We start from the raw sequence: 71,826 nt of genomic DNA, 5'->3' as shown, positions 1-71,826 counted from the left end.
CTGCACTATTTTTACAACTTATCTGTAAGTCCAAAAATATTTCAAAATAAATGTTTTCAAGGGATTAGAGAATAAAATACTATCAAAGAGAAAGCAGATATAGCACTATTAATGTCAGACAAAATAAAATGCAAAGCAAGAAGCATTAAGCATAACAAAAAGAGCCATAGCATAATAATTTGAAAATACTATCTACCAAGAAATGATGTCATCAATCTTTTTGTACTTAATGATATAAGTGCCTTTAAAAAATTAAAATTAAATTAATTCAAAATTAAAAATTTAATTCAAAATTTAATTCAAAATTCAAAATTAATTCAAAATTCAAAATTAAAAAATAATTTTGAAATAAACAACAATGAAAAAACTAAATGAAATATTCAGAACATTATTGAACACTATATCTCATACAGAATATGGCCAAAACAATACTCAACACGTAGTTATAAGAAAATTAAAAAGCCTAAAAATAAGTGAATTTGGCATATAATTTTAAAAGCTAGGAAACAGGGGCACTTCGGTGGCTCAGTTGGTTAAGTGTCTGATTTTGGCTCAGATCATGATCTCACAGTTCATAAGTGGAGTCCTACACTGGGCTCTCTGATGTCAACACAGAACCCACTTTGGATCCTCTGTCCCCTCTCTTTCCCCTCCCCCACTCATGCTCTTTCTCTCTCTCTCTCTCTCTCTTTCTCAAAAATAAATAAACATTTAAAGAAAAAAAAGTACAAAACAAATAAGATGAGGGGCGCACCTGGGTGGCTCAGTCAGTTGAGGATCAAATTCTTGATTTTGGCTCAGGTAATGATCTCACAGTCCTGAGGTGGAGCCTGGTGTTGGCTCCAGAGTGGAGCCTGCTTGAGACTCTCTCTCTCTCCCTCTCTCTCTGCCCCTCCTCTGCTCACACATGCGTACTCTCTCTCTCTCAAAATAAATAAGCATTAAAAAAAAAAATAGAACAAATCTAAACTACAAAAGATAACTAAATAAATATAAATGTAGAACTTCTAGAAGTGGAAAATAAAAAAACATAGAGCAGATCAATAAAATAAAAGCAAAACTCTGTCTTTTAAAGAAAAATAATTAAATAGACAACTTTTAAGAGGTTTAAGAAAAGGATAAAACACAAAAACAAGAGAAAAACAGGGAGAAGTAGGATTAATATTAATGCTGTGATTACGATTATAAGATTAAATACAAGAAATTTGAAAATCTAGATGAAACGGATCTTCTTCTCTTTGGAAAATATAAATTATCAAAATTAATTTAAAAAGAGGTTGAAAATCCAGGGGCACCTGCGTGGCTCAGTCAGTTGAGCAATGGACTTGGGCTCAGGTCATGATTGCTTGTGAGTTCAAGCCCCACGTCAGGTTCTGTGTTGACAACTCAGAGCCTGGAGCCTACTTCACATTCTGTGTCTCCCTCTCTCTCTGCCCCTCCCCCACTTGTGCGCGCGCGCGCGCGCGCGCGCGCTCTCTCTCTCTCTCTCTCTCTCTGTCTCTCAAAAATAAATAAACGTTAAAAAAAATTTTTTTTCCACGTTTATTTATTTTTGGGACAAAGAGAGACAGAGCATGAACGGGGGAGGGGCAGAGAGAGAGGGAGACACAGAATCAGAAACAGGCTCCAGGCTCTGAGCCATCAGCCCAGAGCCCGACGCGGGGCTCGAACTCACGGACCGCGAGATCGTGACCTGGCTGAAGTCGCGGGGCTCGAACTCACGGACCGCGAGATCGTGACCTGGCTGAAGTCGGACGCTTAACCGACTGCGCCACCCAGGCGCCCCCAAAATTTTTAAAAATAAATAAAAATAAAAAGAGGTTGAAAATCCAAATAACCCAAAATCTTAGAGAACTTGACGAGGTAATTAAAGTGTTACCAGTTTTAAAAGTCCTAAACAGGTTCATCATTTAGGCTGTTTCCAGTTTTTACTTATCACAAATAAAGGTGCTATGAACAGTCATCTACAATTCTTAGTATTCACATATGCTTTCATTTCTCTTGATTGAAATTTGGGACATCTTTTTCAAGTTGCTACTTGTTTGTCTTAACAGGTAATACTTATATATAAACTCCTAAATCTTAGCTTGTCAGGTATAGAAACCACCAGTGAAAACAATTTCAGAAACACTGCAGAACCTATACAGACTTTCAAAAACCTTAGTTTTTAAAGGAGAAAACGGATAATCCAAAAAGAAGAATTGACTAAGAACAGATTAAAATTCATTTTAAACTTAATACAATGAGATTTAATACATACTGATTTTAAGTTACATAATAGACAATAAAATCTGTTAGTCTACGAGATTAAAAATCAGTGATTTTGATTTTTGATTCTGATTTTTATAATCAGTAGTGTCATTGTGTTCTTTCTGAAGCATTCCTTTACCTATCTGCACTAACTCTAGTAAAAAAAATCAAAACAAAATATGTCAAAAACAAAACCCAGAGCTGAAAATTATATATTCAGTAAGTAATTTTTTTCTTTCTTTTTTCTTTTTTTAATTTTTTAACATTTATTCATTTTTGAGGGAGGGAGAGAGAGAGACAGATCAAGAGCAGGGGAGGGGCAGAGAAAGAGGGAGACACAGAATCCGAAGCGGGCTCCAGGCTGTGAGCTGTACACACAGAGTCACACGTGGGGCTGGAAATCAGGCGAGACCATGACTTGAGCCAAAATCAGACGCTCAACTGACTGAGCCACCCAGGTGCCCCATGTTTTTCTCAAGTGAGTATGTCTTGCTCACAGACACACAGGGAGCACACCATGTGAAGATGGAGGTGGATATGGGAGTGACACTTCCATAAACCAAGGAATGTCTGGGTTTCTTCCAGAAGCTGGAAGAGGCAAGAGGCAAGGAAGCATCCTCCTCCAGAGGTTTTGAAAAGATCACAGCCCAGCAAACACCTTGATTTCAGAACTCTAGTTTCCAGAACTGTGAGAGAACAAATTTGTATTGTTTTAAACCAAAATAATGATAATAATAATAATAATAATAATAATAATAATAATGTCCTGCTCAATGCAAGAACAATACTAGCTCACTGTGGAAAATTAGATAAAACTGCACAAAGACAATAAATGTTAAAATAGCTGTAATCAGTGAAATCAACAAAAATGGCAGAGTAAGGACCTTGAAAATTCTCTCCTCCGTAAAAGCAGTGAAAACACCAGCAAAAAAGAGCCAGAATCAACTTTTTCATAACTCTGGAAAGCAATCAAATGCTTGTAGCCATCCACAGAGCATTTATTCCAGAAAAATGGCTTGATCTTGGTAAGAACAGCAAGTTTTGGGGCATTTTCACTTGCCCTGTTCCCATCCCCCTTTCCCTACCTCCACAGTAAACCTCGAAAATCAATGTCCCACATTCACAGTGAAAACCAACAGTCTGGCAGCCACTTGAAGTAAAAGAGGGGTTAAAACTCCAAAGCCCTACTCACAGATATCTGTCTCGCCAGACAGTTCCCTGGAAATCGCCACTCAGAAGGCTGTCTTTGTTTGACCTAACTCAGAAGTCATCCGGTGCTAACAACCTTTCCCTATGGGCATTTATCAAAAAAATCAGAGACAATTTTTAAATTAAAAAAAAATTTTTTTGGCTGCCTGAGGCGGTAGATAACAGTTACATTAAGAGAAACCAGACACAAAAGGCCACATATTATATGACTGCATTTATATGAAATACCATAATAGGTGAATCCATAAAGATAGCAAGGAGACAAACTGATTGCCAGGGCCTGGGGAGAAGAGAAAATGAGGAGTAACTGATTCTTGATTACAGGACTTCTTTTTGGGGTGATGAAAATTTTCTAGAATTAGTGATGATGGTCATGCAACTCTGTGAACATATAAAAACCACTGAATTGTACACCCTATGCAAGTAAATTTTATGGTACATGATTTCCATCTCAATTTAAAATAGCAAGTTAAAAATTTATATGTACCCATGATTCCAATCTTTTTAACTTATATAAAAGGGAATTCACAAAAATAGTACTCATAATCACACAACCCAGATATAACCACTATTATTTATTATTATTTAGGTTAAATTTTTTTTTTTTAGAGAGAGAGAGAGAGAGAAAGAGCACAAGTGCACAAGTGGGGGAGGGACATAGGGAGAGAGAGAATCTTAAGCAGACTCCACACTCAGCGCGAAGCCAAACGTGGGGCTTGATCCCCATGACTGTGAGATCATGACCTGAGCTGAAATCAAGTCAGATGCTTAACCAACTAAGCCACCCAGGCACTCCTAGGTCTAACTATTTCTAATCTTTCTCTACTATATCACTGCTATTACTCATTGGTTAAGAACACTCACTCTGGATGCTCCGCCTGAGTCAGAATCTTACCACTTACTAACCATCCAATCATAAGCAAGCTGCTTAATCTCTCTGGATCTATTTCCTCCTCTACAAAATGGGAATAATAATATCTACTTCAAATGGTTATTGTGACAATTGAGTTTAAAAATACAGAGCACGTAAAAAATGCCTGGCACATAAAAACTGTTCAATATATGCTAGCTATCATTATAACTAAAAATAAAGCTGTGTGAATATCCTTAAGTATATATATCTTATTATTTGTCCAATTATATGTTTTTATTAATTCCACAAAGTGAAAACACTATTTTAAAATGTATGCAAATGAAACAAAATGTTATTTTAAGTTTGCCTGAATAGTTTTCTATTGCTGGAAATCAATATACTACAGAGTATTCACAAGTTTGGAAACATGGGGAAAAAATCAAAATAAAGAAGAAAAATGACCCTGGAAAATACAATCGAGGAAGAAAAAAAAGCTCTTAAAGTTATAATCATATCCTCAGGAAGATTTAAGAAAACACTGGGTCCATAAAACAAAAGGATACTGTGAGAAGAAAACAATTTGTGAATAAGAAATCGCTTTTGATCAGATTGACAAAGACTTTTTTTAATGTTTATTTATTTTTGAGAGAGAAACAGAGGAAGAGAGAGCACAAGCTGGGGAGGGGCAGAGAGAGAGAGGGAAACACAGAATCCAAAGCAGGTTCCAGGCAAAAGACTTTTTTTAAATTTATTTATTTATTTAAACAATCTTTTTAATGTTTATTTATTTTTGAGAGACAGAGAGAGAGCATGAGTGGTTAGAGGGGCAGAGAGAGAGGGAGAGAGAGAATCTGAAGCAGGCTCCAGGCTCCGAGCTGTCAGCACAGACCTGGACACCGGGCTTGAACCCACGAACCTCGAGATCATGACCTGAGCTGAAGTCAGACACAACTGAGCCACCCAGGCGCCCCTAGTTATTTATATTTGAGAGAGAAAGAGAAGGAGAGCACAAGCTAGGGAGAGACAGGGACACAGAGGGAGTCACACCAGGCTCCGAGCTGTCAGCAAGGAGCCCAATGCAGGGATCAAACCCACGAACTGTGAGATCAAGACCTGACCCAAAGTCAGATGCTTAACTGACTGAGCCACCCAGGCACCCTGGCAAAGGACTTTTTTTAATATAAGTATTTGAGAGGCTGAGAAGCCACAAACTCTTAAACACTCCAGGCAGGAATACTAACTGGAAAAACTTTTTTTTTTTTTTAAGTTAATAATAGCTACCACTGAGTCATTACCATGTGTTGTTAGGCACTGTACTAAATGCTTTAAGATAATATATTTGGGGGGCACCTGAGTGGCTCAGTCAGTTCAGCGTCCAACTTCGGCTCTGATCATGATCTCAGGGTTTGTGGGTTTGAGCCCCATATCGGGCTCTGCGCTGACAGCTCAGAGCCTGGAGCCTGCTTCAGATTCTGTGTCTCCCTCTCCCTCTGACCTTCCCCCACTTGCACTCTGTCTCTCAAAAGTGAATAAACATTAAAAAAAAATTTTTAATAATATATTTTCACATTATCTCCATTTAATGAATGAGGAAACTGAGACTCAAAAAGTAACATGCCCAAGGACACAAAGCTAGTAAAACAAACAAACAAAAAACAAAGCTAGAATGCAATTTGGCAACAAATATCAGAAGTCTTTAAAATTTATTTTTTTGAACCAGCAATTATCCCTAGAGTTTATCACAAATAAATAAATATATAATTATATCTGTACAATGATGTCCACTGTAATATTAATTAATCATAAAAAGGACAAGTGGAAACAAACTAAAGGTTCAAAAACAGCTAAATGGCTAGTTTCGGTGCACTGTGCACCTAGGCAACAGAACACTATTCAGCTATTTTAAATGACGGTATAACTCTATACTTATTAAAATAAAAAGCTAGTCCCATGTTAAGCGGGAAAAGCAAGATATACAGTAGTGTATATAGTATAACTTTTATTAAAAACCATAGAGGTATTTAAAAAGACAAGAAGAATATACTCCAAAATGGCTCTGTCTCTCTCACTCTCTCTCAAAATAAATAAATAAACATTTTCTTTTTTTTTTAAAGGGAGTACCTGGGTGGCTCAGTTGGTTAAGCATCTGACTCTTGATTTCAGCTCAGGTCATGATCTCACAGTTCATGAGATTTTTGAGATGGAGCCCCACGTCAGGTTCTACACTGACAGCGTGGAGCCTGCTTGGGAGTCCGTCTCCCTCTCTCTCTGCCCCACCTCCACTTGTGCTCATTTTAAGTAAACATTTTAAAAAATGCCTTAATAAGGAGTCTGGAGTGGCCCAGTAGGTTAAGCGTCCAACTCTTGATTTTGGCTCAGGTCATGATCTCAGGGTAATGAGATCAAGTTCCTCAGCAGGCTCTGTGCTGAGTGTGGAACCTGCTTAAGATTCTCTCTCCCTCTCCCTGCCCCTCCCCTCAGCTGGTGTGCACTCTCTCTCTCAAATAAATAAATAAATAAATAAATAAATAAATAATAAAAATACAATAAGTGTTATTAGCAAAGAAGTAGAGAACTGTAAACCCTCATACATTGCTCGTGGAAATGCAAAATACTACAACTACTTTGGAAAATAGTTTGACAATGCCTCAAAATGTTAAACAAACCTACCATTATGACCCTACAATTTTTAGGTATCTACCCAAGAAAAATATAAACACGTCTTCAGGGGCGCCTGGGTGGCGCAGTCGGCTAAGCGTCTGACTTCAGCCAGGTCACGATCTCGCGGTCCGTGAGTTCGAGCCCCGCGTCGGGCTCTGGGCTGATGGCTCGGAGCCTGGAGCCTGTTTCCGATTCTGTGTCTCCCTCTCTCTCTGCCCCTCCCCCGTTCATGCTCTGTCTCTCTCTGTCCCAAAAATAAATAAAAAACGTTGAAAAAAAAAAAAAAAACACGTCTTCATAAATTTTCATGGCAGCATTATTCATAATAACTAAAAATGGAATCAGCCTAAATGCCCCTCAACTAATGAATGGGTTAAAAAATAAAAAATATATGGAATACTATTTGGCAACAAAAAGGAATAAAGTATTGAATAAAGTGTTGGCACTTTCTATAACATGTCTGAACCTCAAAAACATTGTACTAAATGAAAAAAGCCAGTCACAAAAGACTACATATTGTGAGATTCCATTTGTATAAAACATCCAGAATAAACAAATACATAAGGATAGAAAGTAGACTGGTGGTTGTCAAGGGCTGAGAGGGAAGGAGGGAGGAAGAGAACGGGGAGTGGCTGCTAATAGATATAAGGTTTCTTTTGGGGGGAGGATGGAGATTTTCTAAAGCTGGATTATGGTTAACAGTTACAAAATCTGTAAATAGACAAGAAACATTGAATTATACACATTAACAGGTGAATTTCATGGTATGATAATTATATCTCAAAAAAGCTGGGTTGTCATAAGCAATATATTTAAAATTTGTGTCTTTAAACCATATGTAAGTTACATAGCAATAAAGTATTGATTAAAAGGCATATTAAGAACTACTAAAAAAAAATATAAGAAGGGCTGGATGATAAACCAAAATTTCATGGAAGGATAAGCTGTTTGAGATCATCTGGTCCAGCCTCTTCACCATATAAAATGAGGAAACTGAGGTTCTGAGAAACATGACTTGCTCGTTTTCAGTGGCAAAACTGAAGAGAAAATCAAGGAGTTTACTCAGTGGTCATTTGCCGGGATATATACTGAATATTCAAAATCAGGTTTCTGGTATTCAATATATAGATTACTATATTCAAACATACAGATCTCTGCTAGAGTTTACAAAGAAGTATTTGCCAGAAAGTGTTAATCAGCTCTCAGCATTGCCATCTGATGCATTCTGTTTTATAGAAGTCCCTTAAGAATAATCCTGCCAGGGGAAAGGATATAAGAACAAACTTATATTTTATGATGGCACTTAGAATCACCTCACTTTCCTGTTATTGTTTTTTTCTCCAAATGATATTCTGTTCTTTTCCATTACACTTCCATGATTAAAAACATTTTTTTTTAATTTTTTTTTCAACGTTTATTTATTTTTGGGACAGAGAGAGACAGAGCATGAACAGGCGAGGGGCAGAGAGAGAGGGAGACACAGAATCGGAAACAGGCTCCAGGCTCTGAGCCATCAGCCCAGAGCCTGACGCGGGGCTCGAACTCACGCACCGCGAGATCGTGACCTGGCTGAAGTCGGACGCTTAACCGACTGCGCCACCCAGGCGCCCCTAAAAACATTTTTAAAACAGATAAAAAACAGTTCCTAAATAAATCAAGTAATATGTAGCAATTAATGATGGATACAAAGTGGAATAATCCAGAGCAAAGATAACCTGATTCATTTTAGAATTATCTGCCAAACTTAATTAATTAGGAGTCATATACTTAACCAGATATCTTCTGGGTCTTTGAAAATGAAACAGTCCAAAATACAATATTTCTGTTATTTCCTAGGATATTACCAAATGCCTTAGGATTTCACTGTAGTAAATTTCAAGAGAAAACAAGAACAGGAAGTTTTGGAGTGGATCTCCTGGGATTTAATCCCCAATCCATCACTAAACAGCTTATTTGGTTGAGAGAAATGTATTTAACCTCCCGTACCAATGTTTCCAAATCTGTAAAATAGAAGGGTATAGGATTGTTCTAAGAATTAGATAATTTGTTCCTTTCCAAGATGATGAACTATATGCTTACTAGTCCCTCCTAAGACCATATTTAAATAATAGAAAAGGTTAGGTTTGGGATATAAATCCACAACATTGAAGAGAGAGGAAGGAAAGCCATCAGCAAACTGATTTTAACAAATTTCTGGGAAACGGAAAGAGGATGGAGAAGTAATGACTGATGAGGAGGGCAGGAGGAGCCACTACTTAGAGTACATTCTGAGTAGAGAAGATGGCCATGGGGGAGGGCAGCAATCTTATCCAGAGAATCCCAAACTCCTTAGAACTAGGAAACTCCAGTTAGGAGGGACAACACAAGTGAGAGCTGGGTCTGAAAGCAGCAGTATTATTTAAAGCCTGCATATAGAAAGCACTCACTCTCCTCTCAAAATCCAGAGAGCAAAATATTTATCAGGCAGGTGACTATCTTCTAGGGGAAAAAAAGATAATAAATTAACAAGCAGTTTCTATAAAGAAATGTATCAGACCATCTAAGAAGAATTAGGGCAACTAAACTGGGCATTGTTGCCCTAGAAGTCCACCCAGGTATACAAAGTTCAAAGTCTTTCCACTGCCTCATTCTTTTTTTTTTTTTTAAGCTTTTTTTTTTTAAGTTTATTTATTTATTTACAGAGAGAGAGAAGCAGGGAGGCACAGAGAGAGAGGGAGAAAGAAAGAATCACAAGCAGGCTCAGCACTGTCAGCACATAGTTGGATTCAGGGTTTAAACCCACGAACCATGAGTCATAACCTGAGCCAAAACCAAGAGTTGGATGCTTAGCCGACTGAGCCACCCAGGTGCCCCTCTACTGCCTCTCATTCTTAAAAGTAATGGGCTCAAGGATTGCTAGACTTTTGAAGAAAATCTGTAACGTGAATGATAAATATAAAGGTAAACAGGGAAATGAATTAAAAGAAACAAAGACATAAGACAATTCAGAAAATATAAGAAAACTATTTTTAAAATACTAGTAGATATTACCAGTGATACATGGGAGACACCACATTTATAAAACAACAATAGACTGCTAGGAAATAAAGTAAAAATTCACTTAAACAACAAGAAAGAGTTTTGTAGATAAACAATTAGACCACCAAAAAAAAAACAAACCACATACATAAAGTTAGAAGTTCAAGAATATTTTTCAGAAGGAACCAAAAGACAAAAAGAAAAAAAAAAAAAAAGAAAAAAGAAAAACAGACAATCTCAAGAGAAAGTTAATAGGCACTAACTATGGCCAATCTAGGACGCTAATATTCAACTAGTAGGCTGTTTTAAGAAAAAGGAAAGGAAAAAATCTTTAAATACATTATACCAGAGAAATTTCCAGAACTGAATGAGTCTTCAGAATGAAAACAACTACTAATGAATGAAAAGACTAGCTTAATGAATGAAGAAATAACTACACCTAGATTCAACAAAGTGAAATACCAGAACGCCAAGGATAAAGATAAAACTCTAAAACCTTCCAGAGAGAAAAATGCAGGTCATTTACAAAGACAGCGTGTTTCTCATCAATCACACTAAATGCTAGAAGTCAGAGCAGCACCAAAGGTCTGAGGGAAAATTATTTCAACCTAGGCAGCCATAGTTTGCATCAATTGTAAGTGTAGAATAAAGAAGTTTTAAAACATGCCAGACTTAGAAAATTTACCTCCAATGCCCCATTTTTAGAAAGTTACTTGAGGATTCACTCCCACAAAAATTAGAGCATATAAAACCAAATCTCAGAAACTACAGATCCAAGTCAGAAGAAAAAAGGCCAATAATCTAGGATGAAAGCTGAAAGGCAGGCTTAGAAAATACTGAGTAAATTGAAGTAATGACTCTCAAAAGAGGTATCTAACACCTAGTATCTAGATCTTTGTTTCTAATACCATTCTCTAATAAAAGGAAACTGGGCTTTTTGAGAAATGGCTGACCCTATGCTCTAGCAGGAACTATAGAGCATCTCACAGCACCAGAAAGTAAAGAAGTGTTTAAAAAAAACAAAAAGGATGTGTCAAAATGTCACAGGAGTCAAGACAAAGAGTTCCTAATAGCCAAAGCTGGAACAATTTGAACAACAAAATAATGTTGAATTATAACCCACAGTATAAAATGAATATCCATGAGTTCATATTGATATGATTGAATAAATTAATGAACGAGAGAGAAGAGATAAATCTTCATGCAGAAGAATTCTGAATAATTTATGCAGAGTAGGGTCATAAATTCCCACTCCTTAAGTGTAGGTTACACATAGTGGACTTCTCTCCAAAGCATACAGTATGGAAAGTTGTGGGGAGAGTGGAAGAGTACCTTTACAGTGGAGAAGCAGACAAATTTTATCTCAGCCAGATGATCAAGGTGAATGTGAGCAGTGATGAATCATGCTGATAGTGTGTATCCTTAATATGATGTGTTGAAAATTTCATTTACCTCTATGGTCTTTCTCCCCAACACCCAGAGGCTCAGTATAATCAGGCAAAAAAAAAAAAAAAAAAATTACAAAAACTCCAACAGAAGATCATCCTACAAAACACTTGAGCAACACTCAGCAAAACTGTCAAAGTCATCAAAAACAAGGAAAGTATGAGAAACTTACAATCAAGGAAAGCCTAGGGGCACCTGGGTGGTTCAGGTCATGATCTCATGGGTTATGGGTTTGAGCCACCTGTCAGGCTCTGTGATGACAGCTCAGAGCCTGGAACCTGCTTCGGATTCTGTGTCTCCCTCTCTCTCTGACCCTCCCCCACTCGTGCTCTTGTCTCTCCCTCTCTCTCAAAAATAAAAAAAACATTTTTAAAAAGTTTTAATAAGAAAGAAAGAAAGAAAGAAAGAAAGAAAGAAAGAAAGAAAGAAAGGAAGGAAGAAATCAAGGAACGCCTAAGGAGACATGACAACTAAATGTAATGTGGCATTCTGGAGAAGGAAAGACATAAGGTAAAGCTAAAAAGTCTGAATAAAATATGGATTTTAGTTAATAAAATGTAATAATATTGTTTCATTAATTGTAACAAATTTATCATACCAATAATGTAAGAGGTTAATAATAGGGGACACTGAGTGTAAGATGTTTAAGAACTCTGTACTATCTTCTCAATTCTTCTGTAAATCTAAAATGTTTATTATTAAAAAAAAGAGGTATCTAGGAAAGGGGGAGATTCAAAAGATTAGACAGTGTCCCTAATAAGTTGGAAGAAGTTAATAATGAAATAAAGGTGGAAAACTTCCCTAAAAGTGGAAAGACAATTAAAACTCTCCTAAACACACACACACACACACACACACACACACACACACACACTCTATAAAAAGATTGGCAATCCCAATATACTACATATACTCATGCAATGACAATACTTAAATAGTTGTAACAATGTGATCACTGCTCATTTTCAAGTTTTACAGTAAGCTTATAGAAAAAAACAGATGTCATAAATCTGATTAACAGAATGCAAATGGTAATGGTATGATAATGTTAAGTAAAAGTATAACTGCCCAAAGCTGAGAGGTGCAATGAGGAGATATGAATGGAAGGGAAAGTTATGACTACTAATGATCCTCCTGCGTAATGGGCAGTTAGAAGAAATGGTCTATAGTTGAAAGAAGAGCGGCGCCTGGGTGGCTCAGTCGGTTGAACGTCCAACTGATCTGAGGCTTGTGGTTGGAGCGCCGCATTGGGCTCTGTGTTGACAGCTCAGAGCCTGGGGCCTGCTTTGGATTCTGTGTCTCCCTCTCTCTCTGCCCCTCCCCAACTCATTCTCTCTCTCTCTCTCTCTCTCTCTCTCTCTCAAAAATGAATAAACATTAAAAAAAATCTATAGTTGATAGAAGAAATCAAGGACTAAGTTCATCATTTCTTTTTTTTTTTTAATTAATTTATTTATTTGAGAGAGACAGAGACAGTACAAGTTGGGAAAGGGCAGGGAGAGAGGGAGAGAGAATTCCAAGCAGGCTCTGCACTGCCAGCACAGAGCCTGACATGGGGGCTCAAATTCACGAAACTGTGAGATCACGACCTGAGCCAAAAGCAAGAGTCCAACGCTTAACCAACTGAGCTACCCAAGCACCACATTGTTTCACGTTTTAAGGATAACAAAGGGATTCAGAACATGTCACCCCAAAATATGCCACTTTGGCATATTATTTTGACCTGAAAGCATTTGAGAAACAGGAGATGCAGGAAAGATTCCCTAACTCCCCTTTTCTACCTAAAAGCAAGTCTTGAAATTTCCCACAAGAAAGGTGCCCTCCCTGTACCAGGAAGAGTACTTTGTTAACACCATGACAGTCAACTCCAAAATGGACCTGCACAAACAAACCTAGTAAAATAACCCTTACTTTCCATTACTTTCTCCCATATATTTCCTAGTCACTGTTCCACAATTTACTAGCCCCTAGCCCAAGTCCCTGTCTTGTCACCTCCTCACAATTCATTAATCTTTGTTTTAAAAGTTTTCCTTTTGAAGACTCCTGTGTGCAACCTAAAAATTTTATACAAAATTTGTATGCTTTTCTCCTGTTTATCTGTCTTACATCAGTTTAATTCTGCGGCCCAACCACATAACCTAGGAGGGGAGAAGTTTTTCCTCTCCTCCTATGACAAATAGAGAAACTAAAAAGAGTGATATAATTACCCAGAGCGTAGGGAGAGCAAGAGAGATGGGGAAATCAAATAAGCTAAAAAACTTTATCAGGGCTGGAACTTCATAGACAGGTATCTAAATAATGGAAATTCTCAAATTAATTAGACAATAGGGAAAAATCAACAGATACACTAAAAACAAAGTGTAGGAGTTAGGAGTTAGGGAGTAGAAGGGAGCAGGGTTGGAAAAGAATGGAAAAAGGACTGCTACTTTTCATTATGGGTCGTTCCATACCATGCAATTTTGTTAAATATATTTATGTGCTACCTTGATAAAAGATTTGGTAATGTTCTGAAAAGCTTTTAACGTAATAATCTTTGTAAAGCATTTTAGCACAGTGCCTGGCATTCAGCAAGGAGCTTACACTTAGGCAAAGATTCTTGTATGTACATATTATTCATCTATGTATGGCACAAAATCTTCAAAGCCTACCTACTTCCAGGTCGGGACAATAGAGTGTACTAGTTGACCAGATGTCCAACTAGTCTGCTCAAAGAAACAACTTCTCAGGACCTTTCACTGGGGCTTAGTAAGAAATGAAAATGCAGGAGAAAAGGTGCTGTTCACTCTTAAATACTGTTAAAGTTACTAAGCACTACTTAAATGCTTTTAAATACTGTTAAAGGTACTAAAATACAAAGCTGTTTCCTATCTCTAAACTTGTCATGGTATTTTTTACTTGTCCTTCTTTTTAAGTTTATTTACTTATTTATTTTGAGAAAGAGAAAGTGTGCACAAGCAGGGAAGAGGCCGAGAGAGAGAGAGAGAAAGAGACTCTCAAGCAGGCTCTGTGCTGTCAGCACAGAGCCCAAGTCAGGGCTCGATCTCACAAACCTCAAGATCGTGACCTGAGCTGAAATCAAGAGTCGAACACTCAACCACCTGAGCCACTTAATGTCATTGCAAGTAAAGAAAAAATTTAAACTATTAGCATGGATTTTACCATTCACCTTTATATTGTGCAATGACGGTTTTTTTTTTTTTTTCAACGTTTATTTATTTATTTTTTTGGGGACAGAGAGAGACAGAGCATGAACGGGGGAGGGGCAGAGGGAGAGGGAGACACAGAATCGGAAACAGGCTCCAGGCTCTGAGCCATCAGCCCAGAGCCTGACGCGGGGCTCAAACTCACAGACCGCGAGATCGTGACCTGGCTGAAGTCGGACGCTTAACCGACTACGCCACCCAGGCGCCCCGCAATGACGGTTTTAAATGCAAATATAAGAACATGTAGCTTTATGTGGAATCAACAAAATTACCTAATTCTTATTTTGTAGCTCATACATGTTTATGTATCTTATTCTTACCAGAACAGTGAAAACACTGTGCAAAAGCCAACTGTTTTTATTTCACTTAATATGCACACATTCTATTAATACTCTACCTTTAGCTTACTGATGAATAAGGAAGAAAGGATGGAAAAAAGATCTATGGGTTGCACTATCATTGCCTCTCCATCTGTGTCACCATTTTCAGGGTAAGTGGTTGGCTAACACAGGGAAGTAACACAAGTAAGAAAGAATATGATAGCATTCCTTGGTTGTTTAATAGGTCATTGCCTTCTTTCTGCAAAGGAAGTTCTGGTTCAAAAAGAAAGCATGGCTCCACCTTACCTCTTACTCTAACTTTGTACTCCTTTGAGACTTGCTGACTCATGCATTGTGTGTCCACTGGAATTCTGAAATCACAGGGAACCTCAAATGCTACGTGCCAGCAGGGTAGGAAGAAACAGCATCAGATACACATATGGTGCCTTTTCCCTGTGTTCAAGTGCATACTCTGCAGTCCTATTGGACTTCAATTACAAACACAAGTCCAAACAAAGATAAAATTATCAAGAATTTCAAGACAGCAACATAGAGCATTGAACCAAGTGAAGGGAGCCCTGCTGGGTATGCAGCCAAGACGACACAGGTCACACACCCATATAGGTGACTTTGCTAGGTTCATAGTCAAATTTAATTTGATTTTAAGAACACACAAAAAAAGTAACATTTCTCACACCTTCAAGTGTGTGAACTAAGATTCATACCTGCAACAAGTAGGAGTTTTGTCCGAAATTATATTAATACAAAACTAGAATTTGGGTTGTCATTTAAATGACAAATTGGTCTTCGGAATCAGGTTTGAACTTATTTATAACCTACCAAGAGAGCAGAGATTCTGTGATACAAAATGACTTTGTAATGTTGTGATTACACTTTTTAACTCTTAAAGAGCTAAATTTCCTTACGATGATCTTGCTCTGTTTATTTTAAAATATTGTGCTGTCATTTTGATTACTCCTTTGACTATCTCCCTGACTATAAGATCCTGGAGATGAAGAATTTGTTATAATTCCAGCTCCTAATACCAGAAATCCTGAATAAATGTTAAATGTTTGAGAGAATGAGTGAGGAAATACAGTAGCAAGAACATTTAATGAAACATTAATTTGTTTACAGTGTAAAAGAACAAAAAATAAATGACATAAGCATTTTTTGTTCTCTGGATTTTTCCCCTTTTAAATCCCCTAAGTACCCAGGAAAGCTTTCCCTTGCTTCAGCTTCCCTTCCTAGTTTTTGTTAAGAGTGTGCCTGAAATCATTCAAGGAATTAGGCTAGAGGGAGGTAAAGGAGAAAAATAAGAAACCGGAAAGGGGAGGAGGAGAATTCTCCCAAGCAAACGGTGGGGTATGGGACCCCACAGAATGAGACCCATGTCCCCCTTCCTGCCAGTGCCCCAAGAGGTGACAGGACTCAAAAGGAATGGCTGCCGGATGCACCCAGGAAACTTAGGCTTGACACTGCGGTCAGGGATCAAACACCTAAAGAAACCAGAGTAAAGGGAGTCAAACAGCCTTACGGCCAATTTATGGGAAAGCTGAAAAGAAGCAAGTCTTTGAAAATTCCAGTGAGAACAAAAAAACACTACATTATTCTTCATCTTCCTGCACCATTTATACTCCCTAGGCTATTTCTAGAGCTTCTATCCTTGGCAAACCTGGATGTACCTCGCATAGCACAAAAAGAATCATTTGGGGCTAATGCCATAAATATATCAGCAGGTAAACAGTGTGAGGGATCAGTGGGGCCTCACCAAGGGTTCAACTCTTTCCAAAGCCCTCTGGGAATGTCACATGAATTTAAGGAATGGAAAGCAAACTCTTATCTGTGGTTGAGTTTTCTATCAGTCCAGTCAAATTAAAAATATAGGAGAAAATGTGTGCTGCAACAGAAAATTGTCTTGTCTAGAGAACACCCCTCCTGGTTATAATGATCATATGGGAGCTGTTTTACAAGTCTGTAAATTGTAGATAACTGATAGTGCAAAATAATTCTTGTCTACAGACATGCGAATTCTGCCCTATCTGACAGATGCATTCACCCGTCCCGCCACTGTGCAAAGACCAGTTTTGCCTCCATTTATACATTAATTTCAACATTCCTTTACTACATAAACATTTGTGGGTTTTTTTAAGTATTTCCTCTCAACCAGTTATAACATCTGCCTGTTCCTTCGTTGCTTAAGTTAAATAACATCTATAAAGTTTGTTCAATTTTATACCTGAGAGCCTGAATTTACTTTTTTATTTTTTATTTTAAAATTCTTCTTTAATGTGTATTTATTTTTGAGAGAGCGAGAGAGAGACAGAGCACAAGCAGGGGAGAGGCAGAGAGAGAGGGAGACACAGAATCCAAAGCAGGCTCTAGGCTCCAAGCTGTCAGTACAGAGCCCGACACGGGGCTCGAACCCACGAACTGCGAGATCACGACCTGAGCCAAAGTCAGAGGCTAAACCAACTGAGCCATTCAGGTACCCATGAATTTACTTTTTTTAAAAGTATCTTTTCACAGAAGGTAATAAATGTAAGATTTCTCATATCTCTGAGTTTATAAAGATTCATATCCACAACAAACATATAACTAAATAAGCCCTAGAAAGAGCTAACTGAAAATGACTTAAGATAATCAACACTGGAGAATAGAATCACAGGTTGTCCTTACTCATTCTTTTACCTCTTTAGGATACAGTTCAGTCTGTATCCTACTTTAATTTCTTCTCTGAGCTACAATTGATCTTGGAAATCAATTGATATTATAGTTCATACTCACTAGATAATTGAAATGCACTGTTCAGCAACAAAGTCAAAAAGTATTTTAACCTATTATAGAAAGATAGGTCTATACCAGTAACTCTGCATTAAATGAAGCATATCCAACACAGAATATTTAAAATTCTGTATCTATCTCTCCAACTACTTCCATGCTACTATCAAGAGGCACAAAGGGCAAGGGAAAGAGAAAATCTCTTAGAAAACCTATTACCTGAGCATCCTTAATCAAGAGATAAAGGTGGCTTATGGTTAGAATGATCCCAACATGGAGGCACCTGGGTGGCTCAGTTGGTTAAGCACCCAACTCTGGATTTTGGCTCAGATCATGATCTCAGTTTGTGGTTTTGAGCCTCACTTCAGGCTCCATGCTGACAGCAGGGAGTCTGCTTGGGATCCTCTCTTTCCCTTTCTCTTTGCCCCTCCCCTGCTCATGCTCACTCTCTCTCTCTCTCAAAATAATAAACTTAAAAATAAAAATTCCAATGTGATGGGGAAGAGTAAATATATTGGAGCTATGTTCTGGAGGTAATACTTAAAGAATATTGCCTATTATCAAACCACTGCTATAGATATATAGATAATAGCTATTCTTCCCTCCCCTCCCGCTTTAAAAAAATTTTAATGTGGTAAGAGAATAGCAATTCTTTTTTTTAAATTTTTAACGTTTTTTTTTTCAATTTATTTTTGAGACAGAGAGAGACAGAGCATGAACAGGGGAGGGTCAAAGAGAGAGGGAGACACAGAATCTGAAACAGGGTCCAGACTCTGAGCGGTTAGCACAGAGCCCGACGCGGTGCTCGAACTCACGGACCGCGAGATCATGACCTGAGCCGAAGTCGGACGCTTAACTGACTGAGCCAACCAGGCGCCCCGAGAATAGCAATTCTTAACCACATGTATTAATATAATTAATATGGAGAACTAGTTACAAAGGAGTTGAAAATACTGACAAGCCTGAGGGAATCATGAGACAATGCAGAGATGAGCAAAGAAAGCAGGAAGCTGCTAACCCCTAGGGCTAGAGGGATCAAGACAGGAGGTAACAACCCAACTAAAATCAGAGTGCCCAGCTGGCTCCGTTGGAAGGGCACGCAACTCTTGATCTCAGGGTTATGAGTTTGAACCAGACGTTGGGTGTAGGAGATACATACATACATACACTTGAAATAACCCAACTAAAAGCAATTGGAAAGGGATGAGTATTAATTTTCTATTGTGTAACAAATTAACCCAAACTTAGTAGCTTAAAACAACACACATTTATTATGCCACAATTTCTGCGGGTGAAGAGTCAGGCGCAGATTAGGGGGTTCCATACTTGGGGTGGCAAGACTGCAATCAAGGTGCTAGCCAGGGCTTGTCTCTGGGCTTAAATAGGGATGGATCCATTTGCTATTAAAAAAAAATTATTGAAACATCTGGAAAAACTGGAATGAAGTCTAAGAGTTAGATGGTAGTAACATAATATTTCCTGAATTTGATGGTGCTACTCTGATTATATTCATTTATTATAACTGTTTATGGGAAGTGTTGCTCAACTATTTGGAGGTAATATGACTTGAATTTGCATTCCCATATAAATTTTAGAATCAGCTTGATGCACACTAAAATAATCCTGCTGAGGATGATATTGCATTGAATCCATAGATCAATTTGAAGAGAGTGGATATCTTTAAAATATTAAGTACTCCAATTGAGTATTCAGTTAATAACTGAATTTGCTTTGATCTTCTTTAGCGTTTTTCAGTATTTTGTAGTTTTTAGTGGACAAGTCTTGCATAGCTCTCCCTATATCTATTCCAAAGATTCAGATTTTTTTATGCTGCTATAAATAACAATTTCTCGTTTCTTTTTTATGTTGACGTATGAAAATAGAACTTTTTTAAAACATTTTTTTAATATTGTTCTATATGTAATAGGAACCTTGCCAAGTACACTTACTACTTCTAATAGTTTATAGATTTTGGATTTTCTACATACACACTCTGTCATTTACAAATAATGAGGCTTATTTCTTCCTCTCCGACACGTTTTTTGTTTTTTCTTGCCTTATTACTATGACTAGGACCTTCAGAACAATGTTGAATAACAGACATCCTCATCTTATTCCCAATCTCAAGTATGATGTCTGCTGTAGATTTTACAGAGATCTTTTATGTTTATTTATTTTAAGAGAGCAAGCATGTGCACGTGAGCAGGAGAGGGGCAGAGAGAGAGGGAGAGAATCCCAAGCAGGCTCCACTTGTCAGCACGGAGCCTGAGGCAGGGCTTCGTGTCACAAACCATAAGATCATGACTTGAGCCAAAATCAAGAGTCAGAAGTTTAAGCAACTGAGCCACCCAGGTGCCTCAATATTTTTTATCAAAATAAGAAAGTTCCCTCTTGGGACACCTGGGTGGCTCAGTTGGTTAAGTGTCTTACTCAATTTCAGCTCAGGTCATGATCTCACTGTTCTTAAGATCAAGCCCCAGGTTGGGCTCTGGGCAGACAGGTGGAGCCTGCTTGGGATTCTCTCTCCCTGTCTTGCCCTCTGCCCCTCCCCCACTCATGCTAACTCTCAAAATAAACAAACATTTAAAAAAGAAGGTTCCCTCTTCCTAGTTTGGTGAGTTTTTAATATGAATATCAAATGCTTTTTCTGCACCTATTGAAATGACCTTATAGTTTTTTTTCAATGTGAAGTACATTGGTTAAATTATCTCTGCATTCCTGAAAAAAAAGAAACCCACTTTGTCATGTATTCTCTTTTTCATATTTTAATATTTAATTTGCTAATATTGTACTTAGGTTGAACTTGTATTTTGGAATTATATTCATGAAAGAGTTGTCTGTAATTCTTTCTTTTAATCTCCTATGTATGATCAAAGTTATGTCAGCTTGGTAAAAAGAATTCGGAAATGTTCTCTCATTGTCTAATCCCTAGAATTTATGTAGACTTGATATAATATTTGAAAGAATTCAGTGGGGATGTCATCAAGGCCTGGAATTGGTGGGAAGATTTTAAGTAACAGATTTGATTACTTTTTTATTTAGATATATATTTACATACCATAAAACTCACCCTTTTAAAGAATAAAATTGAGTGGCACTTAGTGTATTCATTAAATTGTGCAATCATCACCACTAAGTCCAGAGCAGTTAAATCATCCCAAAAAGAAACTCCACATCCATTAGCAGTCACTCACCGAATCATCCTCCCTCCTGCTGGAGTGAACTATTATGAATTATTTCATATAAGTGGGACCATACTCTACGAAGTCTTTTACATTGCTTCTACTTAGAATAATGTTTTTCAAGATTCATCCATGTTGTTGGATGGATGAATACCATTCCATCATACATACGTACATTTTGTTTATCCATTCATCAGTTGATATACATATGGCTTGTTTCAATTTGGGGGTTATTACTAATGCTGTTATGAACACTGACATGCAAATTTTTGTGTGAGGATATGCTTTCAATTTTCTTGGGTAAGAACGGAAGAATGCTAAGTCATATGGCAACTATGTTTAACTTTCTGAAGAACTGCCAGACTGTTTTACAAAGTGACTGTACCATTTTATAGCCCATCAGCAACATAGGAGGGTTCCAGTTTCCCCACATCCTTGCCAACAACTGCCATTGCCTGTCTTTTCAACTGTTGCCTGTCTTTTCAATTATAGCTATCCTAGTAGGTATGAAATAGTGTCTCATTGTGGTTTCATTTAGATCTCCCTAATGACTAATGATGTTGAGCATCATCTCACGTATTTATTGGCAATTTATTATCTTCTTTGGAAAGATATCTATTCATATACTTTGCCCATTTTTACCGAGTTGTCTTTTTACTGTTGAGTTGCAGAATTGTTCATATATTCTAGATATTAGTCTCTTGCAAATATGTGATTTGCTCCCATTGCTCCATTCTTTCATTCTCACATTCTAGGAGTTGTCTTTTGCCTTTCTTGAGTGTCTTTTAAAGCACAGTGTTCTTAATTTTGATGAAGTCCAATTTATCTATTTTTCATTTGGTTGCTTGTGCTTCACATATGTAAGAAATGACTGCCTCATGCAAGGTCACAGAGACAACTATGTTTTCTACCAAAGAGTTTTATAGTTATAGCATTTAAATTTAGGTATCTGATGCATTTTGAGTTAATTTTGGGATAGTGTGAGGGAGAGATTCAACTTCATTCCCTGGCATAAGGCTATGCAGTTGTCTCAACATCATTTGTTGAAAAGACTATTAGTTCTGTTCATCAAATAGATTCAACTATTTTAACAAATACAGAGCTATTCAGATTTTTATTTTTTTAGAAATGTCTACACACAGGGGCACCTGGGTGGCTCAGTTAACTGTCCGACTCCTGGTTTTGGCGCAGGTCATGATCTCACGGTTCGTGAGTTTGAGCCCCACATTGGACTCTGTGCTGATGGTGCAGAGCCTGCTTGGGATTCTCTCTCTCCCTCTCCTGCTCACGTGTTCTCTCTCAAAATAAATACATAAAACTTTTTTTTTTTAATTTTTTTAAAAAAAGGAAGAAAGAAAGAAATCTCCATACACAGAGTGGGATTTGAACTCACAACCCTGAGATCAAGTCACATGCTCTTCTGACTGAACCAGCCAGGCACCCCCTAGATTTTCTTATCTGTATTTTTTCAGGTACTTGACCACTTCATCTAAAATTTTAAATGCAGCAACATGCATTTATTCATACCTTCTTGAAAGATTTTTAATGAATGCAGAAGCAGTGAGTGATGTCTCCATTTCATTCTTTTTTAAGTTTTATTTAAGTAATCTCTATACTCAACACAACCCCAAGATCAAGAGTCGCATGTTCTTCTGAGTCAGCCAGCACCCCTCCATTTCATTTCTGATATTTGTTCCTTCACACTTTTTTCATTTGTCTTGCTGTGGATGTCTTCTCAACATGACTCAACTTTGTTAATTCTAATATGTTCGCTTTCTATTCCAATAAATTAAGCTCCTTCTTCCCTCTTTGTGCTTTAGTTTTTAATAACTTGAAGCCATTTATTGACTTTTAGCTTTTATTCCCTTGTAATAAATACTCCCCTCTAAGCACAGCTTCATCTATACATCATGAATTTTGAGGTTTTATTTTTATAGTAAAAACTTCTCTAACTTCTGTGATTTTTTCCTTAACTCAAGATGATTTTGGAGTATGTTTTGTAGTTTCTAAATATGGTATTTTCTAGCCTTTTTTTCCCCTAGCTCATTTTCCTTTTTTAAGTAATCCTTATGACCACATGAGGCTCACGACCCTGAGATCAGGAGTTGCATGTTTCACTGACTGAGTCAGCCAGGTGTCTCCTCCTTATTTTATTTATGGTCAGAGAATGTACTAAGATTGATAATGTTTTGATTCTTTAGACTTCCCTTCTGCTAAGCAGGTGGTCAACTTTTGTAAATGTCCCACATGTACATGAAAACATGTATTATACATTTGTCAAATACAGTAGCCTACACGTGGTGGTTAGGGCTCCTGTATTTTCTATAACCATGCCAACCTTTTTTCTAGGACTGTGTAATCTATGACTGTGGATTTCTCTTATTTCTTGTGATAAATTTAGAAGCTATTGAATTCTATAAATTTAAAATTGCTAAACCATTCTGGCGAATTAGTCCTCGCATGATCAACTGTTTCTCTACTATGAGTTTTTTGCCTGAAATTATGATATTAATATAGCCACAGCAGCTTCCATTTAGTGTTTATATGTCTACATCCTTTCACTTTTCACCTTTCTGTAGACATTTTGGGTCTCTTTTGTATATAACTGGGTTGTATCATTATCTGAAAATGTCTGTAACTGGAGGATTTTACTCCATTTACACTTACTGCAATTTCTGATATATTGGGATTTAAACATACCACCTTAACAATTGTTTTCCTTGTCACTTTTCCCGGGTTTTCAGTCTTGCTTTCTTTTTAGGTTGAGTACTTTTTTTTTTCCCGTTGTTCTATTTTATCCCACTAGTATATAGTAATATACCTTTACAAATCTTTTAATGTAATTACCCTAAATATTACAACATGCAATTCTGAATATTCAAGTCTAATATAAAATGATGGCTTAAACCTTTCCTCAGACATAATGACTTTAAAACTTTTCCATTTATCCTCCTCTCAATTTACATAACATTGTTTTCATGTACTTTAGTCCTATTTTCTTTTTAATGCTAAAGATACTACTTTAGGTTTAATATCACTATATATATATATATATATATATATTTTTTTTTTCTTTTTAAGAGAAAAAGAGAATGCATGAAAGTTGGGGAGGGGCAGAGGGAAAACGAATTTTAAGCTCCATGCTCTGCATGGATCAACACCTGAGCCACCCAGGTGCCCGTTTTAAAATCACTATTAACTTAAACCCCCATATTTACCCTGTTATTCCTCATTCCTTTTTTCATCTCCAATCTTCTATCTGGCATCATTTTCCTTCTACTTAATGACATCATTTTTGTGGTTAGGAAAAATTTCTCACTTTTTGTGTGATATGTTATTTTTTTAATTTTAGAGAAAAAGAGCATGCATGCAAGCAGGAGACGGGGGGGAGGGAGACAGAGAGAGAGAGAGAGAGAGAGAGAGAGAGAGAGAGAGAGAGAATCTCAAGTGGGCTCCATGCTCCGCGCGGAGAGTAGGAATATTAATTTTACCTTTCACACTCTTATTAACATTTTTGCTTGGTATAGAAATCTACATTTGCAGTTATTTTAATTCCATCACTTTGAAGATGCCATTCCATTGTCTTCTGATTGCCACTGGTTTTACAGTCTGTTATCATATATTTGCTCCTTTGGAACATGCCTCATTTCTTCCACTGCTCTAGACTTTTTTCCCTAGTTCTTAAAAATGGTAATATTTACATAATTATGACTTTCTCTGAATGTATCTTGCTTGAGGTTTGTGGCACTTCCAGAACCTACAGTGTGGGAGGCCAGACCCCAGTGCCAGGCTGAGACCGGGTGGAGCAACAGCTCCCTGTTGACTCAGCCAACCCGGTGGTTCTCCCTCCCATTCCCCCATTTGCAAAGGCATACGAAAGCCTTGTCAAGGCTGAGAAAGTTAATTCCTGAAGCCTGTGGTCTGTGGGTGTTGGCAGTAATGTTACCCCCCTTTTCTACCCTGGGTCAAATAGAAACAAACATGGGAACTGTGTTTTGCTAGCAATCTATCAACAAGGTCTTGTTGTGACCCGTTTAGAAAGTTCACAAGGTACACAGAACTAAATGGTTTGGCTGGCAACGATCATGTGAAACCTGTTCTTAGAATGACCTGATCCATAAGAGTCTTATAAAAGATTGTGTACAGCAACAATAAAGCCGTCACTTGGGCCATCAGCCCAGGGGCCCCTCCTATTCCCAAACTGGCTTCTCTTTTCTTTTTTTTTTCTTACATTCCCCTACCCTCAGGACCCTGATCTCGGTGTTTGTTGCGCCGGTCGCAACACTACAGCTTGATGATTTTCATAAAATTTAAAGGTTTCTTAAGAATTAACTTCAGGGGCGCCTGGGTGGCGCAGTCGGTTAAGCGTCCGACTTCAGCCAGGTCACGATCTCGCAGTCCGTGAGTTCGAGCCCCGCGTCAGGCTCTGGGCTGATGGCTCAGAGCCTGGAGCCTGTTTCCGATTCTGTGTCTCCCTCTCTCTCTGCCCCTCCCCCGTTCATGCTCTCTCTCTGTCCCAAAAATAAATAAACGTTGAAAAAAAAAAATTTTTTTAAAAAAAGAATTAACTTCAAATATTCTTTCTTGTCTTTCTGGAACTGCAATTACATTAATGTTGTCCCATCTCTGTGTTATATTCTTTTCTGGTTCCTCCCATCCTTTGGACTCTCTATACATTATTCTGAATTTTTTCTCTTCTGACCAAACTTAATTCACAATTCCTTCAGCTATATTTCATCTGGTGTTAAACTCACTCACTAAATTCTTAATTTTAGCTTTGTTTTTATTTTTTAAATTCCTAATTCTATACTGAATTTTATCCAGAATTTAACAGAATAAGAGAGAAGCAATAAGTACAGTAAAACATACATAATATTAGTCTGTACAATGTACAGGATGGCATGAAAGTAGGCAGGGGAATTTAACACTTCAATGGACACCTAAAGCTTAAGTTAAGTTGGAAATCGTATGAAACAGTTTGAGAAGGGAGATCACTATGAGCTTGAGTATGAAAACATGAAGTATATTCCCCCACATGTTTGGGGAATTACAAATTGGTATGACTAAAATTTAGGGGCAGACTAGGTAGGTAATAATGGAGGAAGACTAAAAAGAAGGCAAGGGCCAGATCACAGAAGACCTTACATACTAGATGAAGAGTTTATACCTCACCCTATAAGAAGGTTAACAAAGAAAAAAATGGTAAATTTATTCTAGAAAGGTCATTCAGGCAGAATTATGGGAAAAGGTATGAGGACAAAATAAGGCACAAATCAATTAGTAAATCTACTGGAATATCAAAGCCAGAGAAGACCAGAGCCAGAATCACAGCACCAATACAGAAGGATGGACTAATATGGTAAAGTACTGTACCCAGTCTTCAGGGACTGAATATGAAAAGGAAATAAGGTCTAATCCCAGCTTTCAAGCACTAGTCAGAGATAAGAGTACCACAGAACATTTAGAAGAAAGATAGTGTAGGATAATGCCATCTCATTTAGATCTCTTCTAGTAAAAAGGCTATGCAAGTATACAGAAGAGGTTACTATTAGAGCACATATCAGTAAAATCTGTGTTGTACCTTGAACTCTGATTATCATCCTTCAAATATAATGGCAAAGATTTTTAAAATATTTTTTATTACATCTATACCATATTTACATATAAGTATTTAACTTCTAGATATTTTCCTATTATGTTATTTTAATTAAAACAAAACCATGTTTTCTCTTACTTAAGTATTTGATTAAGGTTTTAAAACTCAAGACACTTTAGGGGCACTTATTTGGCTCAGTTGGTAAAGCATGCAATTCTTGATCTCAAGGTAGGGAGCCCAAGCCCTACACTGGGTATAGATCTTATTTAAAACAAAACAAAACAGGGGCGCCTGGGTGGCGCAGTCGGTTAAGCGTCCGACTTCAGCCAGGTCACGATCTCGCGGTCCGTGAGTTCAAGCCCCGCGTCGGGCTCTGGGCTGATAGCTCAGAGCCTGGAGCCTGTTTCCGATTCTGTGTCTCCCTCTCTCTCTGCCCCTCCCCCGTTCATGCTATGTCTCTCTCTGTCCCAAAAATAAATAAACGTTGAAAAAAAAAATTTTTTTTTAAATAAAAAAAATAAATAAAACAAAACAAAACAAAACAAAAACTGGGGCACCTGGGTGGCTCAGTTGATTAAGAATCTGACTTTGGCTCAGGTCATGATCTTGTGTTTCATGAGTTCTAACCCCATATCAGGCTCTAGTGTCAACATGGAGCCTGCTTCCGATCCTCTGTCTGTGCCCCTGACCAGCTCATGCTCTCTCTCTCTCTCAGAAAAAACATTTAAAAGAAAAAAACTGAGAATGTTTTAAGTTTGCAAAGACAAAAGATTAATAAAAGTAACTTTACCTTTCAAATGTGACTTTAAAAATTTTTTTTTAATGTTTATTCATTTTTGAGAGACAGAGAGAGAGACAGAGCATGATGAGCAGGAAGGGGCAGAGAGAAGGAGACACAGAATCCGAGGCAGGCTCCCAGGCTCCGAGCCGTCAGCACAGAGCCCGACGAGGGGCTTGAACTCACGAACTGCGAGATCATGACCTGAGCCGAAGTCGGACGCTCAACGCACTGAGCCACCCAGGCACCCCTCAAATGTGACTTTTTAACAGCAAAATAGAAAAGTGGTAAACCGTCTCCATTAAAAAAAACAAAACAAAACAAACAAAAAAACAATACTCCCAACAAAACTAAAGGTAAGCTTACATGTTGAGCTAATTCAGATAGTACATAAAGACATGGACAACCACCTTATTTTAACCCCCCCCAAAAAAGTATTTACTGAATCTTATATTCAAGTTTTCCATATACAATTCGAAATAAATTATCCTTGAAAATAAGATGTTTAAACCATGCAACATAATCTCTGCAATTGTACCTAGTTAATATAATATTTGCCTTAAGTACACCAGACAAATATTTACAAAATAAAAACCAGCATAAGTATTTTTGTATCTGAGAGCCTGACATTCTAATCCACTGGATTAACATTGTTTCCTAAGTATAGTAATATAAAAAAATCTCTTTGGGTACTCAACACATTAGAAGTACAACTATCTACTTATAATTGCCAACTTCCAACAATATGACACATCAGTAAACACCAACACAATACTTTAGCAATCATTATGTGAAATGACAAGTGAGAAACAAAACTCTCAATAACGATGGGTCACCAAATTCTTTCGTCTAACAGTTATTATAAAAAAAATTTATTTAAGAAACCTAAATACACATTCATGATTAAACATTTTAAAATTAAACTAAAATGTTATAAAATTTCCTTTTTCTCTTTTACAAAACAAAGTCTCAAACATAAAAGGTTAAATTTAATGTTAAATATTTCTTTTTTTTTTTTTTTGGAATTGTTTTCTGATACTATCTTAGTAAATTATTTATTCAGCCGCTTTTTTAAGTTCTCAAGGTGTTCCATTTCAACATCCTGTAATGCCAGTACTATTGCTTTAGACAAGGAGGGATTAAATGAAATCGTCATTAGACAACACAAATCTATTAAATCTCTCTGACACTTCTGCAAACCTTCCAGGAACTTTTGGTATTGAAGAGGATCCTTTTTTAACTGTTTCATTTCTGGTACTGAAAACCCTATCAGACTAGTAAGTATCTCATCCACAAAGTCTACATCTAGATATCCAGTACCATCAGAAATCTTTGCTGTTATACTCCAAATGCCACCAGAACTTGAAAGATTTCCAGTTAAGGTTACAATAAATGCTTTGACCTTCACTGTTGTAACTTCCTTTGGTTTGCTGGCCATTAGGACAGACAAATAGATAAAGGGCGGAGAATACAAATCCATGGCAATAGAAAGATTAGTGTTGTTCTCTGATGGCCTTAAAGAACAAGACTGTAAATGATGATCATTTTCACTAGAAATGTGTGAACTCCTTTTTGGTACATTATTTACCAGCTCTCCCTTTGATATTTTATTTAAGGAATGTCCATCTGCACTGCTGAAGGTTTGTTTTACTTTATTACCTGTCTCTGAGTCCTTATCTTTATTTGTAAAATCATGGGGTAGGGGTACATTACTATGAACTGAAAAAACGCTACTGTTTTTGTCTTCAACAGATGGACAACTAAATAATTTGTCTTCATTAGTCACTTGTTCGGATACATTTTTTTCATTCCAATTACGGTTTCCACTTTTGCAAATCAAAGAAAAATTATTTGGAGTATTAGGTTTATGTAAAAATCTCTCTATGCTTTCATCTGGGGTTCTGTTCAAAGTCAATAGCTGTAATTCTTTAGTCTTCATTTGTTCTTTCTGGACAGTTTCTTCTAAAAGCAAGGCCTCCTCCAATGAAAAGTCATCTAATTCCCCATCAGTGAAATGCATAGGTTGATTTGGTTGTTTCTCCTTGGGTTTTGGAGAAATAATATGTCGTGATTCAAAACTTGACTGTCTTGTGGGAACAGTATTTGAGGAACTACCTGTGCTGAAGCATCTTCTTTCTAAGGAGGTGTCATTATTTGCTGCAAGCTCATTTTCATCAAGACTTGCCAAGAGTTCTTCATCAGAAGGTCCTAATGCAGGATCCAGAACATCTGTAATTCCAGGGATGGTCTGGTTACAATTATTTGGTATGACTGAAACTACACGATCAGGTTCCCCAATTAATCTTGCAAGTACTTTTTCTTGGGCATATTCCTCTGAAAGGGCATCTACTTCTCCTCCCAAAATCTTCACATTTTCTGGTTTCAATAAAAGAACACCAAGACGGAAAGAAATGTTTCCATAAATCAAAATTTTTGTACCTGGGGCAAGATCACTATGAAGAGCTGGAATAGACTGATATTCCATTCCCTGCATTTGTACAACTCCATCAGTTAGTTGTAACATCAACATTCGTGAAGGCTTTGCTTCCCAAGGTTTTAGGGTTACTTGTGTTTCAGCTGTAACTAAGTCATTCGTTGTATTCTTTCCTCTCAACTTTTGTATCTGGGAATATGCAGGTTGACTTACATCAACCAATGAATTAATCTGCAAAGCAAAAAATCCATTCAGTTCTCCTTTTGGAACTTCTAAAATGCCGTCAGGTAAAACAGGATGTTCCAAATCTCTCAGGTCAGTAAGGAGCCACTGCTCAAACACTTGTTTATTCATTTGTGCCTGACTCAAATTAACATTATCATTTTCTTCTTGGATCCAGTTAATACAAGCTTCCAACCACATTAGAGGTACTTTAACATGCCACGTAGCTAAAAGCCAGGTTTCAACTCTTAATGCAATATTAGTTACACTCATTTCTTTTAAAATAAAAGAAATATTATGCAAGTATTACCTGAAAACAAAAAACAAAAAAAAATTATGATAATTCAGTATATTTAAATACAGTTTCTACAATTCTCTACAATGCACAGGTATAACCACACCCTTTAGATTTTTCTCTCTTCAACATCTTAAAATTCTTTGACTTTCTACATGGCCAAATTCAAATACCACAAGTAATCCGATTATATAATGAGAAAAGCAAAAGGTTTGAGACAGATATATTCCGATTTGAAAGCTAGTTCTGTCAAGTTACAAGTTCTGTGGCCTAATACAAATTTCTTAACTTCTCTAACCCAGTTTTTTCATCTGTAAAATGTCAATACCACCATTTATCTTCCAGGGTTGTTGTGAAGATTATACAATTAACATTTGTAAAGCATAATGTCAGACCTATGAAAGACACTCAGTAAATGGTAGTTATTATATTAATAACCAGATTCTAATCATTTAAAATTTAGTCAAGAAACAATAGTCGCTAAGGTTGTTTTCCTATGTATAATTCATGTTCTATTAAAATGTTTACCATTAGGGTGCCTGGGTGGCTCAGTCAGTTAAGCACCCAACTTCGGTTCAGAACACGATCTCAGAGTTTGTGAGTTCAATCAAGACTGCGTCAGGCTCTGTAATAACAGCTCAGAGCCTGGGGCCTGCTTCAGATTCTGTGTCTCCCTCTCTCTCTGCCCCTCCCCTGCTCACAATCTCTCTCTCTCTCTCTCAAAAATAAATAAACATTTTTTAAAAATTAAAAAAAAAAACACTTTACCATTCTGTTTGCCCATTTAGCACTTAAATATGTGGTCTATGCATAAAAATATAGTAACAATAGACTCTGTGCTGATGTAAAGTATCTCATTTGTTTCACTAAATAAAACTCAACGGTCCTTCCTACGAGATACGAGATAAATGTACTTCTGATTTCTCAATATAAAAGCAGTAGCAAAACACTATGAAACACCAATTAACACTGTGTTCACAAAAGTATATTTTTTCTCCCACAGATCAAAATATCTAAGAGTTAAAATTTATAAAAGTTTTAACATGTCCACAAGAAAACTTACCATTTGGAACAGGAACATATAGGATTTGATGATAGGATTTGGAACTGGTTGTTCAGTGGAGTAATTGTAACCTCTACTGTTCAGAAATGGCCCTGGGACAAGAAGTGGTAAGGGTTATAAGGCAAAGCCACAGAAAGAATCACTGGTCTATCTGTATGAGTGTTAAGAGTTTGGTGGTATGGTTTTGGGAGTTCCTATTATCAATCAGGGCAGAGTAGAGGTAAAATAATAAAAACATGAGGTTTTGAATGAGCTAAATAGAAGCAAGTGACCATGAGAAATTTACACACTCCCTCTTAGTGTATTTCTTTATCTATATGCTTAACCTCACAGGGCTACTGTAAAAATTAAAGATAGGAGAGGATGGCCCACAGGGCACTGGCACAGGCACGTATCTTAGGCAGCTGGGTCAACTGACCCAAAGGGAAGATCCAGCTGAACTCCGCATCCCTACCACCATGACCTGTCAGTCATAGGGTTTACAGCAGCTTCTGTAGGCTGAGAAGTGGGTGCCCAGAAAGTGTCCAAGGTCCACATGCAAAAGAAATGAAAGCTGAAGCAGGCAAAACCAACTCAAGCTGAAACAGAACAGTACAGCCTACAGAGAGAGAAAAGTGTCCAAGGCCGAGGACACTGTGGCTCTGGGATCCCATGGTAGTTGCAGCAGTGGAGACAGCCCAGGAGATGATGACCATCCTCTAGACCTAATTCCAGCAAAACAGGGATGAAGTCCTAGATAACCTCTTAGACTTTAAGACATCAAGCAGAAATCCATGAAAACTACCACATAAATGGACAGGAGAATAAGAAAGAAGTGCCTATTCAAAGGATTGGAATTTTACATGCCTTCATGGGATATGAAATTTTAGCAAAGCTTGAATTATATTCTCATGAAAAGGCATTAAATTATTTCTGTATATTATACAGTAGGTCCTTTCAGTTTTTGGAGAATAACAAATCTAGCTTCTTTATGTGAACTTAAAGCTTACCCTAATGTACAACATGGTGACTATAGCTAATAATACTATCTGTATTCGAAAGCTGCTAAGAGAGTAAATCTTTTTTTTTTTAATTTTTTTAATGTTTATTTATTTTTGAGACAGAGAGTTAGAGCATGAACAGGGAAGGGTCAGAGAGAGGGAGACACAGAATCTGAAGCAGGCTCCAGCTCCGAGCTGTCAGCACAGAACCCGACGCGGGGCTCGAACTCACAAACTGTGAGATCATGACCTGAGCCGAAGTTGGAAGCTCAACCGACTGAGCCACCTAGGCACCCCAAGAAAGTAAATCTTAAAAGTTCTCATGACAAGAAAAAAAAAAAAAATCTGTAACTATATAAGGTGATGAATGCTAACTATTAACTAGACTTACTATGGTGATCATTTTGCAATGTACACAAATATCAAATCATTGTTGAACCATTGAAACTAATATAATGTTTGTATCAATTACACTTCAATTTTTAAAAGACACCAAAAAAGCTTACTGAAAGACTTCACTTTTTTACCTCATGTCTCTTAGAAATTTAATGAGTATACATTGTCTGGTCCCCTATGTCTTTTAGCTTAAGCAACATATATCAATACTGACTTTTTCTTTATTAGATGTAGTTTAAAAAAAAATGTTTTTAAAAAAGAAAAGGGTTTAATGTTTTTTCCCCCAAAAGTTTTTCTTGAGGGTCAGGAGCTTTCTCTATGAGAAAGTAGTAAATAGTTATTTGTAACCTGTGTTAAGCAGCAGACAGCCTTAAAATAGTCTTTTCCACCTAAGAGTTAGAACAATAAATACTAGCATAATTGTCTGGCCTGCTTTTAGTTTCTCTTAATCAAAATTACTAGACGACAGAATTCAAGAACTGGCTACCCGTTATTACTTGGTATGCTGATAATCATTTAAAAGTAAAGACTATCGTGCAAAATAAATAAACAAAACAAAACAGATGGAAGAGCCACTATATAATCTAGTGGTTCAGAATACAACTCTGGAGCCAAATTACACTTATAAACTCTGTGACCCTAAACAAGTGGTCATGTTATTAACAAATGGTTAAAATTTAAAGGAGTTATAGTTGTGAGGATTACATAAATAACATTTTAGAGGAGGAGCTAAAAAAGGTCATTATCATTACAGAACTAGTGAATCTTTACAGTGAAAAAAATGAGAATATATACATATTTTTTTAATTATTGTGATAAAAATAGACCATGTAAAGACTGATTAGAAGACTCTTTAATAAAGACATTTAAGACTATGGCATCCCCGGGGTTTCTGGGTGGCTCAGTCGGTTAAGCATTTCTTTTTTTTTTTTTAATATTTGTGTTTTTTTTGAGAGAGAGAGAGACAGAGTGTGAGTGGGGGACGGGCAGAGAGAGAGAGAGAGAGAGAGAGAGAGAGAGAGAGAGAGAGAGACAGGGGCACAAAATTTGAAGAGGCTCCAGGCTCTGAGCCTCAGCACAGAGCCTGACACAGGGCTCGAACTCAGGAGCTGTGAGATCATGACCTGAGCCAAAGTGGGACACTTAACAGACTGAGCCATTGAGGCGCCCCTCTAAGACAATCTTGTAACAATAGGCACATTAAATAAAAAATGCAATGAAATGACTATGAAGAGAGCCAAAAACTCCAAAAAAGCTATTTTTAATATCATCAGAAAGATAATAATATCCAGGTAATAAGAATCGGATTCTGTAACAAGAAATATTCATAGGACAAAAACAACTCTTAGAAATTTAAAATGATAGCAGAAATGAAACACAGTACACTGAATGGAAGATAAAGTTAATAAAATCTCTTCCAAAAGTAAAACACTGATTTCCAAAGAAATCAATGAAACACAAGGAAAAAGAAAAAAAAAGCCCCATAAGTCTAACAGACTAGGAGTTCCAGAAAGACAAAAAAGAGAAAACAAAGGAGGGAGAAGGAAGGATTAATCAAAGAAATAAATTTACAATTTCCAGGACTTAAAGAAAAGAGCTTCCAGATGGAAAGAACCCAATACAGTGAATAAAACAGACATGTAACAAGGCATTATCTTTATGAAATTTTAGACAGGGACAAAGATGCTGCAAGCATCCAGAAAAGGATAACAAATATCAATGAATGCAAATGGTTTTAGATTTCTCAATAGAAGCTAGAAGGTAAATGAGCAATTCCTTCAAATTTCTTAATGAAAATTATTTCCAACCTTCTACCTAGGCAGACTATCAATCAAGTATGACAGTGAAATTAAACATTTTCAGATCAGCATTGTCTAAAACAATTTTTGTAAAGGAGGATGTGCACTGCACTATTATAACAGAAATAAACCAAGAAAGAGGAAGAAATGAGAGGAAAAGCATTATAGCAAAAAGTATGTGCGCGATGTAAAGGCAAACAGCCCAGAAGGTCCAAAGAGAAATTATTTTTCAAGAAGATAAATCCTGTAAGACCACTATTTCCAGGATCTCATGTCTTTTTCTTGGTTTACACTTCTCTTAGAGCATCAATATATCTCAATATAGGGGAGAGATAAAAGTAACTGTAGGAGTTAGGGGTTAAACTGATAAAAATATAGAGAAAACAAAACAAGGCCATTCAAGAGAAAAGAACATGTTGTACTGGAAAGATAAAGCAGTACTAGTATACTACTAACCTTAGTTATAAATAACGTATGTGTTCATAACAGACCCTCTGAATACTAACCTGAGAAAAATTTTAACTTAGCTATGCAGATTTTTTTAATTTTTTAAAAAAGTTTATTTATTTATTTATTTTGAGAGAGCGAGCAAGCATAAGCAGAAGAGGGGCAGAGAGAGGTGTTATACACCTGAAACTAATGTAATATTGTGTGTCAACTATACTCAAATTAAAAAAGAAAAAAAACTAATGGTATGAAAGACAAAATACTGTCCCCCTGAGATCAAGAATAAAGCAGATGGGGGCACCTGGGTGGCTCAGTCAGTTAAGCGTCCGACTCTTGATTCCAGCTCAGGTCACAATCTCACGGTTCATAGGATCAAGCCCTACACCAGGCTCTGCGTTAACAGCACAGAGCCTGCTTGGGATTCTCTTTCTCCCTCTCTCTCTGACCCTGCTTGCACACTCTCTCTCAAAATAAATAAATAAACATTAAAAAAAGAAGAAGAAGAAGGCAGACATCGAACTCACTTCAGCACATATAATAAAATTGGAATGATACAGAATATTAGCAGGGGCCTCTGTGCAAGTATGACATGTAAATTTGTGAAGCGTTCCATACTTTTATGAAATAAAAACTAAACAACAATACACACACGCAGATGTCTACTCTCAACATTTTAACATTTACAGGAGGCCCATGTGAGTGCAATAAAGAAATAAAAGGTTTATAAGTTAAAACAGAAAAAAAAAAAAATAGCATGCAGAAAGACATACAGACCAATAGAACAGAATACAGAACCCAGAAATAAACTCTCATAAATACAGTCAAATAATCTTCAACAAGGGTGCCAAGATTACACAACAAAGAAAGGATAAGGTCCTCAGTAAATGGTGCTGGAAAAACTGAATATCTACATGCAAAAGAATAAAAATGGACCCTTACACCATATTCAAAAATTAAAATGGAGATCTAGTGTTTATTTTTGAAAGAGACAGAGTCTGAATAGGGGAGGGGCAGACAGACAGCAAAACACAATTCACAGCAGGCTCCAGGCTCTGAACTGTCAGCACAGAGGTAAAATGGAGATCTAAACATAAGACCTAAAATTATAAAACTATTAGAGAAAATATTGGAGGAAAAACTTCAAGACACTGGAACAGGCAATGATTTCTTGGATATATCACTAAAAGAACAAGTAAAATCAAAAACAGACAAATAGGACTACATCAAACTCAAAAACTGTGCAGCAAGAGAAACAATAGAATAAAAAAGCAAGCTACAGAATAGGAGAAACATTTGGAAACCATTATCTGATAAGGGGTTAATACCCAGAATATATAAAGAAGCCAATAACAATAACAAAAAAAAATTTTAATGGGCAAAAAACACATTTTCCCAAAGATATACAAATAGCCAACAAGCATATAAAAAGATGCACATCATCATCACAAGGGAAATGCAAATCAAAACTGCAATGAGATATCACATCACACACCTCAAATGGCAACTAGCCAAAATAAAACCACAGAAAATAACAAGCGTTGGTGAAGATGTGGACAAATTGGAACACTTACCCACTATTGGTGGGATTGAAAAATGGCACAGCAGCTATGGAAAACAGTATGGAGGTACCTCAAAAAACGAAAAATAGAACTACCATATGTCCAGCAATCCCACTTCCAGGTATATATCCAAAAGAATCAAAGATAATCTTAAATAGGTATTTGCATACTCACATTCACCGTGGCATTATTCACAACTGACAAGGTATAGAAGCAATCTAATTGTTCAACAACGGATGAATGGGTAAATAAAACGTGGTATATAGATAAGAAGGAATATTATCTAGCCTTTAAGAAAAAGGAAGAAAATCATGTCATATTGAATAACGTACATTAACCTTAAGGGAATTATGCTAAGTGAAATAATCTAATCACAAGGGACAAATACTGCAAGACTCCACTTACATGAAGTATCTAACGTAATCAAACTCATAAAAATAAAGAGTAGAACTGTGGCTGCCAGAGACAGGGGAAGGAAAAATGGATATGGGATCTCATTCATGCAAGATGAAAAAGTTACAGAGATCTGTTGTACAACAACGTGTATATAGTTAACAATATCATAATTGTTAAAAAAAAAATTGCTTAGAGGATGGGGCGCCTGGGTGGCTCAGTCAGTTAAGAGCCCAACTTTGGCTCAAGTCATGATCTCACAGTTCATGAGTTCGAGCCCCACGTCAGGCTCTGTGCTGACAGCTCGGACCTGGAGCCTGCTTTGGATTCTGTGTCTCCCTCTCTCTCCGCCCCTCCCCCCACTCTCTCTCTCTCAAAAATAAATGTTAAAAAAAATTTTTTAATTGCTTAGAGGGTAGGTGTTTTCCACAATAAGAAAAAGAGAGGGAAATCAAGAAGGAAGAGGAAAAAAAGAAAATTACTCCTAAAATAAAGATAATATGAATATTTATCAAGAAAGCACCAAAGAATCTACAAAATAGCTACATTGCCTAATAAATGAGTTAGCAAGATACATCTTTCTCCTGCTCCATTTTTCACACTTTTGTGCTTTTTGTTGACGATTTCACTGTTTAAAATGGTCCCCAGCATAGTGCTGAAGTGCTGTCTAGTGTTCATAAATGCATCAAAGCTGCAATGTGTCATATGGAAAAAAATGAATCTAACAAAAATACATGTAGGATATTTACCCTGAAAACTACAAATTACTGATGAAAGAAATCAAAGACGACCAAAACAAATGAAGAGACCAGCTGTGTTGAAGACTCTATCTTAAGGTTTCAGTTCTCCCCAACTGATCTAGAGATTGATTCAGTGCAATTCCATTCAAAATCCCAACATCTGTTTTTTGTAAAAAATGACAAGCTAAGTCTAAAATTCCTAAGGAAAGGCAAAGGAACTGGAATAGTCAAGATAATTTTGAAAACAAAAAACGAAGCTGAAGGACTCACACTATCTGATCTCAAGACTTGGTATAAAACGTCATAATCAAGACAGGAAGGTATTGGCAAAAGGATTAACACAGAAATTAATGGAAAGACAAGACAGTCTAGATATAGACCCACACATAATATGGTCAATTGGTTTTCTACAAAGTTGCAGTGACAATTCAATGGAAACAGGATAGTCTTTTGAACAACTGGTGATGAAACAACTGGACAATTCATATGCAAAAATACGAACCTCAACCAATACCTCACACTATATATAAAAATTAACTCTAAATGAATCATTGACCTAAATATGAAAACTAAAACTATAGAAAAGCTATGAGAAAAGTTAAGACAAAATCTTTGTGACCTTGGTTTCTTAGAAGTTTTCTTAGGGAGGGGTGGCTGGGTGGCTCAGTCAGTTAAGCAAGTGTCTTCTGCACAGGTCATGATCTCACGACTTGTGAGTTCAAGCCCCGCATTGGGCTTTGCACTGTCAGTGCAGAGCCTGCTTGGGATTCTCTCTCTTTACCTCTCTTTCTGCCCCTTCCCCACTTGTGCTCTCTTTCTTAGAGTAAATATACTTTTAAAAAGGTTTTCTTGGGGACAACAACAAAACTATAATTCATAAAAGAAATTAATGAATTGGGCTTTATCAAAATTTTAAAATTCTGCTCTGTGAAAAACACCGTAAGGAATATAAAGCCTTATCGGGGTACCTGGGTGGCTCAGCCGGTTGAGCATCTGACTTCAGCTCAGGTCATGATCTCATGGTTCATGAGTTCAAGCCCCGCATCGGGCTCTGTGCTGACAGCTCAGAGCCTGGAGCCTGCTTTGGATTCTGTGTCTCCCTCTCTCTCTACTCCTCCCCCACTCATGCTCTGTCTCTCTCTCTCTCCTTCAAAAATAAATAAAAACATTTAAAAAAATTTTTTTAATAAAAAAAGGAATAAAAAGCCTTATCAAACTCAACACCCAAAAAACAAATAATCCAGTGAAGAAATGGGCAAAAGACATGAATAGACACTTCTCCAAAGATATCCAGATGGCCAAGCGACACATGAAAAAATGCTCAACATCACTCATCATCAGGAAAATACAAATCAAAACTACAATGAGATGCCACCTTACACCTGTCAGAATGGCTAACATTAACAACTCAGGCAACAACAGATGTTGGCGAGGATGCGGAGAAAGAGGATCTCTTTTGCATTGCTGGTGGGAATGCAAGCTGGTGCAGCCACTCTGGAAAACAGTATGGAGGTTCCTCAAAAAACTAAAAATAGAACTACCCTACGACCCAGCAATTGCACTACTAGGCATTTATCCACAGGGATACAGGTGTGCTGTTTCGAAGGGACACATGCACCCCCATGTTTATAGCAGCACTATCAACAATAGCCGAAGTATGGGAAGAGCCCAACTGTCCATCGATGGATGAACGGATAAAGAAGATATGGTATATATATGTATATATACAATAGAGTATTACTCTGCGATCAAAAAGAACGAAATCTTGCCATTTGCAACTACGTGGATGGAACTGGAGGGTATTATTCTAAGTGAAAGTAATCAGTCAGAAAAAGACAAAAATCATATGAATTCACTCATATGAGGACTTTAAGAGACAAAACAGTTGAACAAAAAGGAAGGGAAACAAAAATTATATAAAAACAGGGAAGGGGACAAAACAGAAGAGACTCACAAATATGGAGAACTGAGGGTTACTGGAAGGGCTGTGGGAGGGGGTATGGGCTAAATGGGGAAGGGGCATTAAGGAATCTACTCCTGAAATCATTGTTGCACTATATGCTAACTAATTTGGATGTAAATTTTAAAAAATAAAAAATAAAATTAAAAAAAAAAAAGAATGTAAAGCCACACACATGCGACAAACCACAGACTGAGAGAAATAACTGACAAAAGACTTGTACCCAGAATACAGAAGAATCTATACTTAAAATTTAGTAAGAAAACAAACTTATTTGGGGCATCGGGGTGGCTCAGTCAGTTACATTTCCAACTTTGGCTCAGGTCATGATCTCATGGTTTGTTAGTTCGAGCCCTGCAGCAGGCTCTCTGCTGAGTCAGCACAGAGCCCACTTCAGAAACTCTGTCCCCCACTCTCTCTGTCCCTCCCCTGCTCATGCGTATGCACTCATGCACTCTCTCTCTCTCTCAAAATTAAACATTAAAAAAAAGAATAAAAAGAAAACAAACATGAATAAAACATCTGAATAGACACTTCACCAAAGAAAATATGCAGATAGCAAATAAACACATTAAAAGATGCTCAATATTATTAGACGTTAGGGAAATGGAAAAGTAAAATCACAGCTGATACTACACATCTATTAGCAATGCTAAAGTAAAAAATAACTGAGCATACCAAAAATTAGAACTTTCCATACATTGCCAGTGGGAATACAAAATAGCACAGCCACTTTGGGAAACAGATAAGCAATTTCTTAGAAAAACACACACTTACCATATAACCCAACAATCACATTATTAGGTATCTACTCAAGAGCAATGAAAACTTACATTAATTAAAAATCTCTATGTGAACGTTCACAGTAGCTTTTATGGCCTCATGGCCCAACGGTAGCATGTGTGACTGCATAGTAGCTTTAAAACCCACATGTCCTTCAACTGGTGAATGGATCAATAAATTACGGTACATCACTGCAATGGAATACTATTCAGTAATAAAAATGAATAAGCTACTAATAGATGCACTATCATGGACAAATGTTGCTATTTATAGACTGTGTCCCCACCAAAATTCATATGCTGAAACTCTAATGCCCAATGTGAAGGTATTAGGCATAGGGCCTTTGAGATGCGTTTAGGTCATAGGGTAGAACACTCATGAAAGAGATTATGGCTTTCGTAAGAGCTCCCCACCCTACCACCACCACAGAGCTACCTTGCCCCTTTCACCATGGGAAGTTACAGTGAAAAGATGGCTGTCCATGAACACAGAAGTGTGTCCTCACCAGACACCAAAACTGCTGACACCTTGATCTTGGACTTACTTCCCAGCCTCCACAGAAGTAAATTTCTGTTGTTTCCAAGCCACCCAGTTTATGGTATTTTTGTTAGAGCAGCCTGAACAGACTAGGACAAATGTCAAATGCAGTATGTGAAGTGAAAGAAGCCAGACAAAGACTATACAATTCCATTTATATAGCATTCTGGAAAAAGCAACACTAGCAATAAAAAACAGTTCAATGGTTGCCCAAGACTGACTACAAGGGCATAAAGAAATGTGGGCGGTGATGAAGCTGTTCTATATCATGATCTTGGTAGTGATGGTGATATGCCTATGTTTGTTAAAACACACAAAGATACACACCAAGAAAAACATAAATGTTACTGTACGTAAATTATCTCAGGGTGCCTGGGTGGCTCAGTCGGTTAAGCGTCTGACTTCAGCTCGGGTCATGATCTCGCAGTTCCGTAAGTTTGAACCCCATATTGGGCTCTGTGCTGATAGCTCGGAGCCTGAAACCTGCTTCAGATTCTGTGCGTGTCTCTGTCTGTCTGTCTGTCTGTCTGTCTCTCTCTCTGCCCCTCCCCCACTCACGTTCTCTTTCTCTAAGAATAAACGTTAAAAAAAATTTTTTTAACTTACCTCAATAAGAAAAACTGAAGGTAAATACCAAAAAACTAGAAATATAACTTTCAAACAAGCTGAGGAAAACAAAGAAAACTATCTAACAGAAGGCACAAACAGCCAACCACCATAAATAGAAACAATAAAATAGTAGAAACATGTCTAAATATACCAGCAATCGTAACGAATATAGATGAACTCACCTGTTAAAAGATACTCTCAAAATGAATAAGCCAAATCCAGTTGTATGCTTAAAAGACAGACCTAAAACAAAATAACATCGAATATAAAATTAATTAAAATAAAGGCATGTTAAAACCAAGCATGATTTCATGAAGCCATAGCTTAGGGACATCTTCAAGACAGAGAGATCTGTACAGCTGACCCTTGAACACAGGTTCCAACTACGCGGGCCCATTTTTATGCAGATTTCTTCCAATAATTATAGAACTGTAAATGTATTTTCTCTTAAACTTTCTTAATATTTTCTCCAGCTTCCTTTACTGTAAAAATACAGTATATACAGTACACAAAATATGTGCTAATTGACTACTTCTGTTATTGGCAAAGCTTGTGGTCAGCAGTAAGTTAATGGTAGCTAATTACAGGGGAGTCAAAAGTTACAAGCAGATTTTCAACTAGGTGGGGGTCAGCATCCCTAATCCCAGCTCTGTTCAGGAGTCAATTGTACTTACATAACCTGATTCCAAAGTGCCATTTGATTGCATCTGTTGTCATATTTTTTAACCTCAAAAATTAAGCCAGATCCATGGGTCTTAGGTATGCTCATTCAGTAAGTTACCTATTTCCTCCACTAAAATTTAAACACGACAGCACTGGCAGATGGGCCTAGTATAATTTGCAAAGGTGTTGTATTAATGTAATGATAGTCATTAAGTAAACGGAAATCAGGACAAAGAGTACTTTCAGTTGAGTTACAAATTAAGTGAATTATCAAGCATAAATGCCACAATTACAATTAAGTTGTTTGCAGAATGTTCTGTACTATAAATCACTCTGGGTACAGTATACATCCCTAAAATTATTACAGTACATGCAGCCATATAACACAAATGGCACGTTCTAGCTGAACCTGTTAAATAACAGGAGATAATTTTATGGCTACTTCTAGGAGAAGGAAGGAAAAAATGGGAAAGGAAGAAAGATGGCCTGGCTGTGAATTGAAAAGGTCAAGGCTGGACAGGAAATGAAATGAACAAGGATGAATTTCAGAGACATCAATCCTGGATCCCAGTAGGTACAACTATATAAACAGAGATAAAGATAAAGGTTTGCTGAAAATAAAAGTTAAAACCTATCTGTAAGAGGTTTAGCTTTTTTCAAAATACTTTTACATCTGTAGTATTACCTAAATCTCAAAATAACATGATAGAGTAAGTTCTGTCATCTAGTTAAGTGAATAAAACTGAAGCTTGAAGATTAAGACATATTAAGATCATGTATCAAAGCAGGCCCAGAACTAGAACATAAGTTCTTTTTATTTCCGTTCTTATGCCTTTTGCTAGACCCTGTTGATTTATGTGAAAAGGGAAAGTATAGCCAGTCCCTCATTTATATACAAAATCCCACTTACAAATAAAACACATAAAAAAAGTCATTCTATAAGAGCACTATACTGCTGTTATAATGAACAGACTTTTTTCAGATCGCATTTAAGTAATAAGTTCCTCTAGTGCATTATAAATTATTTCACGTACAAAGTCAAGTGAAAGAAAAACTTAACATCACCCACTGCATCTATCTTTATGACAGCTTTAAAACAACAGTGCCATGGTTAAGTAATACTTTTCCTTTGCTATAACTACTAAAATACCACATAAAACAATTTCAAAATTTTTAAAATTACAAACTGATATTTTAAGTCTTATGTATCCATTTATTTTTTTCATTTTTTTCCTTATTTCAAACACGTACCTCCTTGTTAGTGTTGTTGAACATGGCAAGCGACAAACTCCTTTTAAATGACAGTTGGGACAAATTCTGAGAAACACAGCTCAGTGAACCACAACTAAATTGTTCTATTAATGTGTGACAGTCCTAATTAATAATTCTCTCCAAGTACTATCCTCTAGGATTTAAATCTCCACTTCTCAAGCTAATTGACATACTATAATTTTATAATAATGTTACCATACTAGGCAAAGAAAAAAATTCTGATTAAAACCCTAAAAGATAACCAAGACATATATAAAACGCAAGTAAATGTGATGAGATACTTAACCCTGTGCAAGCATTCAAACATAGCTAAATTCCAATATTTTACCAAAAAGTCAAGAACTTTGGGGAAAAACTGCTAAATAAACATTTGTTACACAGAATTCATTTAAAAGCAAAGTAAGTGTAGGGTATACTAATCAGAAACATGGATGTAGTTCCCCCCCCAACTGCATATTATCATAATTGTAATAAGAAGAGGATTCTATATATAATAGGATTTTTTCCTACATGTTAGAAATTTTTATTTAAAAATTTAATTAAATGGAAAAAGTATTATCATGTGGAATCTACATGATGAAGTTTACACTGGGTTTCAATAACTGAGCCTCTTCATAATTTAATAAATTGTATTACTTGCATCTACTTCTTTAGAGAATTCTTAAGGTTTTCCTTCCTCTCTTTCTGGAGAAATTGAGTAATCACAGTCACTGCAGGTAGAAACAACTTAGAGGGGAGGTGTGAGCTAGGGAGCACAATTTCCCAACCACTCAGACACAAAAGAACAGCCCGTGATCCTCATGAACATCACTGTCCAAGAAAAGAAAAACATGGAAAGGTATGTTTCTTAAATTGTACATTAAGAATGTGCATACCATATGATCACTTCTTTTTCTCTCCAAAATGAATCTTAAGAAAGTAATCAGAAAGGACAGACTTAAGTGCTAGAGTGTTTATCATTCATTGTATTTGTATAGGGTGGAAAAAAACAGAAATAATCTAAATGTTCAACAATGGCGGGGGGAGAAGCAGGAATTAAATACACTACACTGGATCCATGAAATAGGTTATAGTCTTTAAAAAAATTTCTACAGGTCTGTTTAAAAACATGAAAATATGTTCATATTTTATTAAGAAAAAGGCCAGGTATAAAACTATATATATATACATACATGTATGTATATATATCTTAATCCCTGTTAATTTTATAATCATGAAAAAATGTTTTCTAAAAAGCTGACTTTATACTCTCTGAACTTGACTAAACACAATAATCTACATTCAAGTTCTTGACTGCAGGAACTGACCAGGAAAGAACAGAGTAGGAAAATCCTATCGTACATCACAAAGACTTAAGCATCTTTGATGTATAAGTTAATTTTCAGTCAGCCTCACCTATTCCCTTTTTTAAAAAAAATATAACAAACGGCAGAAGTACCATCCTTTTGGACACATGTGGCATTTAACCAACAGCTGAGACTTACAAGCACTAACAAATGTTGAAATCATAACTACTCCATGTTTACACTAGCTTCATCTAAAAAATAAAAGTGTCTTAAAACTCATTAAGGGTAACTTTAAAATTCTGAGAAGATATTCTCTGAAAATTAGGGGGGGAAATTATATTTAATGACTGAAATCAGAAGTTATCAGTGGAGCTGTTCGTAGATCTTCCATAACCTACTGTAAGGAAAAGAGAATAGGAAAAGAGAATTCCACCTCTGCTATGTGACCTCAGACATATTCCTTAACTTCTCAGTCTTAAGTTTTCTTATCCATAAAATAGATAACCACAACTTACTCGCAGGACTGTAGTAAGCTTTAAACTGCCAGCACAAGGTAGGGCACATAGCTGGGAACCTTAGGAAATAGTACTTGTATTTTAAATAATCATCCAGCTGGCTAGTGTACAATCTGAATTATATGAGTTCATCTAAAGTAAACCCCAAGGCTAAGTAATACTAGCTCTGAATTCACTGGGAGTTCAAAATGACCATAAAATTATACAAGATAGGGGCCAGTGATGTATCCACCTTGATGGGTACTTTGGCAAGGACTTGCTAAAGTCCTTGAATGAGCAAAAGTACAACACAGTAGTTTGGTTGAAAACAATAGAGGATGAAAAACTGGTGGAAAGAGACTTTCCTGTTCAAGAGCAAACTAATAGTTAAAACAGATAAAGAGGAAACACATGGAAAAAGAAGAAAAAAACTCCATTCGGGCAATACTATCTAGGAAAGGTAAGTAACAGCTTTCACCAGTTAAGGTCCAGTCAGAAGACAGTGAAACTGGGAGAAGGAAGTTCTTAGATAGGGCTGTTTAATTTGCATTCCTGCTCACCACTCTTCACGTTATCAGGGTAGAAACTAATAATTACACCAGAAATACTAGCTTGAAAGAAAGTATCGTTAGTACAGTACCCCTATATGTCCCTTTAAGTGTTAGTGAAATGTCCCAGGTTTTAAGGCAGTCAATTAAATACTGCAAATTCTGACTGGCAGATGAAATCTCTATAAAACAAGTGTTCTCAACCCCTACATACATGCATCAATTCATGGTTGAATAATAAAGATCTGAACCATATAATATAAAACCAAAATGTGAACTAAGTTTTACCCTCCCAACAAGGCTCTTCGTGAAGATACATTCATCATGGAGGAAGGCGTTTAAAAAAATTACATGGCCACTGAAAGAGACCTTCTCTATAAACTCCACAATCGCAGACACTATGCTTTTAACAGTATTTAACTATCCTCCTAGCCAGTAAATGTTCATGCTTCATGAAGTCCTCGGCTCCTCCAGCAAGAGTTTCTTCCTCATTAGGCTACTGAAAGATCATGGATGAATGCAATCATACCAAAAAAGGTGCTGGTTACATCCATTCTGCAAATTATTCAAGAGGGAAATCAAGTTACAGTAAGATGTTACGGCACATTTCATCACGACAAAATACACATATATGTATTCTGCAAATGATGGAGTTAAAATTATATGTAAATCACAACATCTTTATGCTTCGACGCCTACTTGGGGTTGTGGGTGAAGGCTGGAGAGTAGAAGAGTGAGGATGTGGCGACTGGCTACTACCAGGCCAGGCGATTTCCCAGGGTCGTCACCAATTCGAAATGACCTTAAGAGCCTTAACAAAAGCAGTCATCAAAGCTTGGCACAAGGGCCTTAGAAGTAACCGAACACAAAGCAAGCGCAAACTTGAATACGCCAGATCTGTGACATATTTGAGGAGGAGGTTTTGGGGGTTTTAATCACTGCGGAACACCGCCACTCACTCGGTCGGAGCTTTAAACAGCTGCAAGAAACAGAACGCGGACGTCTACAACTTATTGTGCGAATCGCATTCATTTTAGGGGATAGAATGTAATACTTCCAGCAAATTTTCCACAAACTGCAGCGACGACACTACCGAATACTTTTCTCACAGGTCCCATTTAACAAAAATCGGGGGAAAGGAAGAACAGAGCGGGGAAAAAAGAATGGTCTCGTCAGAAAGCCTGTGAAGACGCCTGGGATCTCCGGGAGCGCTGGCGGGGAGTCGGAAGCAAAGAGGACCAGTTCTCCGGGACTCCGAGGCCGCCCGGCCGCAGGCAAGCGGACCGGCACGCGTTTCCTGGGTTCCCGTCCGAGCCGACAGCGGGCCGCGAACCGCCAGCAGGCACCCGACCCGGGCCGCTCCGGACGGGCGCTGCGGCCCGTTACAAACAGCGGGTTTCCGCCGCGGGGGCTGGCGGCGGGCGGGCTGCACTCACCGCCGCGCAGCCCGCCCGGCAGCCCGCAGCCCGGGCGAGAACGGGAGTGCTGGGTGGGAGGGAGACGCGAGTGTGGACTGTGGAAACGGGGGCATTCGTCTGGGCCTAGCACCGACCTGGGCGTCCGCCTTCCTCTCGCGCAACAGCGGTCCCTGGGCCGCGCGACTGTGAGAACAGGAACCGCTACGGTGCGCGCCCTAATCCTTTTTTGCCTCTTCCCGCCCGATTTGCCGCGCGCTCACACCCCTCCTCCAAACCTAAAAGACTCCGTAGGCCCCGAAAACGCCCCTTCCCCGCCCCCTCCCTGTGCGCGTGAACGAGGTAGCCTTCAGTTCTCGCGAGAGGTTCCCCCCCCCCCCCCCTCTGCCTCTAGTGAGTGCGCGAACGAGAAAGGAGGAGGGCGCTCCAGGCGAAAGCACTGCAGACGCCATTATTCCCTGTTTCTCTGCTGCTGCAACCTCGACGTCTTGCCTACGTCCCGCTTTTTTGCGGCCTATAGGTAATTGGGGTTTTCGGCGCTAGGGTATTATAGATTCAGGCAGGGGTTTGGCCTCCCTAAAGATTGCGTTGACTTCTCCCAAGCCCGGCTTTTCTCGGGCCCTTAGCGGCCTCACAACCTGAAGGGAGGCGCCGGCGCGAGGCGTGGCGTCGCCTCCTTCGGCGCCTTGATTGACGCGGCCTTGAGCCAATCGCTTTGCCCTCGCGCCACCGCTGAAGCCCGGGCAACCAATTGGGCTCGGCGGCGGGGTAGGAGAGCGCGGGGAGGCGGGGGAAGGCGGCGGGGGCCTGCGCTCGTTCTCTGTCTAGCTGTGACCGGCTGAGGCGGCGCGGCGGCACAGGGACGGCGGCCTCGCGCGGTGAGGAACGGGGCAGGGCGAACGGTGCGTGGGGGCGAGGATCGGAGACCAAGTTTGCCGCTTGAGGGAGGCGTTTGGGGGCTGCTTGGTGGTTGGCCGCTTCTCAGAAGGGAACGTTGCCCGCTTTCCCCTCCCCCCCACCTCCGCCATTTCCCTGAGCGCGTATCCGCAGTCCGCGTCGTGGTGCTAGAGGCTGCGGGGGGGAATTGCGAGGCAACTGCCTGTAGGATGATCTGTAGTTTTGCAGGCTTGAAATCAGGCATCTTGTGTAGGAAGAGGCGGCCGGCGGGCGGGACCTGAGGGCGGTGGAGAATGCCGCCGCTCTCTTTGTGTGGGGCCCCCCGCACTTCGGCCCTCCCGGCCCCAGGCTCGGAGCTGGAGCGGGGGAGATGGGACGGTCGAGGCTGCCTCCGTTGCTTTGTCTCTCCCGCGGTGGGGGGAGGGTGCGGGGGATGAGATCTCGGGACCGCGTGGTGGGTGGGGGAGGGGGTCCGCGCTCGGCTCCGCCTAGTAGCACGTAGTCGCCATTACGCGGGCCGCCATTTCCTGTCGGGTCCGGGTGAGGAGCGGCGCGGCGCTTCTGGTCTCGCCTTCGGCTTAGTCGACTCCTGTTACTCGGCCGTTGCGGATCCCCGGTATCGTGCGGGGCGGCGGGGGGGAGCATGTTTGCGTTCGGCTAGTCGCGCCCGTTTTAGTGGTTTTCACGGTCTGAGGAACGGTGACTGAAAGATTTGACCGATGAACCGCGGCAACGTTTTTATCTGAATTTTCCAGCATACTCCAACGCTTAGCTGAAGGATGGGCCGTAAGGATAGCGTTTCAGTTAGTCGTTAAAAGAGAAGCTTATCGACAAATGTTATGGAAGAATGAAAGGCATAAAACGTATCCTCGAGTGTTAGCTTTAGGCTGTCTGGCAGAAGCCACTTGACTATTTCTTTTCTGCTAGTCCTGTGAGGGCTGGTGAAAGGCGACTTGCGGTCCTATCACGCTGACATTAAATAATTGTTACGATGCAGAGAGTTTTAACCTAACTTCAATTATTTCTATGGGGCCAGTATTAGCGTTCTGGGGTTCCATTAGCTGTATTTGAGTAATAGAGCAGTGCTGGCGGTTTGGGTCTGCTCCCTATAAGGTTTTTTTTTTAAGATTTAATTTTCCGGTATTTTGACCTGATTGTTGGATATAGCTTGAATTTGCCTTCGCTTGTAAACTTTAGAGAGTTCAGAGAATGGCCTTTCAAGTCAGCAATGGGAAGAGACCCACGAGCAATTTAAAATTCCAGTATAATCAATTTTGTGTACCTATAAATTTATACCTTTGGGGACAAAATTGAGAGTCTGAGCTTATTACAGGTCTTTGTCGTTTCTGTATTTATTGTATAAAACCATTAGTTGCCGTGGTGGGACTCAGTCCAATGGCTAAAAATTCGTGGTTTCCCTTTTGCAAAAAAATCAGAGTCCTTTGGTTACTTTTTTTTCCTAAGGCTTACACTCACTTGAGAGTGTAAGACCCTAAAACAAGTTATAGAAAGAGCTCTTTAGTTTATTTGTATTCAGATCACTGTTCATTAGTATTTAGTAATGAGGAACCAAAAAGCAAAACTGATTTATGTTGGTTTTTATAGGCTACTGCAGCACTAGGGTGTCAGTTGGTCCCGCCCAGAACACTTCAGTTCTGCTCTGCAAGGATATATAATACCTGGTACGTTCTAGAAGCAGAGTCATTTCTTTGCCTTTTCTTTTATTTAGCGAGACACAAAGCTTACTTTCCAATAAACCAAATGTACTAGCCTCTTTATTTTTCAACAGATTGGTGTGTCCATTTAATTCAAGAAAATGGAAACTGAACAGCCAGAGGAAACCTTCCCCAACACTGAAACCAATGGTGAATTTGGTGAGAACACATTTTTAGCAATTTTTGTGTTTTCTATTCTGTTTCATTATTTAGAACGGTTTAGTGTGACATCCCTGTCAGTTTTCTTCTACTTAGGAACTATATGCAACTGTCTTTTGTGTTGTTGACGGTAAACTTAAGATAAAGACAACAAAAAATATTTTTCTTTGCGTTTTACAACTTTCAATCTCTTGAATTATTTTGTCCCTTTCATTGTTTTGTGTTTAGAAAGAGTTTTTTGGAAGGGAACGTGCTTTGATTCATAATTAAAAGTTAGAATCTGAGCGGCTTTGGCCTTTTCAGTTAGCAACAAATCTCCAAACAGAACGGAGTTGCTTTCTCTGTCCTGTGGGTTAAAACTAAAATGTAATTGGATTAAAGGGGCTTTTTCTTGTTGATAACTGGTGCTTTCTTTGACATCTGAACTGTTAATTTCTAGGTAAACGCCCTGCAGAAGATATGGAAGAGGAGCAAGCTTTTAAAAGATCTAGAAACACTGATGAGATGGTTGAACTACGTATTCTGCTTCAGAGCAAGGTATAAATTTTACTCTTGAAAATCTTAAAGTAGTTCTTACTAAAGTAGAAATTAAAATAAGTTCTGGTTTGGCCCTCTGGGAAGCATCCTGAGCCTTACAGATTAAGGAATGTAAAAGATGTGTGTGGCTCTTTTTAAACAGATTGGTAAACCGTGTTATTTGGATGACAATTAAAATGAAAGCCCTTAATACAGTGACGCTATGAGTAAAAGTAGGAGAAAGGGTATAGGTGATGATTAAAGCATTAATGGATTAAAGATTACACCTTGATTGCATTGTGGGGAAAATATCCTAGCTGGCAGTTGACTTGATGGGCATTATCACATCACAATGTGAAGGTACCTAGTGTATTTAAATTACCTTTTTCGGAATGATACCATAAAGTTAATCAGTACATAATTTTCACGCTCTGTATTTTTGGCATGCTTAATATTGCAAAGCTGTCTTAGTGTTTTCATCCCCAAAACTCAATAGACTCTCGATTTTTTTTTTTTTTTCATGATTTTGATTTTGATACCCAGATAGATTTTCAGCTCTATAACCAAAAAGGGGAGGTTAGAGTTTTGTTAGGGTTTTTGTTTTTTGTGGGGGTGGAAGGGTTTGGTTGCAGTTTTAAAAGCATAGGAAGACCTGTTGATATAAGGGAAAGTAAATTTCTTGTGTTTATGTCTTCTCCAGAATGCTGGGGCAGTGATTGGAAAAGGAGGCAAGAATATTAAGGCTCTCCGTACAGACGTAAGTATTAAAGAGTTTAAACTACACAAGCAGCTTCAATTTATGTGTTTGTAGGAATTTAAAGATTTGCATCATAGAAATCATTCAATAGTCTAGATACAAGCCATTTGTAATAATTGAATACATAGTTGATTTCAAGGTTTGCCATTCCTGATATAACAAAGCACAGATTGAGTTTGGGGAGGGGGGATCTGTATTAAACCTCTTCCCTTTCTGATAACTTTACACCAAATTATTCACTTCAAGATAACATTTTAATTAGAAATAACGACAGTGTAAAAACCCTTAATTGCACTAGTTACTGTGTGTGAATCAATTACAGTATTACAAAAACCATTGCAGGTGGCTGATTAAACTCCGAAATTTTTATTTTTTAATCGTCCATCTGTTTAACAGCTTGCACATGGAGCACAAAGAGATTAATGTTGAGGTTGCATGATTTAAATATGGGTAAAGAATAGACGCTTAATCTTATAATTGGGAAACCATTTGTCAATGCCAATGATTTGTTTGAGTCTTCATATTTTATAGTGGGTTGACTCTTGTGATTAGACACATTAAATGTTGGTATCACCAGAAGCGAGCATATTTATAGGACTTGGCTACACCAAAATTCCTAAATTTTTTTCTCGTAGTGTACACACTCTTAATGTTTCTTTGCTAAAGTTGAGGCAAATAATAACTTTGTGTTGAATACTTATTTGATAGTATTTCATTTCTCTCTTGGTCGCAGATCTTTGTATGTTCCTCCTGTAAACTGAACTTGAAAATTTGTTTTAAATTTTACAAACTTGCCTGCTAGGATCTAGGAATGCGTTTTAAACCTCCAGGAAACCAAACTGGTCTTTTAAGAGATAGGGTTTTTGGTGGTGTGGGAATTTTTGTTTTGTCTTTTACAAACCTCTCTCCTCTTAATCCAGATGTTCTATATAATTATCTGGGTTATCAATTTCCCCATTTCCTCAAGAATTTTAGTAAACTGAGTCATGACAGGTTTTGTGTCTACCCTCATGAGCCAGCCTGCTACTGAAACATCGTTTGTTAAAAAGAAAAAAAAAATAGCTAGTACCATCATTTAAGGTCCTTAAATGTTAAGCCACAGTCAGATTTAGAGAAGTCCATTATTGTGTTAGTCTTCAGAACAACTTAAGCTTGTTTCATTAATTGAGAGTATGAGTATAGTTTGTATTAAATTAAAATTTATTGCTTTTCCCCCTTTTCCCTCTCCTTGTTTTTTTGGCCATATATCTCCGTTGCCCATGTACTGGATCGACTTACCCCTGCGTTGCCCACCATGACGTTGGCCCATCCGCCCCTGAACGCCCATGTGAAAACCCTGGTTGGCTATGCCCAAAAATGTGCTCGTTGCCAAACGGGTACCATACTTGACAACTTCTGATTGAATGCCCATGCCCAATGCCAACATCCACGAACGCCAATGACCAATGCAGTACAATGCCAGTGTTTCAGTCCCAGACAGCAGTGGCCCCGAGCGGTATGTCCCAACAGTTTATGCCTCACTGCCTGATTAGAAAGAGAGAAATGTATTTTATTACCTGCCTTTTATATAATTAAATAGTATCCCCTTTAGACGGTGTATTGTTTTTCAAGTTTCTGTCTTATTTTCCCCATTAAGTCTTTTTGTCACTGAACTTTTACCGTGAGTTGCCCACCCAAACGATCCACTAATTTTATTTCGATGGAAGGAGCACAGCTTCAAGTGTTGCATATTTGCTGCATTGTAAATCAAATTGTTACCAAAATAGTCTCTCGCTCTGTCTTTGTGGCCCACCTTGCTTCCCAACATTGCCTGTTCATAATTTTTTCTGATGAAATGCTAACTCTGGTTCACTTTCCTTCACTTCTCATTTGTGTTGTCTTTGTTTTGTCTCGCATTTGTATTTGTTTTCTTGCAGAGCCCATTAGTGATCTAATTTCTAACTGGTATCCATAACCTTACTCCAGATATAATGTTCACCACTTGCATATTCCCCCACTTTTGCCTAAGAGAAGGTGTGCCAGTTTTACCAATGTAACAGCGAGGGTATCCTTAATTAACTTAGTGGTGGCGGGGAACATAAATATTCAACTCTGCTTCAGTTCTGGTCAATTTATTGCCCACTTAATCTGAGCCCTTCCAAGAGCCCATTCTCTCTGTCTCTCTGCAAGTCTCCTAATATTGTTATCATGTCTGTATTGGGCATAAAACAAAATGCATGTGAAAAACCTATAAATAGGCTACTTTAAATGGGGAGATTAAATAATTGTATGTTACTTCTCTGTGAAAGTTTGTATGACTACTGATGATGAACACAAAACTCATTTTTTCTTTTCCACCTTTTTTGTACTATCTGGTATTTGTGATGTTTGACAGCATATTGAGTATCAGTGCTGATATTGAAACAATTGGAGAAATTCTGAAGAAAATCATCCCTACCTTGGAAGAGGTAGGCTCTCTTTTTTTTAATGTATTTGGCAATTTGAGGGGGGAATATTTAAAATGTTTTATTGGGGCTTAATAGGGGAGGTGGAGAGACAGTGGCTGTGACAGTTTGTAGCAGCGACATATAAACTGCTACATAATGTGCATGGTTACTACTCCATGTGTGTGTTTTAAAATGTAATCTGGAAAAAAAAATGTAGTCTGGCCACTCCAGAGTAAATACGAACTACCTGTGGTCTTGCATATGGGTGTAGCACATATTTTATGGGCTCTAGTCCTAGAAGAGGTGTTTTTTAAGGTAGAATATTGATTGGGGGGGGCTGTGTTGGAAAGGACTGTGTTAGATTTTTTTAATTTTATATATTCATGTGTTTATTGGATATATAGAAAAAAAGTTACTCTTTGATTCTTAAGAATTTAATGGTATAGATATGAAATATGTTGTAGTAGCTTTACCAATATATGCGACAATAGCCTGATCACACTAGACACTTAACCTATTACTCTTATTTTTCTACTTTCAGGGCCTGCAGTTGCCATCACCCACTGCAACCAGCCAGCTCCCGCTCGAATCTGATGCTGTGGAATGCTTAAATGTATGTCATAGTGCCATTGAACCCCACTGAAGTATGGAGCCTGGCCCATAGGATCAATTTTATTTTTAACATAGTGTACTTATCCCGTCTCTATAGAAAAAGGCTTAAAAACAAGAGAAATGAATGGTCTTACAACTCACTGTTGACCCTGCTCCATGCTGCAGTGGGAATTAACTACATTTGCAAAGTGCTTTGCAGTCATTTTTATTATGGTGTTATTTGAATGTTAATAATAATTTTGTGGTAACAGCGACATGCTAAATGGCTGCAGTGTGGGTATGGTGTTGCAGGACCTGAAAATAAAATAGTTTTTTAAGGTGGTGCAGAATGTCCTTTTTGGGCCTGGCTATTGAGGATAATAAGCACATAACTGGTAAAGTTATTGAAATATAAATTCAGGTTGCTCACTGCAACAGTATATTGTCATGCTTATAGCAGATAAGTGTGTATTGGGGATTCTTTGATTTGGGACTAAAATCTTATAACTCTCCCTCTGCAGTACCAACACTATAAAGGAAGCGACTTTGACTGCGAGTTGAGACTGTTGATTCATCAGAGTCTGGCAGGAGGCATTATTGGGGTCAAAGGTGCTAAAATCAAAGAACTTCGAGAGGTAAAGGCACTGTTTGTTTTCTTCTACTGTATACTAGAGAATAGTTGTTCATACACAGTTGGATCAGTGGACTTCTCTCCTTCCCCCACTTGACCTCCCTCCCTAAGATTCCTTATCACTTCTTTGTTCATGTAGTTTGCTTTTAAAATACAATGGCCTGGACATGCTTGGGCGAGTTTTTTGTCAAAATTTTTATACACTGGCAAGGTCCTAGAGCTATTTAACAGGGTTTTTATATGGTCAGGTGGGGGGGGGGGGGTACTGAATATGAATGCAAATTTCTCTGAACCTAGGATTTTTTTTTTTTTTTGGTGTATTTCATGTATTTTTAAATGTTTTCTAATTAATGCTTCCCTTTACTATATACTTATTCCAGAACACACAGACAACAATCAAGCTTTTCCAGGAATGCTGTCCTCATTCCACTGACAGAGTCGTTCTTATTGGAGGAAAACCTGATAGGGTTGTAGAGTGCATCAAGATCATCCTTGATCTTATTTCGGAGGTACTTCATTTACATTCAATTCTGTGCAACAAATTTTTATTCTAAAGTAGTGTCACAATGTTTAGACAAAGGGCTTTTGTCTTATGCCTTTACCCATTGGGGTTTTCTTGTTTTTTGGATATTTTAATGTAAAAGTTTTTTGAGATGGTGGTTATTTGATTATTGGTGAGAATTTTAATAATTTTTGGTCCTTCAAGTAGTTTTTATAGTACTAGTACTACGTTGCATAGCTTCCCAACTGACGTCCTTCAGCATGAGTTAGAGGCTTACCCAGGATACTGATCCCTTCAGCCCTTGAGATGTTTTTTTTTTTTCCTTTAAAGACCCCATTGTGAAATGTGTGGGTGGGGTTTTGTGTTCTCTTCCTTGAGATCTGAGGGTAAAAGCCTGCTGCTTCTTCCCCCACAAGCCAGTAAAATTTTCAGACTCACCAAAAATACTGCTTTTTTTTAAAATACTTTCTTTCCTCCTATTAACCTTTTGCCTGATTGCTTTCTCCTGTCCCAAGTACCTCCCCGGAGAAATAAGGGACTTGAAATGTTTGGCTTGTTAACATTTAGTATGAAACAAGTTTCTTTTCCTTGTTCTTTTCTCTAACGTTGCTACATTTTTGTTTTAGTCTCCCATCAAAGGACGTGCACAGCCTTACGATCCCAATTTTTACGATGAAACCTACGATTATGGTGGTTTTACAATGATGTTTGATGACCGCCGTGGACGTCCTGTGGGATTTCCCATGCGGGGGAGAGGCGGTTTTGATAGAATGCCTCCTGGTCGGGGTGGGCGTCCTATGCCTCCATCTAGAAGAGATTATGACGACATGAGCCCTCGTCGAGGACCTCCTCCGCCGCCTCCTGGACGAGGTGGCCGGGGTGGTAGCAGAGCTCGGAATCTTCCTCTTCCTCCTCCGCCACCACCTAGAGGGGGGTAAGTTTATTACATCCACACAGTTAACTTACAACCGGCTACATTTGATGGGTAGATAGATTTTTGTTGTGTGTGACGTGTACTGAGATTACAACACGTACTGTGCTTACAGAGATCTAATGGCCTATGACAGAAGAGGAAGACCTGGAGACCGCTATGACGGCATGGTAAGAACTCTTCATTTATCATCAATGTATATGTGAGGGCCTGTAAAGGGTTTTAAAGTCAAGTAGTTGACAGTTTGTTGAAGATGATTGTTAATTGAAAAGCTTGCTTTACCGGTAGACTTGGTAGATAACTAGTTAAATCATTGTCAGTTGTTTGTTGAAATATTAAGACTTTTTTGAGCCATTTTTGTTTCCCCACAATGTATGATTGGTGCTAATAAATATTTGAGTGAAGTGAAATAAAAATGAACCTTATAAAATGGCTGAAATATATAGTCCAGGTTATATTAACAAGTTCTATCTCCGACACAGGTTGGTTTCAGTGCTGATGAAACTTGGGACTCTGCGATAGATACATGGAGCCCATCAGAATGGCAAATGGCATATGAACCACAGGTTGAGTATCATGGGTGTTTGCATTCATGTCAATAATAACTTAAAATGTTTACCTCCTTGCCAGTAAGTGTTTTTCCCTCCTGTAATGTGTTTGTTTTTGTGCTATGTACCTGAAGTGTTTTCTTCCCCAAGGATTGTCTTCTAAAACCTAGGGAGAATATGGGAGGACTCTAGTTTCCTAAACTAAGATTTTAGGAATATTAAAATACCTGAAGGGTAGTTTTGAAGGCAAAGTAATTTTTTATTTTTTCTTTCCATTTTTAGGGTGGCTCCGGATATGGTAAGTTTTTTCCTTTGTGAAATCAAAACATTATTTCATGCTTTCTAAATGAACTTAATGCTCATTATTTAAATCAGATTATTCCTATGCAGGGGGTCGTGGCTCATATGGTGATCTTGGTGGACCTATTATTACTACACAAGTAACTATTCCCAAAGATGTGAGTATTCTTTGAATTCTTACATTCTTGTAATGTTAACAAGGAACGTTTAATGAGTCTTTTTCTTTAGTGTCCTGACTTTTAATAAAAGGTCTTAATAAAAATACTGTATTTTAGGATTAAAATTGTGTTTTACAGACTTCAGTGAGGTGTCTTTCTCCGGCTTGAGTCTTGCACTGTTTTTAAAAGCTGAGGGTTTTGAAGCCCTTGATTTGTTTATTAAAGGAAGTGTTGATGTGTGCTGTGTAAATAACATTATAATTCAAACCTTGATTGGTTAGAGGGCCTTAAGTAATCTTAGAATAAACTGTGCAAAGTTAGTACTCTTGATATTCATTGAAAATACAGGTAATGTGGTTACTTTGAAAGTATATCATAAACACTTGTTTTTAAAATCTTTTCAGTTGGCTGGATCTATTATTGGCAAAGGTGGTCAGCGGATTAAACAAATCCGTCATGAGTCAGGAGCTTCGATCAAAATTGATGAACCTTTAGAAGGGTCCGAAGATCGGATCATTACCATTACAGGAACACAGGACCAGATACAGAATGCACAGTATTTGCTGCAGAACAGGTCAGTTTGAGTTTAGCTTTGTGCTAGCCTAGTACATACTAAAACTTTAAAAAGCCTTCTTCTCAATTGATTTTTCTTTTAGAAGCCATGGTGTCTCAACCTTTTGGGGACCTAACTTCTAAACATTCTAATAGCTTTGCTTTAATTTTCTTCTGCTTTCTTACTAAAAATGAAGACATTCAATACTAATCTTGCTGGAAGAAGCCTTAACCAAGCAAACTTCTCATTTCTCTGGTGAAAACTGCTGCCAAAACCACTTGTTATAAATTATACAGAGCCTGTAGAAAATGTAGAAGATTCAGTGGATGTTGGTCTAGTTCTGTGTGGAAGACTAGTGATTTTGTTGTTTTTAGATAACTAAATCGACAACAAATCACAGTCTGCCATATGGCACAGGCCATGCCTCTACAGGACAAATGATTGGTGCTGTAAAACGCAGCATTTCACACCTTACTGGCATTTCTTTGTCTTCTCTACCAAATATTAACAACTTTTAATTTCATTTTCCTAATTCTGCTCTACTAATGTCTGATTTACTATTAATCATTTTTCTTGAATTTTACATTGCTCTAATTTTGTAATTGCTAATGTTTTAATTCTTCTAATTGTAATGGACATGTTTATCATTTTAATTTAGCATTGAAATTGTCTTAATGTTGATTAAGATGTTACGAACAAAAATTCTAATTCGTACTTTTTTTTCTTTTCTTTTATAGTGTGAAGCAGTATGCAGATGTTGAAGGATTCTAATGCAAGATATTTTTTCTTTTTTATAGTGTGAAGCAGTATTCTGGAAAGTTTTTCTAAGACTAGTGAAGAACTGAAGGAGTCCTGCATCTTTTTTTTTTTATCTGCTTCTGTTTAAAAAGCCAACATTCCTCTGCTTCATAGGTGTTCTGCATTTGAGGTGTAGTGAAATCTTTGCTGTTCACCAGATGTAATGTTTTAGTTCCTTACAAACAGGGTGGGGGGGGGAAGGGCGTGCAAAAACTAACATTGAAATTTTGAAACAGCAGCAGAGTGAGTGAATTTTAATTTTTGTTCATTGTTGGTGGTTTAAAGGAAAAATATTCCCCCCATGTAATTATTGTGAACACTTTGCTTTGTGGTCACTGTAACATTTTGGGGGGTGGGACAGGGAGGAAAAGTAACAATAATAGTCCATATGTCCCTGGCATCTATTCAGAGCAGTGTGCAGAATGTAATGCTCTTTTGTAAGAAACGTTTTATGATTTTTAAAATAAATTTAGTGAACCTATTTTTGGTGGTCATTTTTTTTAAGACAGTCATTTTTCAAATGGCTGGATTCCCAAACCCACCCCAAACTAAACACTAAGTTTGATTTTCAGCTCCTCTGTTGGATATAAATAAATGCATCTCTTCTTGGACTTAGGCATAATATCTTGGCAAATTCCATTCTGGTGATTTCTTGATGATTTGAAAGTCCATTGCTTGGAAAGAAATTTTGTCATACACATTCATGCTTATAATAAGCTGGGGATTTTTTGTTTGTTTTTGCAAATGCTTGCCCCTACTCTGCAACAGTTTTCTATGTTAGTAATTGTGAAGGAGAACCGAGGTGGGGAGCAATACTACAAATTCAGTAATGGTTTAAATATATGCCAGAAGCCTAATGGCAACAAGTTTTATTAATCAGAATAATACTTGGTTATGGAAGTGACTGATGCTAAATAAATTCTTATTATTTTTTATTAGATAATTTCTCACCTATAGACAAACTGTCAGCCTGCTAGTGTCTATTAGTTAAACTTTGTAAAATATATATATATTCTTGTTTTTCCATTGTATGCAAACTGAAGGAAAAAGATGTACCATTTCTCTGTTGTATGTTGGATTATGTAGGAAATGTTTGTGAACAATTCAAAAAAAAAAAAAAACGATGAAAAAAGTTCCTGTGGATGTTTTGTGTAGTATCTTGGCATTTGTACTGATAGTTAAAAGTTCACTTCCAAATAAATAAAACTCCCATAATGCTAGATTTGATGTGTGCCCAATTTGAACAAGGGTTGATTGACTACCTGTAAAATTTGTTCAAACGTTCCTCTTGTAAGGAAATACAGTAATCTTAAATTATATTTTTTTTGTGTGAAGTGTGTTTCTAGCATTTATAAATGAAGTCTGGCAGGGGTGGTAAATATAAAATCCCAGTGATTAAGCTCTTAATTTGTTAAAAGGGGGAGTCTAGCATAATGAGAGCTGAGTCATGATTATTCAGTTGTACAGATCTTCCTATTCTCAACACTGCCTACGAGAAATTTTAGATTTCTTAGGTTTTTATCTTTAAAATAGCTCTAGTTTGATGATTGAAAATGCTGACAGATAATGTAACAACTGCCTTACTATGTATGGTTCCTGGCTCATAAATTCCTAAAAATTTCTATTAACCTCCGACTGTCTAGAAAGCATGAGAACAGTTCAAGTCTACAGAGAATAATCAAGGATGCAATTCTGCTTTTATAGGTTTAGGAAAAAAGACTTGGACATATAGATGAAGTAGGGGGGTTTTCTGGAGTATACATTAAGTAGTACGTGCATGCAAGCATCATTTAAAGGCAGAATTTCATTCCTTTTTTAGTTTGGAGAGGAATTGAGTATTCCCTTGATAACTGAAATAAGTGTCAAAACAAAACATCATTTAAAACTACTGAATGCTACATGTGTAGTTTCCCAAAAGGAGAAATTAGGCTGTATTGCCACATGGGTGTTACTTAAGCATCCCCCTTGGGTATTTTAAGTATGGGTGATTGATGCTGAGTTGTTTAGGGTAGTACAACCTTCTGTTGAAATGAGCCCTTCCCCTACAGAAAAATTGACAGGTGCTACTTAGTCAAATTGTTAGTCTTACTGGAGGAGGACATCCCTGGAGAACACTGGCTTTCAGAGCACTCATTGGTCATTCAAAAGTTACTCCTGGATTATTAGTGTGAAAGGGTTTTAACTTTTGCCTTTTACAAAGAATTCTGACCTTGAACCTATAAACCTACCAAAAAATTAAATAGATGAGAGAATATCTGCCATTGGAAAGTTGGATGTGCCACTTGGGAAGGGAGAGGTCTTTTGTGTTGCCACATATTTGTAAATGGTGTTGGAATATGGGCTAGAAATTGAGTTAGGTTGAGAAATTTATCAGAAGTAAACATGAAGCTTAAAATTCCCTTAAATGGAACGTTGAACCAATTTTATAAGAAGTGACTAGTACATACGCTGATTTGTTAAAGCTTTAAAAATTTAAACATGAGATTCCTAAAATGTTTTCAACTTAACATTTTGAAAGTTACTACCAAAATGCCAACAAACGTTGGAAATCATGTAGCTTGCACCAAAGTTTTTCAGGAATGAAGGTTTTAAAACCTTTCCCTGCCATTCAAATTTTGCCTTTAAAATGAGACTGTAATGTAAAATATTTCAATTTTGTTGAATGATCTAGTAGTTAACTTCCAAATCTTTGATCACTGATAACTACTGGAATGCTTAGAGACTGAAGAGGAAAATTAACATAGCAATATTTCTCTTAATCATTTTAGTGGTTTGTTTACAGTGTCTTCTGTTTGTGCTCAAAATGGAATCACTGTTCCACAAACAAATCTAATGTGAAGCTTGCTACTAAAGGGACATTTTGAATTTTCTCTCACAGGCCAATGAAAATGTTTTTGTTGACAAAGTAGGATTTTAAGTGTCTAATGCTTTTTTTGGATTTTGGATTTTTTTTGGAAAGGGATTCAGTCTTGATGATGGCTAAATGTAAATTAAATCCATTATAAATATTTTGCATCTCCTATTAAGGTTTGCCTGTTGCTGGCAAGTTAGAGATGACATGAACTGTTTCCTCATGGAGGCACTGAACTTACAAAAAGCTTAATCAGTATTTCTCAAACTGTTCCTAGGACTACCTTTAAAATCGCCAATGATGCTGGTTAAAAATATTTAGACCCCCACACCTCAGTTCCACTGAGTCACAATCTCCAGAGAGAGGTACCAGGAATCTGCGTATTTAACAAACTGAACAGTTTAAAGACCAGTGTAATACAGCAATATATAGTAATGTTTCCATACCTTTTCATTAACTGTATTTAGTTTCCAACGTATACAGGTACAGCGGTGGGCCCTAAGGATGCAGTGGTTAGAAACCATTTTTTTGGAGAGACAGTTCAGTAACCATCTACTAGGGGAAAAAAAAATGTGCTTAGGAAAGCAGAAACTAATGTGTGTTTGTACATACAGGTGTACACATTCACAAGCAGATTGGACACTGTAGAATTAAAACTAGAGAAATCCCATTGTGTTAGCCCAAAATTCTATCCCTTTCACCTCTTAGCAGATGCCGCTTGTGTACACAGCTGGCCATCATTTGCCCAAACCAGGCTTCAGCACTTCCAGTCAGGGAAGAAATCCGACCTCAGGGAAAAAAAGAATACCTAGAAAATGAAACATTTCACATCTGTCTGTATTTAAATGGGGAGCTAATTTGAGTCAAGCACGTTGGAAAATCTAAGATGTAAATGCTTTGTAGGCTTGGGTTCCCATTTGCCAAATGAGTAACAGGCACTAGCAACAAGCTTGTGGTTAACTGATAGACCAGCTCTCCTGTGACCTCAAACTTTCCTAGTCTTCACCTCATTTTCTGCCCAGAATCCGTGCTCCTCCCACTGCCCCCTGCTCCTCCAAACTCAGACCTGTAACCCCCACACCTGTAGTTATGAGAGAAAAAGTATGTCACCAAAACTATAAACCTTCCAGAATCCTTTCAGAAATATTTTCTTTCAGTCATCCTATCTCCCTTTTCCCCCTTCTTCCTTGAAGTCCTCCTATCATTAAGGAATAGGCCTCCTGGAAGGGAAGGGCCAGTTCACTTAGAACAAAAGTGTCTGTGGGGTCGGGCCAAGGCCGGGGGTGGGGCTTGGGGGAGGGGGGTGGGGAGTGTGGCATATGACAGCTGTTCATGAGAGCAAAAGTCATTTAGATAGTAAAGAGAGATTAGGCAGGAACAGAATAGAAAGTACCAGCTAGGTCCTTCAGAAACCTCCCTAGGGTTCATCCAGTAGAGGATGATTAGTGGAAGCAGGAACTCCAGGTAGGTTGACTAGGAAGCTGAAAGAGAAGGCTTAACCTCACTATTTGGAGCCCTGCAAAGTATCCCCATGACTACATGGGCTTGTAAAGCAGAGCAGAAATTGAGGCAATCATGTTTTGGGACAGAGAAACCCTGAGATTTGCACACACACTCCACAGTATTCCCTTTGATGCCCATATGGCATAAGAGGGACACCAGTTGAGTGCTAATGGGCTTGCCATGGGGTCATCACAGTGAAGAGGAAGGTTACTGCATATCAGAGGCTGTAAGGAAGATAGCCTAGTCAGGGGGTGGATGGAGACAGCAGAATTTCAAAGGTTTGTCAATATTCATGATCAATATTCATTGATCTCAATAAAATGAGATCAAGTTAGTCAAGAAGAAAGCTAGGCCGAGTGCTGAGAAACCAGCTAAGACTAGCTTCGGTCCATTCAGTGGTAACTGAAGTCAGACACCAGAAGATCCCAAACAAACCTACACCTCAGCTTGAGCAGAGACCACTTGATGCTAAAGGCTCTTTACTCCTATTATCAGAACACCTTATACCCTTGGCACCCAGAAGACCTCTGGGAGGTCTTGGAAAGGTAGAGGTAAAAGACTGTTTAGAAAAAAAAAATCCCTAATAAGGGGTCTGACCTTTAACTGAATAATTATTTCCCTTAAATTAGACCATATAAAACTGGAAAAGACCTCCACTTGCATTTAATTTGGCAAGTTTATGTGTTTTTTTTCTACCATCAATAGGAATGGGAACGTATAGAGAAAGAGGTCATATGGGAATTTGAGAGCCCTAGAAGTCAAGAGGTAAAAGGCAAGAAAAGTAAGGCAAATACAATCAAACCATAAGTTCTAGGTGGAGGTAGCCTCAGTTGGGTTGGAGCCTTCATCTGGTAGATCAGGTAGCTTTATCTAGATTATTGATTCATACCTGTGTTTCAAACTGGCACCAATTTTCTGTACAATTCAGCCTCCAGAACTCTGTGGGATCAAGCTGACACTAATCTCCAGTTGCGACCAAATCATGGCTTCACTCATGATTCCTTTGCTCGCTTCCCTGGCTTCCTTTCACCTGAGAACATTCCTCCAGTGAGTCACTGGCACAAGAATTCCTGACCAGGGCTCTGCTTCTAGGGACTTGATCTAAGACAGTTGAGCTGGAGCAAGAGCAGAAATTTACACGACCGAGACATCCCTGACTTAGATTTTGATGCAGTAAGTAATGAGACATTGAGTTCTCTCCTTCTCTGGAAGGGATGAGAATTTTTTATAAAGAGTAACTGCATTTTGCTAGCAGTGTTTTTGAAAGTATACATATGCAAACAATTATTTGGATACTGAATAGCCATAGGAATGAATTATAATGTACCTTTTTGTTAAACAACACAGCTTCACTTTGACCTTTCTAATAGGACCCAGCTTTGCTTTTGGAGGTTTCTCTCTCAGCTGTTTATATCCTGGTCCTTGGGAGAGTCCTTATCACACCAAGAGAGTAGGCATTTTACCAAGGCTTGCCTGACCTGGGAATTTAAATCTTGAGCACAATGATTGATTGCAAGCCAAGTTACAATGATCATGGTGAGTTTTCTCAGCAGCACTAGTAGAAGAAAACTTTGGGCAGTTTCTCAAACTGGTTCCCCAGCCTCCCCTTCTTCTATCCTTCACTTCTTCTTTCTCATAACTTTTCAAAACATTCTTTTTGCTTAAATTAATTAGACAGTTGCTGTTACATGCAGCCCATCAAAGAGGCTTATCTTGTGCAGGCAGTACTGCTAATTTCGGGGGGTGGGGGTGGCAATAAAAAGCACAGGTCTCAGCTGCCACTGCTGCCAACCAATGTCACTTGGGTCTTCACAGTTATGCCATCTGGGGCATAAATCAATCATTGCCAGGCTCTCTCAAGGCTGCCACTGAACATTCAGTGCAATAACTTGCCTCAAGTTTCTGGCTTTTTCCTCCCCTTTCAGACTTGAATCAAATGCCCTATGTCACAGAGAAGGGAACTGACTTCTGGAGCAGCTACCAAAGGGGCTGGATGATGCGATCTGGAATGAAAGAGGAGTCAACTCTGGAAGAGAGAACTCTGACCAAAGGGAAGTAAGAGCAAGGAGAGAGACACCGCCGGGTGATCTGTGGCCTCCAGCCGACTCGCCCAGTGGATCAGATGCCTAGTGGACTGCCCCAGGCATGTGGTCAGTTTTGCCCCAGCCACTAAGCTGCTGTACTCAGTGTTTTTAGAGATACAAGAAGAATTATTAGAGTACAATTGGAATTGGCACTAGTGTTCTTGAAATGAGCCACAGGCCATCAGCCTCTGCTAAGATTAATAACAACACAGAAAATCTTGTGTGGAAATTGTCAGTTGTTCCAGACAACTACAAAATTATTTCTGTGCAAACAGGCATGTCAAGGCCAGTTCATTGCTGTCCTCTTAAACCTGATTGGTCAGAGAGGTGTGCTACCTACGAGATGACAGGAGCTTGGTTAGCTAAGGCAGCAAAAGAAGCCTAAAAGTTTAGGAATGTGAATATTGCCTATCCTAAGCTTGGGAGTTATGCGAACATTCCAGATCCAAGCCCATGGAACCTTCTATGTACATCGCTGCCCCAACGAGACCATGCACAGAGTAGAGTTTGCCTTGATTTCTGATGTCCAGGGAGCAGTGCTGGTTTGCTACGTGCCCTCAAACTTCCTATCCAGGCTGGTGGATGTTTCCTAGTTTGGTGTGATTTCCACATCCAACACCCTTGTGTGTTTCAGCATCTGTGTCATAGGCTTGGTCCTGGAGTGATTAAGAACAGCCGTGGAGAAGTTCAGCTCCATCAAAGCACAAATGATTTATGATATTATTGATAAGTCTCAAGGATTCTATGTATATCCAGTGGATCCCAGAATAGAAGCAAGATGAATATTCCATACTGCATTGGCAATGCCAAAGGAGACGATGCTTTAGGAAAAAAAGATTACTCACTAAAGCTCTTGAACTCAATGTGATCTCCTTGAAAGGGTGTGGGTCTGTGGGAGGCATCCAGCCTCTCTGTATAATGCTGACAGGAAAGAAGATGTTCAGAACCTGTCAGCCTTCATGAAAAATTCTTTGGAGATGCATCAGCTATGAACACATTTTTTTTTTCACTATTAACAGTTAATAGGTTTAATTACTTAATAAGTTTATCTCAGATATACATTTCTAACCACATGATAGTAATGTAATTGTGAGGACAGCTTCAACAGTAAGTTCATATTCCAACATAAATTTTTGTTGAAAATGGTAATCAAAAGGAAAATGACTTATATCAAGGCAATCATCACTTCCCCCAGAGTCTCTAGAGAAATAAAGAATAACTTTACAAACAGAATCTTGTGTCAATTTTAAACACAATCATAGGAATACTAAAGCTGATAATATTAAAAACTCCATAGGACTGTACCTCTTAGCTTTCACTTCCCCACCCCACCCCCCGTTTATGTACATTCCTATGGAGGCAGTATCCTAATTTCCTGCAGTCTAGGGATTGAACCTGTGGCAAAGTCCATATTTTACAAAGCCTCCAAATACTGCTGCTAATTTAGGACATAGCTTTCAAATGTGAACATTCCCTACTCTGAACCTTTAGCCATAGACTCTAGAAATGGTGCTCCCTTACTTTATTTCTACTACAGCTATGAACACAACTTAACCGATTTATACTCTGCCCTTGTAGAAGCTACAAAATTTAAAGCTACTTGGGAATGGCTACAATAAGTTAACAAACATGGTATTTTTCTTGAATGAAAATTTTATTATGGATTCTTTTTTTCAAAGAACAGCAAAACATTCACAGCTCTGCAAAGCTGGTGGGACTTAACAGACACCTTAATTCTGACTTGAACTGGAAACATTTAAGAGAATCTTCCTCTTGCTTTGCTAACAAAATCTAGTTTATGTTGTCTTTCCCTTTTGTGTGTGGGTGTGTGTTTTGTTTATGGTATCTTTGTTGCTACTTTTTCTAACTGGATCCCAGTATTCAAACTTGTCTGTGGACTTAATTATGCAAATTGCAGTTAATTGCTTCTGGAGACACACAAAGACACAGCAGGGTGAATGGGGTCCTCTGGGTACCGAATCTTGATCCTTTCCAAAATGACATAGTGGGGTCTCCTGGGTTCTACATCTGTTAATTCAAGTTTACACTGACTGTGTGGTGAGTAGTTTAGGGGTTCTAAGCTAAAGGGCAAACTGGGGATCTTTCTTTATCCTGTTATTCTCATAAAGAGATAAAAGTGACATATGTTCATATAGCAAAATCTGTTTTAATACCAAATAGTTTATATCTTTATGCATTTATATTTCTAAGAATACAGTTCTCAGAGTCCCTGATATTGTGCATTATAACAATACATTAGTAACAGTTGTGGCCCTCACCCTGCCCTGCACCTTTTAAGCTGCTTCACAGAACTGATTTAGAAGTTCTCCAATTCACTCTTGCTTTCCTTCCAATGGGTAGAAGAGAAGGTTGGATAGTTGGTTCTTTATGTTTTAGGTAAGCCATTGAGGGGCTCCTGGGTGACCCAGTCAGTTGAGTGTCTGACTTTGGCTCAGGTCATGATCTCACAGCTCGTGAGTTTGAGCCCCGTGTCAGGCTCTGTGCTGACAGCTTGGAGCCTGGAGCCTGCTTTGGATTCTGTGTCTCCCTCTCTCTCTGCGCCTCTCCCACTCGTGCTCTGTCTCTCTCTCAAGAATAAATTAAAAAAAATTTTTTTTTAATTAGGTAAGCCATTGAACTAAAATTCTCTGTTAAACTTCCTTATCCTTTGTTCTCTTTATACTGTCTGACCAGAATGGTGCTGTGAGTTCTGGAAGATCTTTGCTTAGGAGTCTTTCCCCCTATTGTTTATCCATGGTCAGTATTTTATGTTGAATATGTGAAGGACATTAAAATCCTAAAATATCCAAAAAGAGGGAGAGACACAGAAACAGACAGATGGGAAATTCCTCTCTCTTCCTCTCACAAACGGCTCTGAGGCAGTTTCTCCCTATAGTTTGTCCCATATAACATAGACTGTGTCCACGCTCCTACACTAAGACTAGCTGTGTCTCTCCAAGGCTCGCCACAAAGCAGTGGCTAGCACAATATCACATCCCCTTATATTACTTTCCATCTGAAACTTCCTTTCTCCTTTCCTTCACTGTCGATATCCTCAGATTGCACCTCAGAAATAAAACATCGGCACTTAATCCCTGCCCCAGGTAAATCCTGCCCCATTTCAAAATAAATATTCCTTTGTATCTGTTTACTTTTTTGTACTTTTTTTAAAAGCAGGCTTTTACATTTATTATTGTTGAGTGTCCTCTCCTCCCCTCGACCCCGCCCTGCTCTGCTCACTATTTTTGCCCTACAGTCTAGCTGAGTGATTTATTACCAACTGGCACCAAGTCTCCAAATCAAAGTATGCAAGGGAAACACATTTGCGTGATCCCCCTTAATAGAAGATACACCAGGCAATCTGTCTACTTCTGTTTCCCAGAAATAAAATAACTAGAAGGCCTGCTGCTTCTCTTCCACATATTTGAATTTGGGTTCTGGAAATTTCTCCAACTGTCTGTGCAACAACCTCTTGCTTGACAATTTCCAGAACCCATTCCACTGACAGCTCAGCTTCAGCTTCTAGCAACCCTGAGCTAGAGAAGGTGATTATTTGATCAATATTTTACATTGTATCCTGAAGTGGTGAGTTCAAGATTATTCAAAGAGATATCAATTGTAAAGCAGTGCACACACCAAGTTTGGGTTGTGCAAGACAATCTGTCCGGCAGGAACTGATGATGACCGACATCACTCAAGTCACCTCTTTGATGACATTTAAGTCTTGTGCATAACCTTGTAAAGGAGCATTAATGGAACTCAGAGAACCTCTCAAGGACTGTGTGATTTGTTCCACAACTTTTTTGTGTTGTTTAGACAGCAAGGGAAACAATAAGGATATAGCTCTGGAACAACCAGACAGAAGAGATATATAAGGCAAGTTATGTGGGAAGGGGCACAGAGCTTGAATCTCTGAAAAAAACTTTTTTACATATATTTATTTTTGAAAGAGAGTGAGAGCACGACCAGGGGAGGAGTAGAGAGAGAAGGAGACACAGAATCTGAAGCAGGCTCCAGGCTCTGAGCAAGCATTCAGCACAGAGCCTGACCCAGGGCTCGAACCCACGAACCGTGAGATCATGACCTGAGCCAAAGTCAGATGCTCAACTGATGGAGCCACCCAGGCACCCCATCTCCCTGAATCTCTAAATGTTCATCAGCTGGAAGCTCTGCACTGGTACTTATGATGTTTAGTGATTTCTCCTAAGTAGGAAATATACATTTCACTCGTTAAAAGCAACCCATGGTTCAAAAATTTCTAAATTGGTTTTGAACTGTAATGATAATGATATATCATGAAGATGATATATTTATTCCATTATAACTAAATATTTTTTAATGTTTATTTATTTAGAGAGAGAGAGAGAGCAGGGGAGGGGTAGAAAGAGAGGGAAAGAGAGAATCCCAAGCAGACAGAGCATCTGACTGTCAGCGCAGAACCCCACACAGGGCTCAATTTCATCTCATGACCATGAGATCATGACCTGGGCCAAAATTAAGACACTCAACTGACTGAGTCACCCAGGTGCCCCAATAACTAAATATTTTAAAACAGAAATTGAATTATTTAAGACTCATAGTGTTCACCAGAAAGAGTCCACTCTGTTCCTAAGCCAAAGCCTATAGATGGAACACTTTACACACAATAAGAAGAGAAAGAACTTCAAATGGTACTAAGAAAACCAGAATAATATAATGCCCCAGAAGCCAAGGGTGAATTTCAAGGAAGTGGTCAATTTTATCTTATTTTTTTTAATGTTTTTTAATGTTTATTCATTTTTGAGAGACAGAGACAGAGCACAAGCAGGGGAGGAGCAGAGAGAAAGAAAGGGAGACACAGAATCCGAAGCAGGCTCCAGGCTCTGAACTGTCAGCACAGAGCCCAATGTGGGGCTCGAATTCACTGACTGCAAGATCATGACCTGAGCTGAAGTCGGATGCTTAACCGACTGAGCCACCCAGGTGCCCTGGAAGTGGTCAATTTTAAATGCTATAAATGGATTAATCAAAAAGAAAAGAAACAGAGGAAACTTACACAGTAGTGAACCATCTCTTTTCTGTTAACCTTTCTTGGGGCTTTAGTCTATTGATCACTTCAATAGAGTCAGGGGAAATGAAAATAATACAGATGTCCTATCTTCAAAAATCCATTTTACATTCCTCCTTCTGTATGTATGAAAAACTACAGCCTCCTCTCTAGCAATGTCTACTGTCTATACGGTGCTCTAGCCAACTTTTGCAACTTTTCCTCCAGAGTACCTCTTAACCCGCTGTTTTCTTTTCTTTTCTTTTCTTTTTTTCATGCTCATTTATTTATTTTGAGAGAGAGAGAGGGAGGGAGGGAGGGAGAGAGAGAGAGAGAGAATGAGAGAATGAGCTGGGGAGGAGCAAAGGGGAGGAGTAGAGACAGGAAGAGAGAGAATCCCAAACAAGCTCCGTGATTCCAGCTCAGAGAGAGCCTATCATGGGGTTTGATCTCACGAACACTGACAACACAACCTAAGCCTGATACTTAACCAATTGAGCCAACCAAGTGCCCCATTAACTCACTATTGCTGTAAGTTTCTGCCATACCTTATCATGACAGAAAACAGAAGATGTAGCAGTGATTGTTGCCAAAGCTTGACATTTAATGTAGCTATTCAGAATGATGGCCTTCTTGACGACCAGAACAGTTTAGCTTGGATACTGTTTAGGAGTAGAGGGAAAGGTGATGGGGACAGAACATCATTGATCAAGGCTCTGTTAACCTTGAAAATGCAAGCTTAGGGAGTATTTAGAGGTCATCTTGATGTCTTCAAAAGCCTACGCCTGTGCGTAGAGCTGCTGGCAAAGATTTTCAAAAGAAATAAACTCAGCCAGCCTGTTCCTTTGGCTCTTCGCCCTTTTATTTTCATCATCCTTTCTGTGGACACAATGCCCATCCTACAACCATAAAGACAAAAGTCATATACGAGGGAGAGTAAGACCAAAAGCAAGGAGCCTAGTTCCTTGCTGACATTCTCAAATGGCTGCATCAGCCCTGGAGTGCCTACCTCTGGATTTATTATATAGGAAAATCCCCTTTTTATTTAGTCACTATAGCCTGGTTTTCTGTTGAAGTACAATACTACCCAGCCATTTGATTGTCTGCCTTCCTCACCAGATCATGAGACGTCAGCAACCATGTCTATATTTGCTACCTGTAAGATAGGAAGCTTTCATAGAAGTTCTAGAAAACTCAAAATTGCCTTAAACTATAAGGAAGTTTAACTCACATAACGAGATCCAAAAGTGAGATAGACTTAAACGTTGACATAATTCAGGGGTACCTGGCTGGCTCAGTCAGTTAAGTGTCCACCTCTTGATTTTGGCTCAGGTCATGGTCTCACAGTTCATGGGATTGAGCCCTGCATCTGGCTCTGCACTGAAAGCACAAAGTCTGATTGGGATTCTCTCTCTGCCTCTCTCTCTGACCCCACCTCAAAATAAGTAAACATTTTTTAAAAATCTTAAAAAATACAAGTTGACATAATCCCATCACTCCAGCTCCATTACTCTGCTATTCTTTTTGCCTCCTCCGTGTGTTAACCTCACACACAGGTTGCCCGTCAAAAGGACAGTAGCAATTTCACACCTCATATCCAAGCTCAATCACGTCCAGAGGGAGCATGAATCACTTTCTAAGTTCTCCTGGAAAAGCTTTTCTGGAAGCATCCTACACACTTATCTTTG

General features: G+C 38.2%; 2 protein-coding genes, 1 non-coding gene and 2 pseudogenes across 13 annotated transcripts; 4 read left to right on the top strand and 1 right to left on the bottom strand.

Annotated features, from left to right (window-relative positions):
• Window positions 1-18,989: 18,989 nt before the first annotated feature.
• On the bottom strand, window positions 18,990-47,523 carry RMI1 (RecQ mediated genome instability 1). Of its 3 annotated transcripts, none has more exons than XR_015243486.1 (4): window positions 47,330-47,523; window positions 41,697-41,757; window positions 31,312-31,403; window positions 18,990-19,141 (listed from the first exon to the last, which is right to left on the bottom strand). XR_015243486.1 is itself a non-coding variant. In XM_086685093.1 (4 exons), exon 4 carries the CDS (start codon window positions 30,224-30,226, stop codon window positions 28,349-28,351), a length of 1,878 nt encoding a protein of 625 aa, XP_086541219.1. In that variant the 5' UTR covers window positions 30,227-30,263; window positions 31,312-31,403; window positions 41,697-41,757; window positions 47,330-47,505; the 3' UTR covers window positions 27,649-28,348. The 3 variants fall into 3 exon arrangements, 2 of the variants coding, with proteins under 2 accessions (XP_086541219.1, XP_086541221.1); XM_086685093.1 differs by lacking the exon at window positions 18,990-19,141 and adding an exon at window positions 27,649-30,263 and having other exon boundaries at window positions 47,330-47,505; XM_086685095.1 differs by lacking the exons at window positions 18,990-19,141; window positions 31,312-31,403 and adding an exon at window positions 27,649-30,263 and having other exon boundaries at window positions 47,330-47,505.
• Window positions 31,770-32,287, top strand: LOC147574769 (V-type proton ATPase subunit G 1 pseudogene; annotated as a pseudogene).
• Window positions 35,450-35,552, top strand: LOC112868763 (U6 spliceosomal RNA). Its single transcript, XR_003224356.1, has one exon. It is a non-coding gene; the product is annotated as a U6 spliceosomal RNA (small nuclear RNA).
• A 33-nt stretch (window positions 47,524-47,556) lies between the features above and the next one.
• HNRNPK (heterogeneous nuclear ribonucleoprotein K) lies at window positions 47,557-59,155 on the top strand. Of its 9 annotated transcripts, none has more exons than XM_086685102.1 (17): window positions 47,559-47,712; window positions 49,695-49,771; window positions 49,879-49,963; window positions 50,403-50,500; window positions 51,180-51,236; window positions 52,688-52,731; window positions 53,611-53,683; window positions 54,204-54,275; window positions 54,775-54,888; window positions 55,265-55,393; window positions 56,013-56,320; window positions 56,433-56,487; window positions 56,800-56,883; window positions 57,148-57,163; window positions 57,241-57,323; window positions 57,728-57,897; window positions 58,674-59,155. In XM_086685102.1, exons 3-17 carry the CDS (start codon window positions 49,906-49,908, stop codon window positions 58,702-58,704), a joined length of 1,392 nt encoding a protein of 463 aa, XP_086541228.1. In that variant the 5' UTR covers window positions 47,559-47,712; window positions 49,695-49,771; window positions 49,879-49,905; the 3' UTR covers window positions 58,705-59,155. The 9 variants fall into 9 exon arrangements, with proteins under 9 accessions (XP_086541225.1, XP_086541228.1, XP_086541222.1 ...); XM_086685096.1 differs by having other exon boundaries at window positions 58,614-59,155; XM_086685097.1 differs by lacking the exon at window positions 47,559-47,712 and adding an exon at window positions 47,970-48,070 and having other exon boundaries at window positions 58,614-59,155.
• A 4,042-nt stretch (window positions 59,156-63,197) lies between these two features.
• LOC112868639 (phosphoserine aminotransferase-like) lies at window positions 63,198-66,104 on the top strand (annotated as a pseudogene).
• Window positions 66,105-71,826: the final 5,722 nt, after the last annotated feature.

This window comes from Puma concolor, chromosome D4, assembly GCF_028749965.1.
Source record: "Puma concolor isolate L17-30 chromosome D4, mPumCon1.1.hap2, whole genome shotgun sequence".
Taxonomy (NCBI): domain Eukaryota; kingdom Metazoa; phylum Chordata; class Mammalia; order Carnivora; family Felidae; genus Puma; species Puma concolor.
This window is presented reverse-complemented; position numbering and strand designations above follow the sequence as displayed.

Coding starts and splice junctions, on each gene's coding strand:
- RMI1 (XM_086685093.1), bottom strand. CDS start 30,226: ATGAGTGTAACTAATATTGCATTAAGAGTTGAAACCTGGCTTTTAGCT.
- HNRNPK (XM_086685099.1), top strand. CDS start 49,906: ATGGAAACTGAACAGCCAGAGGAAACCTTCCCCAACACTGAAACCAAT. Junction 55,394..56,012: donor TCCTTGATCTTATTTCGGAG/GTACTTCATTTA, acceptor TTTTTGTTTTAG/TCTCCCATCAAAGGACGTGC. Junction 57,324..57,727: donor AAGTAACTATTCCCAAAGAT/GTGAGTATTCTT, acceptor AAATCTTTTCAG/TTGGCTGGATCTATTATTGG.